Source organism: Cydia amplana, chromosome Z, assembly GCF_948474715.1.
Source record: "Cydia amplana chromosome Z, ilCydAmpl1.1, whole genome shotgun sequence".
Lineage (NCBI taxonomy): Eukaryota > Metazoa > Arthropoda > Insecta > Lepidoptera > Tortricidae > Cydia > Cydia amplana.
Window position 1 is genome coordinate 34,391,339 of NC_086096.1, and position 72,089 is coordinate 34,463,427.

Here is a 72,089-nt window from a genome sequence, read left to right on the forward strand (position 1 = left end):
AATGGGTTATTCATTAAAACTAGTTTCCAGTAGAAACATAAAGCACTAAGAATTAAAATTCTTTATATACTCTAAAATCTTAGGAAATTCAAATTTCCAAACATCCTTTCCCCACAAATGATTATTATGACTCCACGTTTTATCAGGAATAATAACATTTTCTATTAAATTTGATAGTTTCGAAGCCAGTTCATTAACGTCCTCCAATGGTGAAAGAAAATCATTTTGTCCTGTCATTAAAAGCACTGGTGATGTCACTTTGGACAAATCATACTCAGGCGGCTGAGGTGTGCCATATCTTTCGATGTTCCCTGGCGTTCCTTCATCGTATCGCTGGAACTTTTGCGAAGCTACCAGCTGTCCTAAATGCGCCAGACTTTTAGTCGACACTCCTGAAAAGAGATGACCTCCTGCAACGGACAATGTTCTTGACGATATAGTACCGCTTTTATATCCTGTAGCGATATAGAGGCCAGTCCCACAAATGGCATCAGGAGCAAAACGGCAGGAGTATTCCATGATGGCGTGAGCTAACTGGTGCTTGGCTAGGACCTTACTAAGGCCGGATTTGTCTAAAGCATCCTTCAAACTATGCACAGAAGGAGCTAGCAACTTTAATATTGGTATGCCGAACCTTTTTAAGAAAACGACAGGAGCTAGATGCACTGAGAGCTGTATCTTGGCATTATAATCGGGTTTTAGAGCGGCCATCGAGAAGAAATCCGTAGTTCCTTGGGAATGTCCGATGTAGTTCACTTTTGGCAGACCAGTACTTTTCATTACGTAGTCTATTACGGCCGGAAGATCGTAGAACCCATGTTCGTCAAACGAGTAGTTCCAGTATTCGGGGTCTTTGTTTGGATCAAAAGCTAGATGGTTCCTCGAGTAAACATTGCCTCTATGGTTAGCGGCCCACACGTCGTAACAATTCTCGGTCAGAACATAACCTAATCCATTCTGCGGTCCGGCTAGAATGAACGCGTCTGAGCTGTCGTATATGCCATGAAGCAATATTATTGGATATCCGGTAACGTTTCGACATTTCGGCAAAATTCTGAATACGGTCAGAATGTACCCGTCTTCGGTAACGACGTGGTGTTCCTCTGTTGGGTATTTGTATTTGTTGGCTAATTCTGTAAAATTGAGATAAATGTCTTCATCAAATCTCAGTGATTTTTTCAACGACCGTGCGTCCGGTATAGCAAAGTTTAACAATCCAGGTGCTTTAGACGTCCCAGTTCCACAACTTACAATTCCAACGTATAACAAATAAATAACTGTACATATTATTTTTTCCATCTAATAAGGCACGAATTACTAGTATAGAGGTTCTACTCAAACAAAGTTGGTTCACACCTATTCATCCGGCTTTATAACATCAGTCCGACCTCAAACTAAGGTCTCAAAATATCCCTGAAATCTCGAATATAAATAAAATACAATAATTATTCATAAGTGGCTCATGGTAAAATGTTGAATTAAAAAACTGTTTACAAGCAAATAAATATTCACTAATAGGAAGGCGCATCAGACCTGTCAATATTACATAACCAGCTTCTTTCAATGACGATTTGTTGCAGTGATACTATCTTGAATAAAAAATAAAGAACTAATCATTTATTTACAAACAAGATATTTATATACAGTGGTATTACTAAAAGACATTAAAAACTAGCTTAAATCTAAAATAGGCCCTTGAGGCATTGTACCAAGGATGCTGGCGACATTTCCTCGCTGTATCGCAATGTTGATACGCTGTGCGAGGTAGCCGCCAGCTCTTCGGTCACTTACGTCAACCAGACGCTTCGCGATTTCTGCGAATAACTTATGCGCGCTGGAACCCCATTTTTAATAATATTTCTCTCATATGTCGGCGTTTGTGAGGCGCGTCGGCTAAAGCCAACAGCCCAGAGGCCCTGCGATACACGTGGCGGATACCGATGATTACGTTGACAGTGCTAATAAAACTAATTGTACTACATTATTCATAGATATCGGCGAATTTTGCGTCAAGTTGTTAACGTTTCATTTGTTTGAATTTAATAAAAGTAGCTTTTATTACATAAAACTTTAAGATTAACAAACGTTTACGAAAACGAAGTCGCTGCTAGTCTTAAATGCTACAATTCTCTTCTATCTGATAAAACTACTTAGTGGGTCTTTAATAGGTAGATACCGAACACTCGTACTAAGAATTTAATTAGCTATATATTAATGTTAAAAAACCAGAACTATTAAGGAAATCGAAACTTGAATGGAAGTATTTGGCAACGTCGGGAATTTGTTAGTCACGACTAATCACTGATTGCAGCTTTATTACATTAGCTAGTAACTTAACTATTAGTGTTATTTTAACATTAACTAATGTTACCTAATATTTTATGGATTGCAATGAATGATGGTTTGTTAACTTGCCACGCAGTAGGGTGCGACCCTCTAAAGGTCGACTTACCTTCGTGCTGGAAAATATAAACAAAAGCGATGCCGTTAAAATAATGGAAAAGCGGAAAACTCACTGTCATGGGTGAGACTCGAACTCATGATTCCGGTATACCACCCAACCGCTCTACCACTGGACCCTAGCACGTCCCTAAGGCGCATGCAAAGGATACTTATAATGGTGAAAATATTCGCTGTAGGTCTTGATACTCTTATCTTGGTTGGTAGAGCGGCGGGCTGGTATCCCTAAGACACGACTGCAAGTCTTTCCCAAGATAGTGCGTTTTCCACTTTTCCTTTATTTCAAATCCTATGAAAGAAGACAAATATTCTGTAGAAGTCAAATTCGGAGCCATAATTTGTAATAACTACAAATTAAAAAAGTATCTGGCAGAAACCGCATGCAAGTTGCATCTCACCCGGTGCAGTAACAATTACTCAAGCGTTACGGCGATTGTTAGTTATTGATTTGACCTCCAAATGTCTGATGTGACGGGCACTTAAGCATTGGATTGAGTTAACGAGATGCAATGATTGGTGTCATGGGGGTTTAGCGGGGAAGCTATGGTACCTAGTTAGTATTATGATGTAACGACGAAAAAAGTCCAAAATAATTTTAATTTTGAATTTGTAAGAAAATTTTGATCTCGACACACCCAACACTCAGATGTCTCCACTGCTAACAGGAAAAAATAATTTTAGACAGTATAGATATATAATTGTTTGCACGAAAAACAGCACAAATGGTAATATCGCTAGCCGGCAGCGTAGCTAACTTTGCCCATTACAGGTACATGTACGAGTACTCAGGCGGCCAACAAGCATGGCCTTATCGACCTAATAGGAAAAACTTCATCGAGATCGGTTATCAAGGAGTTATTCATGTGAAGACTGTCGTTGCATTTCGACCGGCCGTGCCACCTTGAATAATAAATAACTAGTACCGTTCCGAAGCGCTATTAAGCGCATTGATTTGAATTTAATTTATTTAATACCGAAATCATTTCACGGCGCAGACCACAGTTTAATTTAAATTGTATTTCCGTTGAAATATTCGCATTGAAAGGCGTACTGGTTTATTGGTCACGGCGAGACAGTGAAGAAGCGTTTTAATTGTATAATTAGCGGACAAAATTGTCGGATTCACAAAGCTTAAGTATAGTTAATAAAAATTCGTTCAGTAACGTTTAAAATATAGGTGTGGGTTATGATATATTTTTGTTTAAGGACTAGTATCATTTATTGCTATTTATATTTAGAAATTAGGTTATAATTATAAGATACCCCACCCGTAACTTTGAAGCCCCTTGTGCTTTCCAGTAGCCCGCTACAGTTAGGTAAACATTAACATCTAAATTAGAATTGCCTTTATGTTCGAAGTTATCAACTTTAGTTTTATATACTTTACCAACGCTGCGTATCTAGGAAGGAACCTTACCTTTCCACACCCTTTCATAATAAATGCGCATATCTCATGTGTCCTTGTCACAAAGAAGTCGGAAAGAAACTACAAATTTCCATTTGAGATCCTACTAGGTATTATTACATATGTAATAAAAGAGGTACTAAGTCAACTTCCCAAATTTATAAAATTTGAATGATTTACCCACTAAATAAATAAATAAATAAATCAGAAGGGTATAGAGGAAAGATTATTATAAATAATTATTTTATTAAAATTTTATAATGGGGACAATATCAAGTTACCTTATTACCTTGATTATACTCACTTTCTTCAAATCTATTCTCGGCTTACTATAACTTGGATCTTTTTAAATCGAAAGTGAATAGACACCTCTTAGGAAAGCATGAATAAGTACGTAGGTACTCCATCCTGCAGAAGACATGCATCGGCATTTGCCATCGTGAGATTGTGGTCAAAATGCTTTCATTAATCGATAAAAAAAAAATAGGTAGGCATTTTACTCATTATCCACCTCACCTAGGTAATACTTATAACAAAACAAAATATTGAAATAAAAACAAACTTTGTATTCATAAATTCAGTCCCTATAATATTCCTTACTATTTAATTTACGAGCTAGCAATAACATTAAATTTAATAACACCCTCGGCAAAACATACTCATCATACTACAGAATAAAATGCAGGTGAATAAGTACTCGGGCGTATACTGTACACTAAGTTTTTATCGCGCATATTGATGCATACAAGCGCTGGTGGCCTGGTGGTAAGAGCGTGCGACTTGCAATCCGGAGGTCGCGGGTCCAAACCCCGGCTTGTACGTGAGTTTTTCGGAACTTGATATAAATTTACCAGTCGCTTTTCGGTATAGGAAAACATTGTGAGTAAACCGGACTAAATCGGTCAATCCGATTTTGTTACAGTGACTCCAGTACTATCTATTTCTAGAACTAGACTGTAAAATAACTACACTGTAATATACAAAATGTGCGACTAAATATGCAACGCACCGGAAAAATGCTCAGTGTGTATGAAACCCAATCTACAAGGGTGCGTCTGAGTGGAAGCTGTCCCCGCCTGGGTTATGATTCGCGTCAACTAACGAGCTTCCGCATACTGCGCATTGCGCCGCGCCGGCGCGTACGCACGTCAATAAAATAAAGCATAAATACTTTAAAATTGTGGTTAACTGTTGTGGCTGTCCACTCTGTCCAGTAAAGTTTGTTTGAGTTTTTTTTATACTCATCGCATTACCACAGGACTCCAATGCGAATAATATACATATATACCTTCTCTTTAAATACTTCATACTTATACATAGGTACTTATTTGTACAAGAGCTTATTGAGATCATTAATCGACCACAAGCTCGCTCGGAAAGGGGAAAATCCTCTGCGCATGATCATGGTCGAGGCCGCTTACTATATGTATATGATTAGCTTGTATCCGTCTCAACGGCTCAGTCCGATCACTGCGATCTGTACTGTTATAGGTACTCTCCTAGAGAGTTTTAGCCACAGAGACTTCGACTTTGATTTGCTTTTTTTTGTTTTCGATGGATAGTGAAATTAATGCCCAAAAATGGAAGGCGCCATCGCTGAATCCAACCAAAGACCAACTGATCCGCAGCTGCCGGGCTAGCACAGTATCTCGCAGCGAGATAGACTACCCGTCCCTCTTTTATTAACATAGATAGAAAAAGACGGGTGGTCTATCTCGCCGCGAGATACTGTCGCGCCAAATATTTGCTAGGGGTGCTGACGTCTGAGCCAAACTTGATCATTTGGTGACTTGCATTCTAATAGCTAAAGATTTTATGACCTTTATAACTTAAACATTATATACTTGCTGATAGAGTACTTACGCTGGAAACTAACATTAACACAGGGTCTTTCAAACTTTTTTAGGGGTAAGCCCCTAATAAATTTCCCATAGGACTGAGAACCACGTGACGAACAAAATAACAGCACTCTGTAATTAAGAAACTCTGTTAAACTTGTCGCTTGACGGCCTTTGCCATTGCAGGTGAAAAAACCTGCGCTGGCTCGCATACTCCCTGCTCTTAAGTAAAGGTAGGTAAATCATCTTATTTCAATTCAAAGCAATTGACAAATCACGTTAGAGTTCACGTTTGCGATTAGCGTTACGAAGTTGAAATAACTATGAAGTGCTAACGAATTCGAACGAGTAGGTAGGTGTGTTCATTCCTTGCATCAATGTGTTGCTATTCCTATCAGCAACAGGGCACCGGTGGTATATTCTGATGGTAATAACAGGTTATTAATTTGTTTTGGGTATGATCTGTCAGTGTTAAAAGAGACATTTCTTACCTAAATTGTATAGACACCTCCAGTGCATTATATCTATACAATTAACTAGTCTTAAGGTAGCAGATGGAGTAATTCATATTAAAATAAAGGACACTTGTGCGTTCCAGAGTTAACCAACTAATTCGGAATTAACCGTTTAAACTCGGAGTTAACCAGTTTAACCCTGTATAATCGGTTAACTACGAGCTAGTTGATTAGCCCTGGAACGTGCAAGTATTTTAGCCCTAAGGTGATTTAACCACTAGGGACAATTAGCACCAATAATAGTTGATAAGACTACGTCTTAAAAATATCTACCATTCTCTGATAGCTATGAAGCTCTAACAATGAAAAAGCACGAAGATATGTCTCTATTTATGTAGAACAATTTCACTGTGGCAGACTTTTTTGGACGTAAACTGTAGTGATATACAGTGTGGAAAGATAAGTCGCGCCCTGGAGGGAAACTACCTTAAATCCTTAAGCTGGCTCATCTTACTTAAAGGAGACATTCCTTTATTTTTAAAAAGAAACAAAACTGCATTCAGCGAGTTTTAGAAAATCTTTGAATGCAGTTTTGTTTCTTTTTAAAAATAAAGGAATGTCTCCTTTAAGTAAAATGAGCCAGCTTAAGGATTTAAGGTAGTTTCCCTCCAGGGCACGACTTATCTTTCCACACTGTATCTCCATTTGTTTGCAGATATGGTCTCTATTAGAGAGTGCCTAATACTTTTGATGCTGATATTTATGTTGATGCTGACTGCTGTATTCTTTATCTCGGGGCCTCGTTTCACTGGCTCGACCGAGACCCCAACTCGCCTGCTCTCGCGCAACCAAACAGAATACGCAGCCAGGTCATCCGTCCCACACACATCAGCTGTTGTAATACTATTAACACGGCTTACTTTCTTATCTTCCTAACACCGTAAGGGTCTTTGACGTATGACGCGTCAAGGTTTATAAGCCTATACGGTTCTGAATGACGTTGCTGGCGTAATTAGAACTAAGTTCAACAATCTACGAATGCACTTATCCTGCGTAATAAATAGTCCTGGTTAACCTTCGATGCTTCGGCCTATCAAGTGGAAGCGGACGCATTAAATAATATCGAAAATAATTACTTTGCACCAAATGCCCCGTTGAAAATAGAGGTAATATGCTGTTTCTGGTATTAATGACGTCTATGAAACAGTTATCTTAAAATATGTAAATTACTTATCAGGGTGTAACAAAAATAGTGGCGATCCGTTGAAGGACATTCGGTATTAAATATTTTTACGAGAAAAAAATTTATATGGGGCAGGTTGCTCAACCAACGGCTCGGCCAACACACCATACAAAAAGAGCAAAAAAATTTGTGTCAAAAAATTTCTTCTTTTACCTTATCCTAATACCAGGACACCGAATTGCATAGGTTTAAATGGCTGGAAAAAGGGGAGGAATTTGTCCAGCAGTGAGACACTCTAGTAAGAATATGGATATACGACCCTATAGTCCAACGGCTTCAGCTGTTGGGGCGCAGTCTTGGGGGATTCCTGAAGCTTACGAGTATGTGGGACAGATCCCCTGCCTCTAGATTGCCTTAACAGCTCATACAGAGTGGAGTCTCAAAGGTTGCTTCTCTAAAACATAAGTAATACCTCTTCAACCCCAGCATTCTGTACCGGTGACCCATATTTAATTTCACTTTTTATGGAAGCCCATCTTGTGAGGGCGAGTCAATTGAACATGATATGTTTATTGCAGACCGTGGCCCATATTTTTTAAGTAAATTTGTAAGTTTTTAATATGGATTATGCGATCGACAACACAAACGCAATTCTTCCTATTCGCGATTCCCATATAATATGGATTCCACACAACTGCAGTTTACTACATTCGTGATTCCACACAATTGTGTTTTTTACGCAATCGAGATTCTTCCTATTCGCGATTCTACACAATATTTTTTCGACGCAACCGCAGTTTACTACATTCGTAATTGCACTCAGTTATTATTTTTACACAATAAGTAATATAGCGTTTCATCTTAATCAATAAATTCATATTTTTAACTCGGCCGCAATCAAGAGGCGCTGGTAGGTGGGCAGTCTAGCGGTGGGAGCGGGTGACTTTCAACCCGGAGTCGCGGGTTCAAACCCCGGCTCGTACCAATGAGTTTTTCGGAACTTATGTCCGATAGGTAGGTGATTTTTTGATATTTACCAGTCGCTTTACGGTGAAGGAAAACATCATGAGGAAACCGGACTAATCCCAATAAGGTCTAGTTACCCTCTGGGTTGAGTCGCTTTTGTAAAAACGAATGCCTATGCCAATTCTCGGGACTAGCTGCCAAGCGGACCCCAGGCGGGAACCGTGACAAAGCCGGGACAAACGCGAGGAAGATGATGATATAAAATATGATTCTAAAATATCGTTAGCACAACATTATTTATGATTAACTAGCTGTTGCCCGCGACTTCGTAAGCCTGCATGGATTTATAATATGTTGGTGGTTATATTATATTCTACATGAGCTAACATTATGCAGCAAAAGATAGCAGTAGGAATAGTCGAGGGTGCAGGTCCTCAAATACAGCATTGCGTGAACACAAGATTTCCTTTGGCAGGATTGGGCCTTAGGATTAATTCTGCCAAAGGAAATCTTTTATTCAGAGAACGCCGTATTTCTTTTTAAGGCTTGTGCACAGGCGACTATAGTATTTTTCAAACTCGATAGGTAGGATGACAACTGTCATTTCAATACAATTTTGCGAGATTTGGCGTTTTTAAGTTATAAATTATAAGGAAATGACACCTGTCATCCTACCCATCGAGTTTGAGAAATAATATATTTGTAGATGGTTAACCATCAATATATATAATAAAAGAAAGTGTACAATGTGCGTGCCGCTAAAACTCAGAGCTCATGAGCCCCGATACGATCAAGGAAAAAATATTGTGTAAAATCGCGAATAGGAAGAATCCTGATGGTGTAAAAATAACAACTGAGTGCAATTACGAATGTAGAAAACTGCGGTTGCGTCGAAAAAATATTGTGTAGAATCGTGAATAGGAAGAATCTCGATTGCGTAAAAAAAAACAACTGTGTGGAATCACGAATGTAGTAAACTGCTGTTGTGTGGAATCCATATTGTATGGGAATCGCGAATAGGAAGAATTGCGTTTGTGTCGTCGATCGCATAATTCGCCAAATTACCGAATGGTATTAATATCTCATTACCATTAGCAATACCGCGGTAGTCAATTACCTAAAGCTGACTCTTAGGACGTGCGAACATAAATATACTGGGTCAACCAAATCTTGTCAGTAAATAGGAACAAAAAAAACTATACTCATCCTTTTCTTTTGGGTGCTAATACTAGTGTAAGACAAAGATAGTATGATTCTCTCTGTCTATGTTTGAAATCAAACAGACCTTTGACACACTATAACTGATAAAGATAACATTGGTATGTTTTTACAACGAATCAGTGTTTGATAGGTCATAAGAAATTGGCCTTTAGGGCATAAATAAATAGATAGGTCGTAAGGATAAGTTCGGTGTGTCATCTTTTCGGGCATGGGGTGTGGAGGGTGCGAGGGGCGCGCGCGGGCGCCGCTTTTCACCGCGCGGCGGCGCGCGCGCAGACACCCAGTATAAATGCCTCAGGTTGCCATTCTCCCGCTCGCAGTGTGTGCTTGATCGTTAGTGTGACCACAACCGTGCAAGGACTTACAAAGATGTATTCAAGGTGTTTAATAGTACTTGCGGCCGTTGGCGTGGGTACGTACTAGCTACCTACGCGGCCTAAAGGAAATCTAAGGGTTTTCTTTGGGTCCGAGGACCTCTTGTGGCGATGCGAGCGGTTTTCACTGCCGGCGACTTTTCTTTTTAACGTGCTGTCACGTTTGCTATCGCGATTTCAGCGGCAGTGGAACCGTTTTCTGATTCCACAATGCGATGCGATTGTGTGCAATGGAACAGTTCCAAATATCCCATATAAATATATTATGAAACAACTAAAAGAGTTTAAGGCACTTTATAGATAAACAAAAAAATAATTATGGGATATTTGAAATTGCAATTATCTTTTAATATTTTTTGTCCTTATTTATAATACAGGTGACCTTTTTAATTGCATAGTTTTCCTGAGTATTGGAGTGATATAATTTTAGAACAGTTTTTGTATGGCTGTTAAAATTTAAGTTAATTCATGGACCAAATGTGAGATAATTACACAGTACAAAAAGTTTATTATGCATATTTTAACCCTTTTCTTAGCAAATAAACAAAAACACAAAGTTCAAGCTTCTTTTGCAACTAAAAGAGCTAATAATCTATCTAAAATAAAAGAAAATACATTGCCAAGGAAGGGGTTATAACTTATAACTTTTTTTAAGATGTAATTTTTTTTGAGAAGATGTGTCCCGCCGAGTTAGTTGCCGGTCCCATATTGGGATACCCTCCTCCAATTGAGGGGGGATTTAAATCTTCTCGGGGCAGAGGTGTAGGGTTGGAGCCGGTTAGCTTTATTTGACGTTCATAAGCGCATCGTAATTATGCCTACTTGAATAAACTATCTTTTTATCTTTTTTATCTTTTATCTTTTAATAAATTGCGTTCTGGAGGGTTAAATGACTGAATTCTGATTCACGCTTGAACCGCTGAACGTTTCCGAATCGAAAGCTGTTCGCGCCACGAGCTTTACTCCATATCACTTTCACTCACTTATCATTTTATCACAACTGGTTCTCAGTTGCATTTCAATAACGGCTCAACTCTCATAATGTTCAGTTGATGCAAATTACGTTTTTAGTTTCGCGGGTTTTGTAACAAGGCGCGTTTATTATGTCGTTGGGATGAATAAGTAGATGCAGTTACGTCACATCAACATTTGTGACTTGGGCGAGATCCAGCCAGAACGTTCAACTCTTTATATTCAGTCGTTGGCTTGAATTACGTGTAATGCTACGTATATTGAATGTAAAATGTAATATGGTCTAGTCTAGAATAGTCTAAAGCAGGGATATTCAATCGAATTATATTTAAAATGTTTAAAACGAAAAAGGTTTAGGACACATACATGTCATAGCAAACAGGATGAATTGATGATTATTTAAAAAAATTGTGATACCTACACATTACCCATTTCTGTTACCCGTTTTTTGACTTACCATCTCATAGATACCACTCTTATAACATCGGAGATTGATCCGGGGTTGAGGGTTACAAAGCCATTAAAACAGTATATTTCCTGGTGTCATTTAAGGTGACAGTCCATTTCCAACCGCAGCTGCACTACTGTTCATTTTACTATGGAAATTGACAGTAACGGCGAGGCGTTCAGTACCAGTAGTGCAGCTGCGGTCAGAAATGGAATGTTACCCTTAAGTTGCGGTCATTGTCCAGGATGATGTAACTGACAGGACGTCCTGTTACTGTCAACGTGTTGCTCTGTACGTGTGACACGTTCGTTGTTCCCACGGCGTGTTGCGCAAACGCGTGATTTACTTTCCAGACTGTAACAAACTATTATCTAAAAAGTATCAAAATTATAACTCTGTCATCTAATTACATCGTACGCGTGTATACGATAACGTATATTATTAACACTTTTAATTAAATTAAATTAAGTAGAAGACTAGAGTGGTCCTCAAGATGATTAATTGAAATAAAAATACTCTATGTAACGTTTCAACAAAAATATAAACTAAATTGTATGTATTTTCACATCAAACATCAAAGGACACCAGAAAACAAATATTACAATTTGAATCACAGAGTTCATAAATTCACTTAGACCAACCAACTTTATTGATATTTTTTCATCGGAGATAACAAACTTCTTATTAACAAACCAAGTATCTGTTTGTTAACCAAGTCATTAGCTAGATCTATTATTCCAAATTAAACTTTATTGTGACATAAAAATACAAACTAAACTAAGTACATGCATTATAAAACTAAAAATAATCTTAGAAATAAACTTATAAATAAACTATTACCACAAATTATATTATTAATAACGATAAGTACATATTGATACGATCGCAGACTAAGTTTCTAAGAGCTGATTTATTCACGTGGCGTGTAGGCATTCAATTAGTTCGCGTATTGGCGCGTACGCATTCCACTTATAAAGAAAACTGGTGAAAATGATTCATCTGCATGAGTGCGCGCGTGCCGATCAACCGATAGATCGATTCGCTCACCTTGACTTAAGGTGCATCACGGTTTTTATGGCTCTCCATGAAGGGTAGAAGGGTAGGGCATAGTGAAATGCCTACCTTTACCTATATACATATTCCATCCTCCCCCTGACGCTTCAGCTGCAAAATGAAATGAGCTCTCCCCTGCCGAGGTTTTCTCGAGGGATAGTATGGGTATCACAAAAGGATAGTACAGGTTCTTAAAGGGTCGGCAACGCACGTCTAACACCCCCGGAGTTGCAGGCGTCGATAGGCTACGTTGATCGCTTATCATCAGGCGGAACGTATGCTTAGTAGCCCATAATGTTGTATAATAATAAAAATGTCACAACGACTTCGATCGACGTAAAGTGCAGTTTTGCGCATACTGCATCCAATGTCCCCCGGCGACCCTTACGACGTTTTTCAAGTTCTTTCACCTGGCTGAGGGCCATCCAGTGCAGCGATTTCGTTCCACTCGCTAAATCCTGGAATAGTCTATTTGGTTTATGTATGTACCTCTTTCTTACAGAAGATCTCATTCATAATAAGTGATTACCTATATATCTATGATTCACGAAATTAACCTATTTTGAGTTAGTTAAAGTCGTCGCTTAACCCATTTTCGCAATCATTATGATGATAATTACACATTTTTTTGTTCTTTTTCCGTTTCTTACTTTTTTTTACCTAAGCTTAAACTTGCCGTTATTTTATTCAACAATTTAGGTGAACCTTCCGTGGTTTGAGAAAGTATTTTATATCAACATCAACGCCATAAAATGCGTAAAAAACGCGGAAGAGTTTCATGTCAACCTTCCGTTGGGTAATTAGTTTTCTTTAACACAAGGTGACCGGAACTGGCATACCGCACAATGCAACGGAAACAATTCGCCAATTCCCAGGACTCATGATACTCATTCATTATGTCGAAACCAGCATTCATTTCATCACTCATTCATTTTTAAACTTTGGATTACGTTCAAAGTTAATTGTCTAACGGAACTGGTTGCTGGATAAAGTTTATTACTTTAGGTGCTGCAATCCAGTAAATACTTTTTTTATGCATTCCTCTAAATTTGTCCATGAGTATATTTTAATGAAATATTCGGTATATGACCGCCTTAAGATTTTTTTTATTATGAAATAGAATTTTATAACTACACTATGATATAGTATTACTTTTTTACTGTATTTTTAATCAGTAATAATGTATCCTATGATATTCCTTTATAATTAATAAAAAAGTAGAAATAACGGCTGTTGCCTGCATATATTAAGGAACTATAGTCACCTTACTTGTAGAAAGATTACATGCAATATCATTGTATTCAAAACAAAGCGCTGGAATAACTATAGAGACATTCCACGTATTTACCTGTTAGTACTTATCATTGGATCTCCCGTGTACACTTGCCCTTTTGTCTAGATAGTCCCACAGTCTCGGTGATTGTCTGTCCTTCGACTATAAATAACCTCACACAAGGCGTTCCTTTTTCAAAACTACGGGCTAGGTTCTTTTCCGTGCTGTGTTTGGTTGTGAACTCGCTACCGGTTTCTCAAGGAAATGTGGTTTATTTTTACGCAAACGTTTTCTATTTATATGTATGGGGAAAAGTTATTCAGTGCGGTTACGGATATTATTTGTGCCGGTAATTTTGTAACTTAATATACAGCGATTATAGTAAAGCTTTAGTGTAGTAGACATCAACGCGCTGAAGTTAAAATCATTTTTCTCGTTTTGTTTTTATTTCAAACACAATGTTGTTTTCTAAGTTTATTTCTCACTTTAAATTAATATTTGCAAAATCTTAATAGCTTTATCGGAAGAAATTTCAGTAAACATGATTTACCCACATTTTAATACGCAATCTGTTGACGCAATGGTTAATTAAACCTTAACACTTAACAGAAGCCACAGTACAAGATTAGCTTTACCTAACGTTTACCCAACTTGGGCCCGTCTTCGTTACAATATCTTACGACATTAGTAAATAGAGATATACCGCATGGATCGCTGTAGTAATATTTGGTTTCATGATAATAGGGATGATGACACATGTTGAATTTTATAACAAAATCTAGTAAAATAGATAGCAAGTGAGCAATTTATCACAATATTGTAAATATTAAGAAAATATATGGAAATAATACAAAAATACATCACCTGAAATTTTCAAAATTAAAGTTTGTTTTTAACTTTCAAAAACGTAAGTAAGGATACCATTCGATTCCTCACATTTTATCCAAAAAAAGATTGTATAGCAACTATATACATAAACGCAATATTTCACCGACAAAAATGCAATTTTCTTGTTTTGTTCATACTTCAAGATTCGCTCTCAGTGACCTTGACGTCACGTTCATATAGCGATTTGTTAGGGGCGGGAGAAGTACGACTGTCGGACTTTGACTATTATTTCTGACTTTTGTATTGCTTTAATGCAATGGGTCCCATATAGACATTTGATCCTAAAAACAAACCCGATTGATTAATACCATAAATGAAAATTTGTTATCTAGAAGAAAGAAGCTCAAGATACATGCTAATGTGGGAGAATTGAACCGTCTTTCAAAAGTTAATACATAAATATTTGAGCTATTAAACGATGATTTATGCCTCACTTATATTATGTGACGAATTATTGTACTAAGGTTTATTTAGTGAAAATTTAAAATCAATTTTTAAAGGTGATTCAACACTTTCAAGGGTTAGTATTCCGAATGTTATTTACGGACATAACAATCAATAACTAGCCATAGACTAGGAGTTTAGAGCAATTATTTAATGAAACCGACGCTGCCAAAAATACGGGGGTGCGGGGGGGCGAGGTGGGCGAATCCCGTGCCGTGATTGGTCCGTTCAAAGACACCGACCAATCACGGCACGGGATTCTGATACCTTGACTCGAAGATGGAGTAAAACTACCGTATATAGTGGAGGAGGGGGTAGCGTTACTATGCTCAGTCTAGAGGATGTCTTGTCTGTGTAACTAGCTATCTGCTTGGACATATAATTAGCTGTGTGCATATTAGGTATATATGCTTTCGGTTTACTAGTGGTTACTAGTGGTTATGAAATACGATTGCTTTTGCGAAATTTACGATTATTTGAATGCCAAGCTTAAGCTTTACTAACACTAATTCAGATATACTTCATTGAGTTATGTTTGTTAGTCATTTTAAGACATAATTAGGAATTAAGAAACAGCTGACATATTGCATAGTTACTAGACCAGTCATTGATACATACCTAACAAGTCTAGTATATTTTATTTTATTTAGATGATTCATATGTATATCTATAACATACCTACGTTTTTGTTTTATGTAATACAAGCAGCTGTATAAATCTTTCGGTAACGATAAGCCAAAGAACATGCATGGTTGCATACGATACTAACATATTATTTTAATCACACGTCTTTAACCTTTTAACTGCCAGCAATTATTGATCGAGCGTGCTCGTGTCGCCACCGACAGTAATTGTACCACGCAGAGTAAAGTTGGCATAGTTACGGGAGTTATAAATGTGCTGTAAAAACCAAATCAGATCTTTGTCTTATTTATCAGACTGGCGAAATGAGCTGGATATGTAATGTCTTATATATCAGACTCTGGTGGTTAAAGGGTTAAACCATAAATGCTTACAGCTTTACAGACTAACACACAACAATACCGCGTCAGTCACCAGGCTCCAGACATCCATCACGAACTGACAGACACACGAACTAACGCCGGCTAGAACTAGGGTTGCCAACTATTTTTTGGTGGAATATAGCAATGATTTATAACTCAAGATAGGTTATAGGCGTTCCAAAATTGAAGCGCTTACCTTGTGACAAATTGGACAAGTTGCCTTTAGTCGCGGCTGGACAAGCGAGAAATGTGCACGTGCTAACGAGCTCCCGCACACCGAAAGGGAAAGAGACGAGCTTATGTTTAACAATGAGTGTGACAAAGATGGATGGAATGAGAAAATGAATCCAAAATAACAGATTTTTTTCGTAGGCACAGAAATAAATATGGAAGTATTTTTTGTGTTCCTCAAGTATGAGTATAACCTATCTATGGTTATATAATATCATTGGAATATAGTATTTTCCAGAATAAGGCATCAAAAATATAGTACATTTCAATAAAATATAGTACTTTTAGATAAAATACTAAACATAAGTTTAATCGGAAATATAGTATTTTAGCGTACTATATATTTTTCCAAAAGTATATAGTACAGAGAGCCAAAATATAGTACAATACCATATTATATACTACGGTTGGCAACCCTAGAGCCTAGAACCCAAATGTGACGGCCGCGACTTTCACCGCCTACAATAGTTATCTAATGTTATAATATGTTACATCATTTCAGATGCAATCATTTCTCTCTCAATTAAATAAATTACCTTAGAAAGTACAGACATTTTTTGGTACCGTTGCTATACTGGAAGGATAGATCTAATTGCCATGATTTTTCTTTTTATGTGACTAAAATATTACGAGTAAGAAACTAACGGACGGAATTACATAGACTGTGACAGTTTTTCACAGCCCCATTTTAGCTTTTCTGTCAATATTTTTAGGATCAATTATCAAAATGTCTAGAAACTTCCGACACGTACTAAACTTATCAATTGGAACTCTCAAACGCGTCATACCAAATGTACAGAAAACAAGCAAATATGTGTTACCAACCTTATTTTATCAGAAACGATACCGGGTTAACAAACAAAAAGGTATTCTAATTGGTTCAACTGCAACGTATCCTAAATTAAAATATGATTCGAACTAGTTCACAAAGGTCAGATTACTCAATGGATCAAACGAAACCGAGAGTGCCGCCTCTGGGTCAGCTGTGGGCTTTCACCCGCGTTGCTTAACGTTACACATATTAAATAACATGCGTTAATGTGGCCGTTTAGGCTCGCTGAGGCGTTTTCGGGTTAAGTGTTCTCGAATTTGCAGGTTGAGGCTCGTCAATGTTTCGGTGCTAGTGAATTAAACTGTAAGATACTAAAAATTTTTTTTGGTTACATAGTAATACGATTGTCTTTTTGATACAGCGGTTGTATGGTCCAAAACCTGTCAAAATCAACAGTTTTTTTTTAAATATTGCAGCTTTAATTGCGTAATACGATAAACTTAACCTACAACCTATAGTCAGGTACCGTGCTTAAATTGTGTCAAACATATACACGCAAAAAGGGGCTCTAAGAAGTGATTATGAAAGCTACAAGTCAATCGGTGAACATATTGTTTGATTGAACACACATCTCGGTTACGCAATGGTCGAGTGGGTAGGCAGATCAATATTATGTCACCGCCGACGGCGATGGCGACCACGTTCGAAGTATTGCCTCCCTGTCACACTTGCGTACGAATTTACAAGTGCGACAGAGAGGCAACACGTCGAACGTGGTTTGCGGTAGGCCCTCAGGGCTCCAATGCTCATTGCGCCACCTTCACACCCGGCCGACCGCCCCACATTACTCGTATGACACCCATTCTTTGCACCCACTGAGCTATTCACAGCTAAAGAAATAAGGAGCTATTTTAATGTGCACATGCGTATTTACTACTTGCAAGTTAAACGTCGTTAGGCTTTAAACTTCTAGGGATCCAGTTACTAGGACAAAACCGTTAGTTCAAAATTTACGTGGACCTATTGAAAATGAATTATTAAATAAAGAGTAGGTACATTGACTTCATGACTATTTTCTGAATTTTGCCGCCACAATAGCTTGCTAAATGGCCGATTAATCGGACTAATTGTGCTGTAAAACTGTTTCTTTGCTCGACACTTTGTAATACTTTGTCACGGCCAATTACGCGTTTCGGTGCATGATAAGCGTTGCAGAATATAACGCGTAGAAAGTAGTAGACGATTGTCTAATAGAGTTCAAGCAATTAAGTACCTAACAATTATCTTATCATTGGAGGTAATCGGCGTGAAACGATCAAATTAAGCGAAACAAAACACGCGAGTAATGTTGATTTTTTCATTAAATATTGCAGTAAAACACAAAGTAATTATGAAGGAATTTGATTTCGATAACCTGGATTGCCTTGACGAATCCGATTCAGAGAAAAGTTGCCTAGACTGTTAAAGTTTATGCAGATCGCTACGCTGATTATTGAGCACATTCAATTGCATCTACGTAGCGATTTAGAAGTTAAAGTCGAACAGTAAAATTAGATGAAGGAGATATTATTAGTTGCCTATCTTTCCATAATATCAATAAATTGTTGTATATTTGAATTAAAGCCTAATGCTACTAATTATGAAAAAACATAATTAAAGATAACTTGGCAATGATTAAGTATCAGAACACTAGAACAGGTCGTGTTTTGCAAGAAACCTAAATAATAGCTCATCACGACCTGGAATGTCGATATATTACATAAAGTAATTAACACGCTTTTCATTTTAATTAACAAAATTTTGAAACGGCCGGCCACTTCATATCTGGGCATGTTTTCGTGAAACGATAAATGAATTCTCACTCAGATAATTGCGAACCCATAAACCGATCGAGAGCTTTGTAGTCACGTTCAACGGAAGCACATGCCAATCATATTGTACACTAAATCTAAATAGGTACATAGCGTTGCGTCTTCACCGGAATATCACAAGTTTTTAATAGTATAGTAACCGTTAAAATTAACCTAAAAACTTATAAGCGAGCGGCAAACTTAGGTAATCTGCATGAATAACATTTGCAGAGGCCGACGAGAGGCGTATTGAGAAACTTCCTAGATGCCTCCAGTATCAAATGTCAACCGGTGCACGGCGCGTGACGTAACGTGACCTGCGCCCTCGCACTCACATATTACGAAAATTACGAGTTAAGCGTCTCGCTATTTAACTTATTGTTAATCATCATATTCAATTTTATTTTCTTTTGTCATTTATCTTCACATATGAACCCTGCTCTTAGACCTAGATAGCATAATAATATGTAAAGTTGAATATTTTCCACCATTTTGAAAGCAAACACAACGCAGTGCAGCCGACAAGCGCTGTCTCGAGAGACGTTTGCCTTCACACTTGCTCCTCCGTGAGCCAATTGTAACAACGATTAGTCGCATTGCTACATCGTCATGTCGCACAAAGGCGAACACGTGGACACGGCGACAATTGTGTTGCAAGTAACAAACAGTGATAACAGCCTCCTTGCGCAACCCGCCGGGTCGCATTCCTCAGAGAGAGTGGCCCTGCCCGCGCGTTGCAAAATCACTCCATAATCGCTGGCGCAAACTGTGGTTTATTTTGAAATTTCAATTAAAATTCAAGAGGATTCGTGTTGATACGTTTCCTCATTGCAATGACAGTTTGACAAATGTTGTAAATCTTCCAAACGGATAAAGAGAAGCGAGTATCTGTTACTTAAACTTTCTCACCTTTTGATAATTAATGCTGCCGTATCTCTATTGTACTTGGATCGCACATTTTGTGGGAACAAATCGACCTTTTGATGTAACTCTCATACATTATGTAATGATCACCTAACATACTTTTTCAAGTTCCATTGCGCACACTTCATATTCGTGTTTGTTCTGTTTGCCGAAACGCCGACCAACCAGGTTCCTAACTTTATTTTCTTTTCACAGCGATGGGCCAAGAATCCTTCAAATGCCCCGACGATTTCGGCTTTTACCCTCACCACGTATCATGCGACAAATACTGGAAGTGCGACAACGGTGTAGCCGAGCTGAAAACATGCGGAAACGGTCTGGCCTTCGACGCCACCGACTCCAAGTACCTCACCGAGAACTGCGACTACCTCCACAATGTTGAGTGCGGAGAGAGGACACAGCTTGGTGAGTATCTGAAACGAATTACTGTCACATATATGAAGATTATGACGCACATGAACAGATTTCCAATATGGATCATCACAGGTTTTTAAAAATTAAAAACTGACTAGCGATTGATCCTAGTCTTATCTCAGACTCTTGGTTTAAAGAGACCCAGTTCAGTATCCATCAGGGAATACAGACGACGGGAGCGAATTCCATTTCTTAGCGGTTCGCACTAGAAATGATGAGGCCATTTATTCGTGCTATCCCTGAGCAAACCTTGATTAACCTGTAGAGAACCATAGAGAACCAACTATTTCTGTCTTGTCAATTAGTAGTTTGAGTCATTTATTTTGAACTGACGCGAGGAACAAAGCATGTATCAACCTCTGTTTTACTTCAGTATTTGGCCATTTTGACAAAAACTAAATTAGTTGCTACTTGGGAAAAATGTATTTAGTTTAGAATTGCAAATAAAGTAACACCTGTGCTGAATTCTTTACCCAGTAACGCGACGATCCGAGCTAATTTTAGGTCAAGGTTACAATTTAAATAATATCCACTTTAATATACATGTTTTTTTCGCACACGACCCGACCAGGATGTCGTGAAGGTCAACGAGATGTGGACAATGCGGTCTGACATTTTATTTTATTCTCAAGATCTATAAGTTAAATGTTTTTTCGTTGACCTTGAATAAGTTATGGTGATTTTTGACGTCCGCGGTTCATTTACATGGAAATGTCGATTTATTGATCAGCTAACTGTAGGTATCTTGACTTCGTCGTGTTGCCAAATTGATTGAGTAATTTTATAAATGATTTTATTATTAACAGTTTTAAGATCGACAATAGCTTCTATAGGTGCTCAAAATCTTGGAATCAGTTAGCTTTAGCTGTTCTTGTGGTAGACTAAGACGTGAAAAGCAATGGTGACCACCAATGCTTGCAAATTTCCGCGTCCTAACCCAGCAATGTCTTGCAGAGCCCCCGATCACCACACCCCACTGCCAGAGACTGTACGGTATCTTCCCCGACGAGCAGAAGTGCGACGTGTTCTGGAACTGCTGGAACGGCGAGGCTTCTCGCTACCAGTGCAGCCCCGGACTCGCCTACGACAGGGAGGCCCGCGTGTGCATGTGGGCTGACCAGGTCCCTGAGTGCAGGAACGAGGGTGAGCTCAAGAATCTTCTATTTGTACAACCGCACTTGAGTTAGGAAACACCCTTGTTTTAAATTCGACTATTTAATTCGTTGTAGTCAACGTAAAATTGTTTTTTTATTAAAACAGAGATTAAAAACAAAAGAAATAAATAAATGTAGTCAATGTCTAATTAACGTACGGAAATGTAAAATAGTTTAAGTGTGGGTTTCAAACTCAATTGCCCAGGGGAATAGTTTTTTTGTTACTATAAAATGAGTAACAATTCATTCAAATGTCACTTTAAAATTTGTATTAATCTCCAGGCCTTAATTACAAAAAACATGTTTCGCTACTAACCGTATCCGTCATTCCTCAGAGGTCGCGAACGGTTTCGCCTGCCCCTCCCCCGGTGAGGTCTCTAACGCCGGCTCCTTCAGCCGTCACGCTCACCCCGAAGACTGCCGCAAGTACTACATCTGCCTCGAGGGCGTTGCCCGCGAGTACGGCTGCCCCATCGGCACGGTGTTCAAGATCGGCGATGCCGACGGCACCGGCAACTGCGAGGACCCCGAGGATGTTCCCGGATGGTGAGTTCAACTGTTCTATCAACGCATACCCTCCAACTCACCCGGTTGAAGGTATAATAATCGACTTCCAATTAACACCTGATAAAACACAGTAGGGTGATAATAGTTGAGTTTATGCGTTGTTGAAGAGGCTAGGTTATTAAATTATGTCCAAGCTAAAGCATAATTAACTGAGCAACTTGGACACTTATCCCGGTGATCACTTAATGGACACTTGATCATGAGACTCTGTGTGAATACTGTCACAGAGATATTAATACTATATTAACCAGTAACCGTCATCCCTGTGACTAACAATTCTTCTGCACTTAAATTAGATATTATGCAATATTTTGATAGCATTGGTAAGGTAAATAGGTAGGCCGCCAGGTCCATCAAATATGCGGTTTGGAGCTTTGCATAGTTAATACGGGACATATTTAGGACAGTCTTGAAATTAACATGACTTAAGATAGCCGTTTGTGCATAGGCAATGTTTGGAGGGCCGTAGTCAATGCCGCCAGCTGTAACGGCGCGCATGACAATGACCGCCTGTTCCGCACTCTTCATACTGTAACTGTACATACATTCATACATGGCCAAACAATGCCATTTACGTTGACAAAAATATTGAATATTTAAATTTCAAACCGAACAAGTCGGACAGTGGACGATGATTCATTATACACGGTTAAAATACTGTACTACTGGCGCAATTCATTCAAATAGGTTGAGCAAAAAGTCATATCGATAAAGTAAACGCTTCGTTTCGGTATGCAAAAGGACACGACCCATCCTTAAGAAAATGTTTTGAGAACAATGAAACCTTTCAAACTCAGTTCATGGTCCGACTGTGTCGAACAATCGCTTCGATCGAAGATGCGCCGGCACGACCGGTCAAGTCAAGGTCGAAACTAGCTTTTTTTTACTTTTTGCGAGCTCCAAACTACATTGCCGGTCAAGAAAAACAAGTGTTAGATAACGTTACTTAGAAAAGCGAACGGGTACTATTCTTGTTGGCGTTTCAAGGCGGTTTACTCTAACGACAGGAATTTGTTACACAATTCTCTCGGCGACCGGGCGCTCATACATTACACTGTTGACTTGTAGAAATTTAGATAGTCTTTTGTATCAATTTACTAGTAAATGGCCAGTTAGGTTAAGCAATGGAAATGCCGAAGCGTCTAGCAGTAAGGTGCGCGTCCATTTTCAGCGAGGACTACTACGGAGACCTGGATCTGAAGGCCATCCGCAAGAGCGAGCTGCTGGCCGGTCTGCAGAGCGACGGCCAGACCCGCGTCACCCAGCCCAAGCCTCTCAAACCCCGCCCCCAGAAGGAGAACTAAAAACTCTAACCCACCAATATTCTTAAATACTCACATCCTCTAAGCCCACGGCGCGCATATCAAAACGAACGACGCTTCCTTTTGGTATGCGCGGCCGCGTACCAGGTTCAAAATTAAAATTTAAAATCGAATGTGTAGTGAGTTATTATGCCAATTGATTTGTATTCATTTCTAGTTGCCAAATACTTTTCTCGTTGTAGCCTTTCTTAACAGTTTCAGAGGCAAGTTAGGAAATGATTTTAGTTGATCATATCGCGGTAGAGATATTTATTTTTTATTGTATTTTAGTATTGATAGTCCTGTAAAATCATAAATTTTGAAGTTATCGTATAGTATTACAATGATAGCCCCGTTCCGAGAATACCTCCGGGAGGAGGCTTGCATTTACGACCCCGTAGTTCTGTTTAACTAGAGCGGATATTCTTCATTAAAGACCATGACCTTGTAAATATATCGTTTTTACTTTTGTACTGAATTTCACTGCGACTGAGTGTTGTTGTTTGATAGAAACTGTAATACCTAAGTTTTATTTTTAGTGATAAAATAAAAAAAAACATGTAAAATATTTGTTTGTTCTTTACTTGTGTGTTTAGCACTTACACTACTTCCTAGTGACACCACACACGGTTGTTACTTTTTCACGATGTCTATTCCTAATGCACTAGACACTTTCTATGGAATAACATTAATACCCACTCATACTCACTCCACTTCCAGCTCTTGTTTCTTCTGTCTAAAGTACTGGTAACAGTTGACCTAACCAGTGTTCCTTAGACCTTTCCTTGGTTGTCCAGGTATGTTTAAATTTTACCATTAATCATAACTGTGTACTATTTAGTTTAACATTGCTGTTGTTCTTATAAACGTTTAAGTTATTTATCAGTAATGACCAAGACACGCTTTCTAACTGGAGATCTCCACTGGACTGTGATGCGCACGTAGATTTACTTTCAGTTGATGAATAAAACGTTAAACTTGCGTCAACTCTTACTGGTTTAAAAACCATTCACTTTTTTTTTATATTTGTTTTATCATATACTTTTTATGATAAATTAAATATGTAGGTACTCAGAAATTGGGACAAAATAAGCGACTGTGTACAAATCCAGCCTCGGGCAAAGCTCGTAGTCACTTTTTAATTCGTAATATTTCAGTAAAAAAATTGTAACATTTAAATAAAACATATTATATGTCTGTATGTGCTCCAGGAATTCTAGGATTGATTATTTCTGGTGCGAGTTCAAAGTCCATTGAAGACTACGTATTTTCACTTTTTATCGTCATTATTGTATACTAGACTTAATAAAACTGTACCGTTTCAGCGAGGACTATTACGGAGATGTGGACCTGAAAGCGCTGAAGAAACTGGGATTCTGAATGATGAGAAGCGGCTCCAAAGACAGACTGAAATTCAATCTCTTCGACTTGTTATGATATGCCTCTTCAGTTAGTTGACAGTTACTTAGTACTTAGGGCACTCAAGATTTATAGCTTCCATTTAGGTATTAGGTTCAAAGGGGTTTAGCTTGAGTATTAAGTACTTAGTGCTTCACACCCGGAATATACTTGGATATTGTAATCTGAGCTACCTAATATGTCTGCGCAACTTTCATTTGCTATGTTATAGATAGAAACATAACATTAAATACGAGTGTTATTATTTATTTTAACGGGACTTAATTGCACATATTTAAGATTTAAAATTACCTTCGAGGTTTTGTGGTCTCGGAGAAGTATTCTTCGTTAAATTAAATGATGTGTGAAAATCGTGAAAGTTTTAAATCAGTGAGACACAATATATTTGCTGAAGTTTTTTTAGTGAGGAAAATATCCGAAACGAAGTTGAAACTTCACTAAAGGTTGGAATTTTTGAATTTGCAACTGCCATGATGGTACTTAACTAATATCTATAGAAATTGAATTATGGATATACCTACACGAGCCTGTCGCCGTTGTTTTGAATCAAGAATTCTTATCTCCATCTTAATTTAATCTGTGTTATTCGCTCATTCATCTTGTATTTCATTTTCTTCTGTTTTAATTTAAGGTTTCACAGGTTTGCATGGTTGAAAAGATAGACCCGTCTGTCTGAAGAGGCGCTCAAAGCATTTTGTTTTCAAACTAGTTTTTAAGTGCGTATACTCATTTACACGAATTTTTTGACAAAAATTTTATCATCTGGAAGATTTATAATTGTTGCCAAAAAATTGACTTGCGTTGCAATGTTGATTCTGACGTCAACGTCAGATTTTAGTCATATCTTAGTTTACGGTTAGTTTAGGATAGTTTTACGAGTGAAATTAGTACTGTAAATAAACTTTCTATTTTCTACAATACCGCTGTGTTATTACCCACTCAGGTTGACGTAAAACTCATTTATCTGTATCATTATTCTCAGTTTTCACTGCTATTGGCAATAAAACAAATTACCATGGACACTAAATGAGTTTATTGACAGTAAAGATTGAAGAACTTTAAAAAGTTATAGAGATATCTCTTCATGTTGAAAAAGGTACATAAAGTACAAGTTCTTGTCCCTAAGTAAATTCTAAGATATCGCAGCAAAAAATGTTGTATAAATAAATGTACATTATAGGTACACAATTATGACCAATTAAATGGTTTACATCAGACTTTTAATCATACCTAATACATAAGTAAGTAGATAAGGTAAACGTACTAATGCTCGACATGCCCACCCTGCTGTCACCTCTATTTGACAATGACTTAAGTTTCAAGATGACATGTACTGGGACCGTGTCGAGCACCAGTAGGTTTACCTTACCAGGCAGTTCATATTTAGACAGTTGTTTGAAAGCATCTTTAACTTTTTTGTTTCGAGTGTCAAGTTCAAGTTTATATAGAAGAAACCTGTTATAAATAGTGCTTACAGTACTTATCGGTTATCAATAATACACATACGTAATTAATTTACAGACACGTTTGAAAGAGAGTCCCTTAAAGATAACTTATTAGTATCGCTAACTAATATTAACTTACCCACTATAAGTACCTAGACGTACTAGATAGATACCTACGAGTAATAGTCGTTTAACCAGACTAAACAAAGAAAAGTAAGTACCTAAGTAAGTGGCTAAAAAAACTAAAAATAAATGCAGATATTGACTGGAAGTTATTAACTTGTAAGCGGTCCAAACACAGTGTGTCGTACAGTGTGTCGTCACAAATCACTATCATAAAGTAGGGATGCCACTGACGCCTCGTCCACAAAACACACTGCCGTATTCGAACTTCAAGATATTCACAAGAGACGACACGTACTAGATCCATTCTAGATACGTTATAGTTTAGATTTCAACTAGTTCTCTTTTGCAGCGCAATTCGGACAACCAATGTCACTTTTACGTTAGATAGAGTTAGATATCTATTAGATGTGAATTGGATCTCCAAGTCATATCTTGTGGAAATCGTTCAAGAGTATCTCCAGCCAGCCTATTATGGATAGCTTTATCCATCTTTATCCACGTGATAAAATAACTGTCACTGTTTAACACCGTGGGAAAGAAAGTGACGGACACCGTTTTATCACGCTGTCACGTAGACAAGAACGACCATCATATCCGTACTGGCAGCGTATCATGGCCGCATTTTTATCACTTGTCATGCTATACGTCACTTTCGCACTCACATATTTGTTAGAACGTGACAGCCATGGTGACAAATGATAAAGAGCCGGCCATCTTAGCCCTACTGAATCGCGCAAATGTCAAATTTGACAGGTTAGATCTTAAACATATCGTTATCGTCTCTTGGTGATGTCTAAAAGATATCTAATAGATGTCTATTTCAAAATCCGAATCGGGCCCACAGCGTGCACGCTTGACTAAGCGTATGCTGAGACGCAGGTGACGCAGTTCCACGCAGCGCAGGGCAGGGCAGTTTTTGTAAAGTATGGAACGTCCTTTAGCTATGCTGCGGCGCAAGGCCGGCAAACAAAGTTTGTACGGAACATTAAATATATCAAATTTAACGCAGGTTGGTTTAGTCAGAGTCGGTGAGAGTGATGTTGTGAGGGTAAGTATGTGGAAAGCCTAATAAGCTGTGTTGACGTTGGCGATGCGACCGAGTTGCAGCTGGCGGACGGCGTCTTGGCGCGACAACGCAACGTGCGAGTGAGACGACCAACCTGAAACAGTTTTTATACAATAAAAAAAAAAATTAGCCTAATATACGTCCCTCCGCTGAGCGCAGGCATCCTTTCATGCGCGAGAGAGCTTGGGATATAGTCCCCACGCTGACCCTACCTACGGTTAATCAACAACAAAACAGTTTGATATTTGCTTCGACTCTCAGTTGTTTCTAAGCACCGTTGTTTCTTTTAATACCCTATAGTAATCTAGAATAATTTAAATCAGCTCATAAGTCAGACATAATATATGTGCAGATGAAAAACGATTTAAGTAACTTTAGATCTAAGTCTCTTTTTCAATATTTGACCATAATTCACCGAAGCGTAAACACAGTCTACGCTTTCTCAATGGGTTCAAAAACTGCATTGCCATATAATCTAGAACTTTCCAAACAACTCCTAGCAATATGCTATTGCAATATTGTAGTCATAGATAATTGCTATTCTTGTTCCTTAAGCACCGGGGTAGGCGATGGAGTAAAAACAAGATGGAACGTTTTAGTTAACTCATGTAGTTGTAGATTAATCATTTGAACGCCAATATTGACGATATCAATCGGATTTGGACGTTATTGATAATCCAGATTGATGCTATTTCAAAATTTAATCGATCCGTCTAAACTGTCATTCAATAGAACTTGCTAACTATGTATACAAAAGTTACTAGTAAATTGACATTCAGTGTCAATTTTAGTATGGCGGTTTGTTTACATAGTTAGCAAGTTCTATTGAATGACAGTTTAATATGTTTGACGGATTTTACTTCTATAATCTTGAGGCTGCATTTTGATATAGGGTCAATGAACCTTGATATACCTAATCGTAAGATATCAGACCTATTTTGATAGGCCAACGCAAGGATTTGATTTTATTAGTATTTATATGGTTTCTAGGATTTAAAGCTTGGGATTGTCGTCATAGCACATAGAGACTCACTCTGAGTATTGTAGATGGAACTCTTCATGAGAACAGTCCTGCCGTCCGTGGCAGCGGCACCTCCTGGGGCAGCAGCTTGGGCCTCAGCGGCTCCTGCCAAGTTCACTGATGCAGAGCAGTTCACGCGCGCCGGGTAGTCGCAGATACCCAGCTCCTAGAAGTATGAGGTGTACATTTAGAAAAGGAACGTTTCGGAATAGGGTGAAAGTTTTTTTCGTTTGATTTTTGCCACTTTGTTATGATAATTATTAGTATCTTCCAATAAGAATTAATGTTTAAAATAAGAAGATTAAAAACACGATTTTCCCTCATATATTCATAATGTATTACTGTTTTGGAAACAGAAAATAGGTAATGGAAAGAAGTTTGACCCAATTGTCGGACCAAACTGGAAATAAATTTTTGGTTAGAAGGCCAATAGGCCATGCACGGACACAAAGTATTAGTTTGAGGGTCTAAGGTGACTTTGGATTACGAAAATGATTGAGATATCAGTATGTATGTCCTGATCTGTAAAAACACTAATAGCGTTATTCATAAACTGGCTGCTAACTTAATCAGTTGATGATCGTCGTTATGCCATAGAGAGGAACAAACGATGATCATCAGCTGATTAACTCAGCAGACGTTTATGAATAACGCCGTAGATTATTACACTGTTGAAGGCTCGGTCTGATATGATGATATTTAAGATATGCTCCTATGTAGCTTGCCATGATGAAGGCGAGACTTTCCGCTTCAAGAATTCGAAGCTTCGAAAAACTCGCAGTTTATCTTATTACCATATTTATCGTTACCTATTACAATGATAGCTTACTGTATTAAATACGAGATCGTTGGGACACTGGAAGCGCACGGGCAAGCGGTTGACGCAGACGAAGAACTCGCCGCAGCTCCACTCGCTGCGGAACGCTTCGAAATCGCTTGCGCAGCGGACCGGCGCCGGCGCAGGGCGCTCTTTAGCAAACCAGAAACAAGTTAGAGTGTGTAATGAAAACTTATGACAAGATAAATTCTAAATTAAAATTTGAAAAGTGTTAATATTTTACAGTAGATGTCACTACACTACATGTAAACAAATAAATAAAGTCATGGAGAGATTCGCCAGGATCAAATTAAATAGCTTTCGATACCTCATGTGGTTAAACGATTTAGTGTCCCGTAAGGTCGAGAGTTTGAATGTCGCAAAATACTTTAATCTAAAGTTATGTTATTACCAGGCGCCGATTATCAATTTCAAAGGTAAATTCCACATCATTTTTATAAATAGCCGTCATTCGCAAGGTCTCAGTTTACATTTACGTAGGTATATTTCATACTTAGGTTGTTTAACCCTTTACAACATAATGCCATTTGTAATGCGATCGGTAGTCTAAATTCTAAATTTCGTAAATCTAAATGTCGTATTCAATAGGTATAAAATCAATGACTAAAAGTGTGTTTTATTTAATAGAAGATATATAATAAAAGCTAAAGATTAGTTAATGTAGATGATATCGACACGCGTTCCGTTGCGCAATCAACCTGTTCATTACTTAACGTGGCATTTCCACAGTTGACGACACCTGCTAAGCAAAGTTCACAATTTCATTTCCTTACACAATTGCGTGTGAACCAGGCGTCGCGCACCTTTGACGAGAAATTATATTAAGTAAGTACTACGTAAACGATGAACTAAAGGGCTATGAAAAGAGATCACATTGTATTTTTCAAAGAAAAGACTTGTACTGGGGAAAAGGTTATTAAATACGTAGTTCGTAAATACTCACCTAAATACGTACCTGTATATGCACACATAATTGTCGTTTTTAATGTTGGCAATAAAATTAATTAGGTATATTCAATTACTAATTAGTATTTAGTTCGTTTTTGGTGATCCGAAGTAGGTGGTAAAACACCTTAAATATTAACTTTATGAATTAGCTCAAGTATATTTACCAATTATTCTCCTATTATTACAATCCACCCTCTGCGGGTAGTCGCAGTACCCTTCACTAGAGAACAGCAAGCCGCTCGGGCAGTCCTGCTCAAAAGCATAACCGTCCCAGCAGTTCAAAAATGCGCTGCACAGCTTCGGCGAAGGAATCTGAGCCCTCTTCCCAATGCATAGATCATTCTGTTCAACGACTGGGTCTCTCGGCAGGAGCAACAGCTTGTTTTGCATGATCGGGTCTTGGGCAATCTGGTGTATTACTTCATCTGATACGGGGATCATGTAGGTCATCGGGCGACCGCCGTAGGACTGTATTGGCTATAAAGTAAAGAGCACGCGTGTGAGAGTTTAAAAAAGATTTGAACGCCATCTTCGAACTTTTTTTAATAAGGATATTTTGTTAGTTTTAGGTAGAAAAAAGATTGGACAGCTTGTAATTCTAAAGCACAGTGTAAATCTCAAATCTTTGGTTCCAAATAAATTAGGTAGGTACTAAGTAATTTATTTTAGGTTAGAATTATTTGATTTTGTAAAGTGCCATAATAATACTTACGCGAATAAAGTTATAAAATGGTTGGAAAAACGATCCGAAAAAGGGGATCTTTTCCATCTGTTCCGGAAAGTCACGAAGAGGATTGTTGTAAGTTTGGACCAGGTTGCCTTGTTCGTCGTAAACTGAAATAAAATTAACGGTAAGCACCTACTGCCGTATTCGAACTTCAAGATATTTACAAGAGACGACACGTACTAGATCCATTCTAGATACGTTATAGTTTAGATTTCAACTAGTTCTCTTTTGCAGCTCAATTCGGGCAACCAATGTCACTTTTACGTTAGATGGAGTTAGATATCTATTAGATGTGAATTGGATCTCTAAGTCATATCTTGTGGAAATCGTTCAAGAATATCTCCAGAATCGCGGAAATGTCAAATTTGACAGGTTAGACCCTAAAAATGTCGTTATCGTATTTTGGTGATGTCTAAAAGATATCTTATGGATGTCTATTTCAAAATCCGAATCGGGCCCCTAGGCTTGGCTGATCTAAGGCTCTACTTAAAGGTCCTGATGCTCAGCGTTTTAGGGTCAATAGCGCCTTACACGGTCTTAGCGGCACTACACAGCCATTTGCCATAGATCGATATTTAAGATAACTATAAAAAGTAAAGAGATGCCTTGTATGTAGACTTTTTTATGTCCTTACACAATCATTACAAATTTAATATTACAAAAAAATAATAAAGCCATACAAATGTCGAAACACTAACTCTTGAAAAATTTACCCGTTAATGCTTACCTACAGATGTGCAAGTTGCGGAAAGATTCCAATAAGTTGGAAAAGTTCGCGGAAATATCAGAAAAAATCTTAGGAAATAAAAGAAATTTTCTTATTAGAAATGGAAAATTTCAATACCATAATTTCCGAAAATTTTTATGTCGTAATTTATCACTTTTGGAAAGTTTCCGCATCGTGAGTCAAATGCTCAATTGAATCAGGGATTTGAACTTGAACATTCAAAACAGACCTCAAAACATTCCATAAAGGTCATTCAATTACGTCCTCGTACCTATAGGCCTATCCGATTCATCAAACACAAAGTCATCCTCGCAGCATGTTCGTACCACCAACAATATAAATCAAGCATAAAGCTGCAAATCACACTTTATACAGCGCACCGCGGCCTGTCGTGCTCTGGCAGTCCGATAAAATGTGCAATTATACAGGGAGGCACTAAATTCTGCTCTTAAATTATAAAAATCATTATTTTTATTACTTAATTCTGCCAATTATTGCGCTTTTGAATTTAGTATTTTTTTCTATAAACTTGATTTATTTATTTGTAACACCGGAACTTACAAGAGTTACAAGGTTAAATAATAATGAAATTAAATAATTAATTATTACGAGTAACAACAATAATCACAAGGAGAAGGCTGGCAATAGGCGGATGTATTTCCTAAAAGACAGAACAAACCGTATTTTTTTTAGCTGTTACAATAAAGTGTAAATACAACGCTACACTCGTTTTATTGCTTGAAGTTAAAAGGAACGAAGAACGTGAACCTAATCTTACTATTTTTATTTAGTTATTAAGTAACATGTCCTATATTGTATACCCTGGCAGGGTATCATGTACCTACTAAGACTAAATTGTAAGACCTTTATATACTGATGAACATGATAACAATGGATTAAATGAATATGAATATGAATGCTAAACGGTCGGGTAAATATCATCTGAATGAGTACATCCAGATGTTGATCAGCTCACATCCTGTATACCTACTCTCGACCACGACCTGAACACCCCGTTCATATGGACAGCGGATGATGAATTGTGGATTTTATAGGTAAATCCTACACCATTACTCATAGAGGACATAATATATGTGCAGGATTATTTAGAAGGATACTGACCCTTTATAAAGATTACATGGTTATAAATATGGGGATATAAGTACCTATGTAAGAAATATTTATATGTTATATATAGAAATTAACTACCTAGTGGCTCTGTGAACTCTCGTACTAGACCTCGGGAAAATAACCTGAAACTGAATAAATGTGTCCTTCTGCAGCCACTCTGCGTAGTAACAGTAACAGTTTCAGACACTTATTGATAAAGTAGGGTTTTAATTGCAGCAAAGTTGAATTGCTAATAGGTACTCGAGAGAGAGGCAAATTTGTTGTTTAATCCCTCGTGTTATTATTGATACCCGAGCAAGCGTAAGTTTAAAAAATGGACATTTGGGCGTTGCGAAGGTTTTGGTTGAGTTTTGGTTATCGAGAAAAATAATAGCTGTAAAACAGTGCTGTAAATTAAATTAAAATGGTTTCTCTATTGACGATTAAAAATCATCACTTAAAAGTTCATCCTACCAGCTAAAGTCGTACAAATGCAGGACAAAAGTCAGCACACCTTCCTTTCTGTTTTTAAAGTATGTATAAAGAAATCCTTTCCGAGCTAGGGTGGTTAAAAATATTTTCTACGAAGAGTTGGACTCAAATTATTTATTTTTTAATTTGGAATCAGTCACTTATACTGAATATATACTGATCCCTTCAACGCAAATACGCTGCAGTTAAAATGCAGAAAAAAATATATTGACTTAATTTAAAACGTATTCTATGTTAACTTTTATAATCTTTACAAGGCACTTTGAACTGGTTTACTAATTATATATTATTTTCAATTCCGTAACTTCATTTTCTATAATATTGACCCTAGGTAACCTTAAATAGGTAAATAGTAAAATAAATCTAAAGAAAACACGTCAAAAAATAACTTATAAATATACGAAAGTATAGAGAGGTGGGAAGACTGGTAAGTAATATAAAGGTTGCCGGTCAAATAATTATAGATAGGCATAGGCAGAATAGAGGTATAAGGCCGGCAATCCTTTCATTGCCGAGCTGAGTAGGTAAGTATTTCTCAAAAAATAAAAATAGATATTACATATGCGGGCCAGCAAAGCGAACAATTACTAATTAAAAAAAAAATCTAATAGAATACTCACAAAGCAACCTCTTATGACGATTTCCATTCGATGTTTTTTCCAGCAAGGGATTCGCACAGACCAAATGGACCAACGCAACTAGCACAACTACTTTCATCATGATGACAATGTAAAATCAGGGCCTAAGGGTCCAAACGCAGCCTGGACAATGTCAGGGACAACCCGAGACCCTAGCTTTTATAGCATCGCCTGTACAAACAAGTACCTGTATATGAACATACGTGGGCTCTAGTTTAAGCCAGGATGAAAGTTTATAAGGATACGACGTTTATGATATTTTGATAGTGGTCGCGCACCTTTATAGGCACAAGATAACTTGAGGCATATTATTGTTATGATTACTGTCAATTGGTGTAAAAATGTTTATTTACTTACATAAAATCTTCTACCGTAAAATGGGGTGAGTAGGGTCAAAACTGAAATTCAAACCTCGATAACATTTTATTTTTACATATGAAAACTGAATGGTGTATATAATAAGTGTTCCGGACGTTTGTATTTTAGTTTTTATTTTATTTTGGGTAGTTCCATTTCATAACTTTGACGATAAAGAGGAAAACCCACCTCACCCCGTAGTGCCTCGTATTTGGGGTGAGAGACGTTTTCATACAAAGGTGATTTTGGAAGATTGTTAGATCGATTTTTTTTTATTAAGCGTATTACTATAGCTCCATTTTAAATTGGAATACATTATTTTTGTAGCAGTAGCCTTAAAATCTCTTCTCACCCCCCTCTTAAACATTCTCTCCCCATTCATAGATTAGATTAGATTAGATATATTTATTTCTTAAAGAAAAAGACACAGTATTTTACACAACAGGATAAAACAAAGGCTTTCATTAAAAGATCGTCAAATTAACATTAAAAACAGAAAGAAAAAAAAAAGAATATAAAATGTACAAATAAAATAATGTCATAATAAAAAGAAATGTTAATGTATACATAGCTAGGGCCAACCTAGGTATTGTCGAATGTCAAGAACAAAAAAAAAACAAAATATTACAAAAAAAGCACTCAGCTGTATATAACTTTATCAGATTTATTTAAATAAAATAAAAATATATTAAATGTCAACAATCTTAATAGGTAACGAATAAAAAAAAAAATAATATTAATGGAAATGTCAAAATTCATATAAAATTAAATTGAATGTTACAATAATAAAGTAGGTATAAAATCAATATAAAATTATTTCATAATAAATTATTTTTCGCTATATTCTTTAACTGAATATAGCGACATTTCTATTAAAAGTTCTTTCAGTTTATGTGCAAACTTGTCATTCGAGGATTCATTTTTGAGGTTGGCGGGTAGTCGCTCATACATAACCCACCTCTCCCCGCGAAACCTACTCACCCCGTTTTACGGTACCTAGGGATTATTGTACAATTATAATATCAATATCGATTTTACAATTACCTACATTTAAATTTCAAACAACTGTGATAAATAAAGCAATTTTATATGTCAAAATCATTTACATATTTACGTATAAAAGATATATACAGTGGTACTACTAAACTAAATGAATAACTAGCTTAAATCTAAAATAGGCTCTTAAATCTATTTTAGATCAAAGCAATTTGGTTTTCTATTCTAATATTAGTCGAGCTGTCGTATTTAAATATCAACTGTCAGTATGATTCCATACAGACGAAGTCGCGAGCAGAAGTTAGTTGTTTATGTTTCCAATTCAATGACATTGTTATTTACTATATACAATCACACACACACATTTTATGCAACACAAATACACATTTATAGGAACGTATGATCTTCACTTATCAGTTATTGCAGTACAAATATGTTCAAAATCATTTAACCTCGTTTAACTTAGCAGTAGCAGTAGCAGGTTTCTCCTAAACACTACTTTTACGAATGCCTTAGTGTAAGGCCTGAGTGGACGCTCAAGTTGGACGTGCAGCGGGGCGGGGCGTCAGGAGTACAGTGCATGTTAAACAAATACAAACGTATAGGAGCGGCCTTAGTGCATGCTGCTCAAATCACTTGTGAGCCCGACGCTACGCTGCACGCTCCGCCGAACGCTCCGCGTCGAGCGTCCACTCAAGCCTTACACTTATTCTGGATTTCTGGGTTTACTTGTAAATGAGAAATGCAGTGACTATTGCAGTCTTAGTTCTACTTAAATAAATATTAATTATCAAAGATATAACATGGCTAAAGGCTAAAGTCTTATTTTTAGTGAAGTAACAGAACACAACGGACGGTGCAGGCCGGAGTTCAGGCAGACCGAAAAGGAGATGGCGGGACGACTTGGACGCATTCTACCCCAAATGGTGGGAAAATGCCGATGACAGGGTCGAGTGGAGAAAAAGAGGGGAGGCCTTTGCCCAGCCAGCCTATTATGGATAGCTTTATCCATCTTTATCCACGTGATAAAATAACTGTCACTGTTTAACACCGTGGGAAAGAAAGTGACGGACACCGTTTTATCACGCTGTCACGTAGACAAGAACGACCATCATATCCGTACAGCAATGGGACACCAAAATAGGTTAGAAAAAAAACAGAAAAAGATTGACATGAAAAAAAAATCTAATAATTTATGGTTCGAATGAACTATGTCAGCGTTCGGTAATATAGGGTTCGGATGATCGAGTTTCCGGATAAACGACGTTTGCGCTTAACTAGGTACCTACTACTTATATTTTTTACCCCGATTACGTAGCGGAATCTATGCGTGACTGCCTCTCGCGACATGGGATTTATACCTTAAAATATATTCAATACAAGTGTATTCCAGATAAACATCGAGTATTTCTTCAATAGCATGTAATTTAGAAAGATATCTGGACTTCTATCGCGAGTCTATAGAACGAATCGGGTACTAAGCATACTGCTACACGATAAGGCAGTGTAATCAAGTATTCTCTTTGATTTTTGCTTGGACGAGTCAAGTTCTCTAGTCTGGGGCCTTTCAGAGATGGGAGACTTGAACTCAGCTTAACCCATTTTATTTAATAAAGTCAAAATATTTATTTTATCAGCAATTCAGCGAAACGACACCTGCCCGAATGCATGACATAAGTAGGTACGAGGGGTATTCAAAATATTCTCGGTATGAGAATGAAAACAAACAAGTACGAAAAGTTTGATATTTTTATTTTTCAATATACTCCCCCCCTATGTTCATACACTTAAAAGATCGATCAATTATTTTTTTTAATCCCTCGTAAAAATATTTTTTATCTTTCGTGTAAAAATGCTCCTCCACTGCCGCCTTCAATGCTTCATCGTCAGAAAATTTATTTCCACGCAGATCCTTTTTAAGATTGGGGAGCAAAAAGAAGTCGCTGAGGGCTAAGTCCGGACTATACGGTGGGTGAGTAACAGTTTTAAACCCACATTCAACAATAGCTGCCTTGGCAATATGAGCAGTATGGACGGGGGCGTTGTCATGCAGAAGCAGAATACCTTTGGTTAACTTTCCTCGCCTCTTTTCTTTAATTACATCCTTTAATTGACGTAGAATGTTAGCGTAGTACTGTCCTGTGATATTTACACCTTTTTCTTTATAATCGATTAGTAATACTCCTTCACAATCCCAAAATATCGTGGCCATGACCTTGCCAGCTGAAGGGATGACCTTGAACTTCTTGGGATGAGCTGAACCCTTAATGTGCCACTGCATGGACTCTTGTTTACCCTCTGGGTCATAATGATGAACCCAGGTTTCATCTCCAGTAACTATTCTTTGCAGCACCTCATCAGGATTTTCACCGCACAGGTCAATAAAATCGGAACAACAAGCTACACGCATGTCTTTTTGAAGCCGAGTCAGCATTCGCGGAACCCATCTTGCACTTACTTTTGACATATTAAGATGGTCATGTATAATATCATGTACGGTACCAATAGAGAGATTGGTTACTTGTGCTATAGATTTTACCTTCACTCGACCATCTTCCAATATAAGTTTTTCCACTTTATCAATATTTTCTTGTGAAGTAGCTACTACAGGCCGGCCAGGTCTAGGGTCATCTTCAATACTCTCCCTTCCGCGTTTAAACTCGCTTGACCACTTTTGAATGGTAGATAAAGAAGGAGCAGACTCACGGTAAACACAATCCATTTCCTCTTTTATGGTTTTTTGATTTTTACCCTGTTTTGTCAAGAATTTTATCACGCATCGATGTTCTAATTTAGTTAACATTGTCAATTCGCACATGATGTTCATGTTTGTTCAGCAATTGCAGAAAAACAAAAGACCATCTCGGTTCGAATTATACTTTTTTTTAATGTCAATGAATAAACCTTAGCGGCCAGTAACGAAAGAAATTTTAGAAGAGGTCGTAAGATATCAATACCGAGAATATTTTGAACGCCCCTCGTATTCCAAAAAAGAAATGTTTTGATTTTGGCTAAGTTTACCGGACTACCCCTACCCTCCATTTGATTTCATATGTAATGCAGATTTGTTATATATACTCCGTTTACATTTTCTTATATTACTGTCACTACTCCTGCCGAATGCGTTGCTACGAATAAATATTGAATACATATTTCATTGCTTCTTCGCTGCTCCTGACGCTGCCGGTCCTGTACACCTCTGGCAGTAACCTCAGGATTTACACGATATTTCGGCTACATGCCCTGCTCACTGGCCTATACTTACAGCGGCATAGTGTACACGTCGTATTACTTGGTTCTCCTAAAAGGCTCTAAATCTAGCTTATTTTAGGAGAATCTCTCGGCGAAAAGGAAAAAACAACATGATTCAAGATCACATACGAGTAAGTCCTTTAACCAAATTTTGGGGTCGCCATCGTTTATGTACACACTTGTACTCGCCAAGCAATTGGAATTACACTTAAGATCTTTCTGTACAACAGTGCTGTATCGCAGATCGCAGCAAAGTACGATTTGAATCTTGATGGAGAGCATAAGAATGCCATTATTCACTTTTATCAGAAAGAAAGTGTTTCTTTTTTTCAAATCTGGCGGGTCTATTATGGTCGTGTATTCATAATTTATCGCTGTTGGATAAAACAGTCGTCGCGTTCTGATAGGTAAGTGTAATTCATAGCGATAAGTGATAAAAAACGCGATCAATACATTCCCGCGGAGTAAGTACCTACATATTTGTAATAGTTAGAACCAAAAAAAATTATGATACGTTTTAGTAGTTGCAACGTATTAATTAAGGCTAATTATTTAATCGTTGCAAATAAGTTTTCTATCATAATATAATACCAATCCTGATATTAGATTTTTAAAATAGAAATATGTATGAGCACATGCTACTCATTAATATCTATAAATATTCTAGATACGTAGATTCGTACATAAAAATAAAAGAACCTTCGAGGCACGTCACTTATACCTATTAATATTGCTTTAAAACAAAACATAAGCTCTAGCCGCATAAAGTCCATTTAAGCACGAAAACCCCAATCGCTAGCTAGTTAGGTGTTTCCTAGAACGCTGTGGGCGAACAGTGGGTGCTATGTCCGAATGCTCTTATTAAGGGATCCTCGGTTTTGTAAAGAAGGGTCTAAAGTACTTGAGTTTCACTGTAACACTTGTCGTTTTGTGTTCAAAACGAAGCTGGTCACTTAATTATACTAACGCCTACGAAGCCCTTCATTAGTACTGTTAATTGCGATTAAATTCGCATCCCTTCAGAGGAATGTCCTTACATACTGACTCTATTTCTGGTACGATCCCGCACGGTAGCAAATTTACATATACGATTGTATTCTATTGGTAAACGGTGTGTATAGGATTTGCTTTAATTTACACAGCTTTTAATTGGCTACTGTTTGTGCAGCTGACTGTTGGAACGAAAATAAATATTTGGTTTAATGTCAAGGCAGGAAAAGCCTATAATAACTAGACATTTGGCAGTTTATGGCTGGTGAAATTGACCAATGCGTTTTCATTGTTAAATTATATCAACAATTTTTTTTTTTAACACAGTAGATTAATTGTATTGCTTTCTCTGTCATAAAAACAAGCTTGTAAAGTTCAAAATTATACGACTATTAGAAGTAGGTTAAAATGGAGTAACAATATATTATTATATTGTTACAGTTAACAAGTGAAGTTAACATAAATATGTTAAGAATAGACAATTTGCTTCTGGTAGCGACTGAACTGAACAAAATAATTCGAAGCGGAAAATCTTGATTCATAAAAGTGTGATTTTTGATCATTCTATGCCTATTCTACACAACATACACTTTCCTGCAATACCTATACAGATAGGTACATAATGTACGACCAAATTAATATTAATATTTTAAGGAACAAATGGGTATACTATTTAAAATCTTGCATATTGTTTGCCAATCCATTCAGTGAAGTTGTGCATATGGCCATATTAATATATGTTACTACCTACCTACCTACCATACAGCCACCCATCCATATAGCCATATGACGTCAACACATGTCACTTTCTCAAGTTAATTTTGCCCCAGTTATTATGTTCATATATTTCATAAGTCGACATTATAAATTCGCGAGTAACATCTATATTTCGCTAAGTACAAACATAATTACATTTTTACTTTCAAATGCAGTATTTGCGTTACTTTCCAACATGTGCATACTAAATAAGTTTTACTGTAATTTGATCGTCATTAAATAGTCAAGAGTGATAGTTTTCTACATAAAATAAAACATAACAATATTAAGGTATCCAGTCAATGAGTGTAGAAATGTTTCCCTATCTAAGCGCTTTCCGGGTGCCATTGCGTCGTATAGGAACCAGGGTGCGTAGCCAACGTGACACTCGTTAACGCTCCGTAGCCAACGAAACGCAACTGTCACTGTCGCACTAATATGGACGAGTGATAGAGAGAGGTTACTATAATACGCTACGGAGCGTTAACGGTTGGCACGTTGGCAACGCTGCCTGGGGTCCGCTAGAAAACTTAATCACAAATCTTTACCTTCAGCTAATGTAAACCGCAGAAAACAGTAGGCCTTACTGGTATCAACCGAGAACCCGATTCTGATTTTAATGTTTTGTTCCGACATTGTCCTAGATTTGATCTGCCAACTGTCGATAAAATGTCACTTTTCACAGCTGATAGATCAAATAAATGAGAACTTTAAATGAAAATCGGGCTCTCTGTTTGCTTATAGTCACTGACAATCCAACCTCTAGACTGAGCTTAGGCCAATTATTTCATGAAACCGATGCTGCCAAAAATACGGGGGTGCGGGGGGACGAGGTGAGCGAATCCCGTGCCGTGATTGGTCCGTTCAAAGACACGGACCAATCACGGCACGGGATTGACTCGAAGATGGAGTAACGCTACCGTATGTGTGGCAGAGGGGGTAGCGCGACTATGCTATGTCTAGAAGTTGGATTGTCTGTGCTTATAGTATTTTTCACACACGATGGGTAGGATGACAGCTGTCATTTCAATACAATTTTGCGAGATTTAGCCCCCATTCGCACGGCAGCTTTTTCAACGCGCGTTAAAAAAGCGTTTGAATGACAAAATGGATACATGTGTATTTATTCACACGACAGCGGTGGCGCTTTTTATCAAGCGTTGTTGGATTTTCGACTTTAAGCCTTGGTCGTTAAATCGAATTTAGAGTGCGGACAGATTCAAGCGCTTTTTTAACGCGCGTTGAAAAAGCTGCCGTGCGAATGGGGGCTTAGGTTTAAAGAACTTTATTTAGCGTTTTTAGGTTATAAACTATATGAAGATGACACCTGTCGTTCTACCCATCGTGTTTGAAAATACTATCTTTTCTTCATTCCATCCTGTTACCCCCTGGGGCTGGGGTGTAGGGCTCGAATCTTTTTCCTCAAGGATAAAAACATACTTACCTACGTATATAGGTACTTACATTTATTTTAAAAGGAGTCTAAGTAATTAATTTTCGTACGATTTCGTACCTTGTCAGTGACATAATTATATTATATGAAATTCGCTAGGGACCTCAAACTATCAAGCGAGACGTACTGGTGAATCATAACAAAATGACCTCATTTTGAGATTAAAATCTAAGTTCGAATTAGCCTCTTGGTCTCATTAGCCCAGACAGTCTATAAATTTGACCAATAATAAAATATTAATTGACTTTAGACGTGATCAGTTTTTTCGCAAGCCAACGGATCGCTGAAAGTAGAGTATTTGAACAAACGATTCGCGGAGTGAAACCGACTCGAGATGTGCACTTTCTCGCACGCTCGACGAAAGCAAGATTTGCGTGCACGCAACATTGCCCAGTGCCCACTGCTGGGCCTAATGACCTTACGTTATTGGCTGATGAACATTAATGTGCTAATTTCAAACATAAAACTCTAATATAAATGGTTTCTAAATAATGGAATAGGCCATTTTGCATGCAACAAACTAATTAAAAATGCAATAAAAACGTAATAATTCCTGTAAATAGCCTACTAATTAATACCAGCCCACAATCCATATAACCAGTTGCTAAATTACGACACACATTTACTAGTTATCAGATGATTCTTTGAACTCATGTAGGTATTTTGATAATGTTAATAATTCATCTTTCATGTATTGGAGAAAACTACAAAAATTAAAGACGAGCTTTTCCATGTACAGTACTCAGTTAGTAGAGTACAGTGGACATCAAAAGTAGCGAATGAAACAACGCACCAAAAGTATCTGCCACACTAGACTAAGTACTTTTCCGAATAGCGTTAAAACGCTAATCGTGCAGCTAGACACATACCTATTTTTGTCAAGCTTTAAAGTGACATTCAGCCAAAAACGTCACTTTTAACACTGACAGATCGGTATCATATCGTTGTGACATCTTATAAGCATTGTTCGAATTGGGCCGTATGGGTAAAAGGTATGTTCTTATTTCATGTGTTTCAATGTATGTACATATTTGGTGTTGACTCGCGTTCGCGCACAGGCGTAGGCGCTACGTTACTAATTTTGTATGAAAGCGCGACCGCTCGCATTTCAGTTAGGTCTACGTTCGCCGCTTGTGTACCTATTCTTATAAAAATGGTCTGAGTATTTTTTTAATGAATTTTTACATACATACCTACTTATATTTTTCATAAATATATCGTCGCCTAATCCCACAGCAGAAATCTTATTGGGACAAACCCAGGGTTACCTCAATAATATTGTGTTGATTACGGTATTGGATATTTCAATTTCAGAAAATATATGACGAATATATGAAAATACCACGAAATCGGTTGTTGTTTCCAGTATTTAGTTCAATCCTAGACCTACCTATCCTAATATTCCATATTCACTGTTTATCAGAGTGTTCTGAATAATTCATGGTTAGTTTCACTAGACTTATATCGACCGGGACCGTGATTAACTACGTTTTGTATTGTTTTCTTTTGTTTGGTTCATGTTCATGGTCAAATTAAATAAACCCATTTAGCGGCGCAGAAGGCTCAAAATATTAAAAACGGACCATTATCATTGTCAATTTAACTAATTTCCCCGAAAAATGGTCTTTATCAATGCCGGTATTTATTCCAGAATCCCGGCCAATATCGGATTTCAATACCGGTATTGAGAATGGCCCCATATTGGATGCCATAGCCGGACTTCATACCGCGGAGACTGCGAGTGGTACTCTTATGCCGTTTGTTTTTCTGAAGCTACAAAAGGTAAGGGGCATTGCAAGAAAAAAGTCCTAATCAGAAGAAAGCTAGTTTCCCTTCTTAGGTTAAAAAGTCAGGTTAGCGTGTGGGCAAGAAGGTGCGGGAAGCAGCTTGACCATCGGAAAAGTTAGAAGGCGGTAAAGGCGGTGCGGAAGTTTTTGCGTTACTAAGGGTGGCTCTACACAAAAACGGTTTAGAGCCTCATCTGCAGCTGCATATAAAAATATTGATTTATTTACCACAGGTGTATAATTTAGATTATTTTAGATTATCATCAATATCATCATGATCAGGGAGACCTCGCAATGTCATTACAAATCAATTAAGCACAATAAGCGCATTCTTTCAATCCTAATTTCCTTGCTGAACACGTCCGACAATAACAGGATCTTAAGTGTTCCGACTTCATTTGGCTGAAGAGTGCCGCCTCATACCGAAGCTGTTGAGAGGGTAAGGGACAGCAACACAAGCCAGCCTTTCGCCGAGACGCTCACTTGCTAAGAATCGAAGACAAAAACTGTTATGTTCAGTGCGCGGGAGTGCGGTGCCGGCGTCTGTTCAACACACTCATATAAAAAGTGTAATTTTATTACATAATAGTGTATTTTAATATCAAAAGATGGCGTTCAAATCGAGTATAGGGCTAGTCTTCCTCGGGTGCCTAGTTGGTGAGTTTTATGTTGTGTTTGCGTTGCGAATTGTTGCTGCTTAAGCTTTTGTTTTTACTCTCATTCATATTTTTGTAACGGTTAGTGGCCGTTATTTTATGTAAGATGGGGATTACGAAACTTGAATATCGTATGTATGTGTAATACATGTATTTATTACTGTTGTGCATAGGACTTTACCTTTAAGCACTGCCTTCCCGATTAAAGATCGTTGCATTCGTAACTGAATTGTTACCGTTCCGGACAACACTGGCATTTTTTATAAGAATGTATCAGGCAAATGTTTTTCGAGACCCTCATTCAGGTGTACACAATTTCCGCGACCCGCCCTAATAAAAATGGGGTCATTATTTATCTTTTTCAATACACTTTCGTGGACTTGGACACGTGGTAAATCCGTTAAAAATGTGTCTACTTACGTTTAATCCGTTGAAACGGTATGAGTTAAGACAGGTTACTTCGGTAGCGACTTTGTAGTTGCCAAGTACAATTGGCATCAAAACTAATGGATCAGATTACGCGTCAAACGTATCTCTAAAAGTAACACTAGCAGCTTAACAAAAAGAGATACATATGTATCTAAAATATGTACGACTAGAACAATTAGACTGTAACAGATACTGATTAACTGTTGATTTATCTCTAGTTAGAAAAGTATTCCAGGGTGGCAGATACTTTTGGCGCGTTGTTTCATCCGCTACCATTGCTGCTGACTGTACAATTGCGTAACACAAATGTGTCAATCCATTTCCCCAATGCAACTATGACCTATTTACCTAAGCGACCTTTACTTTGCTTAATATGCACGCCGCCCGTTCGAAAAGATATTGACCTTGTATTCTAGATATGCAATTCCTAGAATGGCCACGGTATTCGGCTACGATACGAATACTAATTAGAGGCCATTAAATACCTACATTATTTATAAAACTAGTTTTGTATTTATACGTCTGGTCTTCAGACGCTAACGGACGTAAGTCACTGGAGCTGGGTGGTTATATACGATCTTTTATTAATCTTGAAAGTATGTAAATTATATTGCCTTTAACATTTTAATATTTAAGCAACTTGAGAACCCTTGCCGAAGTAATGACAGTCACGAATCGTTAAAGGGGCCCACTGATTAACAGTCCGCCGGGCGGTACCGGCCTGTCAGTTGTTCGGAAACTGTCAAATTTTTGTTCTAACTGACAGGCCGATACCGTCCGGCGGACTGTTAATCTGTGGGCCCCTTAAGTAAGTATTGAGCAAGTATTTTTATTACCATTTTCTTGGACTACAGTTCGCCTAGTTAGTGTAAATTTCATTTGATAGCGTGACGTGACGTACGTTTGCGTTTAGTGCCATTTTGTATGGGATTATGAGTTTCCAAAACTTCCCGCATGGCGAGCTGTTCAAAACCCCATACAAAAAAGACATAACGCAAACGTGAACGATAGTCACTCTATCGAATAAAATTTACACTAGGGGTACTAGAAATCGGTAAAAGGGCTCAGTTTGATCAGTAGGTGGGCCATAGTAGAAATATATTTAACGAATTGGAATTACTCGGGGCCCGATTCAGATTTTGAAATAGACATCTACTAGATATCTTTTAGACGTCACCAAGATACGATAACGATATGTTTAAGATCTAACCTGTCAAATTTGACGTTTCTGCAATTCTGGAGATACTCTTGAACGATTTCCACAAGATATGACTTAGAGATTCAATTCACATCTAATAGATATCTAACAATATCTAACGTAAAAGTGACATTGGTTGCCCGAATTGAGCTGCAAAAGAGAACTAGTTGAAATCTAAACTATAACATATCTAGAATGGATCTAGTACGTGTCGTCTCTTGTGAATATCTTGAAGTTCGAATACGGCAGTCGTACTCCCTATTTCCCTACCCACTAATATTATAAATGCGAAAGTAACTCTATCTGTTACCTCTTCACGCTTAAAACCTGAACCGATTTAGATGAAATTTGGTACGAAGATATTTGAGGCCCAAGGAAGGACATAAGAACGTTTTTAACAATATTCATCATCATCATCAACATAATCCCATGCAGGTGAAGTCGCGAGCAGAAGCTAGTATGGTATACAATACAACAACTGTTTGCCTTGTTCAACGTGGGTTTTAGAAACCCACGTTGAACAAACACCATATAGCATGTGCTGGATGCAAGACTATATCAAAAGATAAAGACGAAAGATAAAAAAACCGGCCAAGTGCGAGTCGGACTCGCCCATGAAGGGTTCCGTATTTAGGCGATTTATGACGTATTAAAAAAAAACTACTTGCTAGATCTCGATCAAACCAATTTTCGGTGGAAGTTTACATGGTAATGTACATCATATATTTTTTTTAGTTTTATCATTCTCTTATTTTAGAAGTTAGGGGGGGGGGGGGACACACATTTTACCACTTTGGAAGTGTCTCTCGCGCAAACTATTCAGTTTAGAAAAAAATGATATTAGGAACCTCAATATCATTTTTGAAGACCTATCCATAGATACCCCACACGTACGGGTTTGATGAAAAAAAAAATTTTGAGTTTCAGTTCGAAGTATGGGGAACCCCAAAAATTTATTGTTTTTTTTTCTATTTTTGTGTGAAAATCTTAATGCGGTTCACAGAATACATCTACTTACCAAGTTTCAACAGTATAGTTCTTATAGTTTCGGAGAAAAGTGGCTGTGACATACGGACGGACAGACGGACAGATGGACAGACGGACAGACGGACAGACAGACAGACATGACGAATCTATAAGGGTTCCGTTTTTTGCCATTTGGCTACGGAACCCTAAAAATGATGACAGATGACTGTTATGTTACCTAATAGACATTAAACATTATCATCATCTTCCTAGCGTTGTCGCGGCCTTTCTCCACGGATTATGGGAGACGCCGTTTGACAACTCATTCCGAGACTTGGCGTAGGGACTAGTTTTTACGAAAGCGACTGCCATCTGAACTTACAACCCAGGGGGGAAACTATATGGCCTAAGAGCTCCTCTACACGATGGGCCAGCGCCGGCCACTCCAAGGGACGCAGCCATGCGGTAGAATGAGATAGCAATATCACTTGCTCCCTCTAACGCATACCGGCGCTGGCCCATCGTGTAGAGGAGCCATTATTGGGATTAGTCCAGTTTCCTCGCGATGTTTTCTTTAGGGAAAAGCGACTCAAATAATATATCGTCCTCGAGAACAATAATTGATCCAACTACTTGTGACTTGTGTAGATAATTTGATGTATCGCGTGATACTCGAATTATTCGGTTCTATTTCACCAAACATACATTGGATACAGATGGATGCGTGACTCGAATTTATTTTTTCACGAAACTTCATCATCTAATTCTTCTTGTTCATCTAATTACCTACTACTTTTTCGAAAACTTGTACGAGTATTTATAGTTATTAATAAATCCTATAGGATGTAAGTAACAAAGTTTTTTTTTTAATTAAAAGTATTTCGAAGTAGTATTATGTACTTACTTAAATATCACATGAATTTATTCTTGTTAACCACGGGAAGAGGAAATTATCGATAAACGCCCTCAAAACGGAAGTTTCTATAGTATGTCTCACACTTCCTCTTAACAGGCACAGTTTTAAAAAAGACTTTCGACGTGCGTAGTGCGTCTGTCGACTTAGTTCTGGGGGGTTAGGTAACAGAGAAATCAGCGCAAATATGTTGCCTCACCCTCATTGTGCCTACAATGCTCTTACGTTTGGCAATAGATTAATACCTATTAGCACCCACTCGATACCACGGTTCGATAACATCTGGCGGAATTATTATGGTTGCACTTCAGTCAGCGGCCGTATGATGGATGCAGTCATTACATGATAGTGGATAATATATTTCTCTTCACTAATGGAAGCTTTATCGCTTTATCGAATCGGATCCAATAATTCGGAAAGTGACGGCAGCGGCATTATGTACGGCGTCTAAAGGATGACTCATAAGACCGGGCCGTGTCCGAGCCGGAGCTTCCGGAGCTTCGTTTTCTATGGAAAGGTCAAGTGCTCACCGGTAATCTGTAGGCCCGATTCGGATTTTGAAATAGACATCTGTTAGATATCTTTTAGACATCGCCAAGATACGATAGCGATATGTTTAAGATCTAACCTGTCAAATTAGACATTTGCGCAATTCTGGAGATACTCTTGAACGATTTCCACAAGATATGGCTTAGAGATCAATTCACATCTAATAGATATCTACTTGGAGGATATAATCAAACGGAGACGCCATGTCTGTAATTTTCTGTACAAAACAGTCTGCCGATTTTTGCGGGGGAGGGGAACGTCAAATGTATGCGTAACGTAAAAATAGCCATGTCAGATAAACGTCAGTCCATACATTGTGTATGACCGTTGGCCGCCTATTTTCGACAGAGGGGAAAGCCTGTTAATGGCTACTCCGTTTAGTTGTATCCTCCAAGGATATCTAGCTCTATCTAACGTAAAAGTGACATTGGTTGCTTGAATTGCGCTGCAAAAGAGAACTAGTTGAAATCTAAACTATAACGTATCTAGAATGGATCTAATACGTGTCGTCTCTTATGAATATCTTGAAGTTCGAATACGGCAGTATCATAGAAAAGTAAGCGCCGGAAGCTCCGGCCCGGACACGGCTCGGTCTAACGTGAGTCATCTTTTAAGGTAAAGACTAAAGACGGCATGCAGTCACATGACATGATACAATATCTTAATGACAGTCGAAGAAAGTTTATTGAACAAAAACATGACAAAAAAAACAATAAATAAAAACAACTTAAAATTACAATTAAACTAAATACAAACTAAAAACTATTCTAAAATAAAACTAACCTAAATCTAAAAAAGGCCCCTGCGGCAAGGCCCCAAGATACTGGCTGCGTTACCCCGCTGAACTGCCAGAGTGAAGCGTTGAGCGAGGTAACTGCTCTGTGTTGTCTTAATTAGGTACATTAGGTCTATAACTTCTTAAAACTATCTACATAATACTATAATTTATACACGCAAGCAATGCATTCAATTGTAAAATTATCATAAGCGCTACCTTATTATATATTTACGAAATAGGTATGTTTTATTTAATATATTTAAAATATTATATTAAATGTATCAAAAACTCAATGATTAAGCACTTGGACATCATAACAATGACCTTCAAAACTGTCAAACCAACCGTCAAGTAAAAAAACTATCGATATTTTACATCGTTCTGCACCGATTGCCTTCGTTTTACGAGAAAGGCTTATTAGAAAATGGCCGACCTTTAGCTGTCTCATTGTCACCGAGCAGGAAGTCCGAGGTTTCAATGCGAGCAGCTTTTAACATTAAATTCAAGAAATCAATGTTTTATGCACTGTATACTATACATACATAGTTACGTGTATTACACACATATAACTATGATTAGCCACGTTAGGTCAAATGTCGCTTAATTATGCATTATGCGGCTTAAATTACACTTTATGTTCATAATTAATTACCTATTATCACTAGATTTAAAATATAACAAAAATATATAGTTTATCTACCTATATGATACACTTTTTTTTTCATGTAAATATACTTATAAGTACGAAATTTAACATTATTCCCGTTTTCATAAAGATTCACCTATTGTTTTTTTTTTGTACGATTGGTGGTGGTAGGTACCGTAAAATGGGGTGAGTAGGGTTCGCGGGGAGAGTTGGGTTATGAATGGGGAGAGAAGGGATGAAAGGGGGGTGAGATGGAATTTTAAGGCTACTGCTACAAAAATAATATATTCCAATTTAAAATGTAGCTATAGCAATACTCATAATAATAAAAAATCGATCCAACAATCTTCCAAAATCATCTTTGTATGAAAACCCAACTCATCCCAAATACGAGGGACTACGGGGTGGGGTGGGATTTCCTGTTTATCGTCAAAGTTATGAAATGGAAATACCCAAAATAAAATAAAAACTAAAATACAAACGTCCGGAACACTTATTATATACACCATTCAGTTTGCATATGTCAAAATTAAATGTTATCGAGGTTTGAATATCAGTTTTGCACCTACTGACCCCATTTTACGGTACACTGCTGACTGGGGAAATTCCGTTCAGCATAAATCCGCTATTAACCCCTTGAACGACACGCCTATCGTGTGCGCGTCATCGCGCACCATTGATATTCGGATGTAACCGCGCTAGTTAGTTGCCGTCTTTGGTGGTTAAAGGGTTAAAATTTATGTACTTATTTTGTGCATTATGTATTGAATCTACAAGAACTTACCACGTCCATTTTGTCATGCAGTACTAGCATCATCCGCTCTACCAAAGAAACAGAACCGCAAGCCAGCGAACGCGCCGGCGCGCGCGCAGGCCGAGGCAGACCGCGACGCTGAGATCACCAACTCCTGCCCAGACGACGGCTTCTTCGCCGACGCCGAGCAGTGCGACAAATACTATGAGTGCAGGTAAGACAACACCACAGAATAAATAATAGTACTGGGTACAGAAGACTCACTCTCTAACAAAACGCGTCTACGATCAGGACAGATATGGCCGCTAGGTGGCGACAGCGCCACGCGCGGCTTATGACTAGCCACCAAAATTGGTGTGGAACGGATGTACTTTAGCTACTTGTAGCAAAGCAACGAAATCGCGGAGTGAGCCACGCCTGACAACACTCGCGACACTTGTAAGGTTGTAACTGGCTACATTAGCCGTGATAAATCTACTATAGTCTGTGAAGCCATTTCTGTCCTTGGAGGATATAATCAAACGGAGACGCCATGTCTGTAATTTTCTGTACAAAACAGTCTGCCGATTTTTGCGGGGGAGGGGAACGTCAAATGTATGCGTAACGTAAAAATAGCCATGTCAGATAAACGTCAGTCCATACATTGTGTATGACCGTTGGCCGCCTATTTTCGACAGAGGGGAAAGCCCGTTAATGGCTACTCCGTTTAGTTGTATCCTCCAAGTTTCTGTCAGTAGAAAAATCATCAAATTTAAAAAATGTACGCGCGAAGGGTAATCGTCCCATAGAAAATTTTAATTTCCCGCCTTTTAATTGTGGAAGACACCTCCACATTTTGTCACGTCAAAGCCGGTGCAAGTAAAACTTAGCATGGCCGCAAGCCGCAACCTATACCAACCAATCCAACTAACCGTATGAGACAAAGGAAGTTGTTGACGGAAATTAACCGTAGGAAGTGTATTTTTATAATGTGTAAGTATATTTCCTGAGTAGGGTATAATTCTTAAGCATTTACTAAATAACTGTTGAGATTTACGAAACCAATAACTGTTTATTAACATACTAGCGACCCGCCCCGGCTTCGCACGGGTTTACAAATTATACATACCCCTTCCTCTTGAATCACTATATCTATTAAAAAAAACGCACCCAAATCCGTTGCGTAGTTATAAAAGATCTAAGCATACATACAAACAGACAGACATCGGGAAGCGACTTTGTTTTATACTATTTATAGTGATACGCATACGGATTCATTTAAGGCGTGTTGGAATGCACCTTTTCTTTGCTGTTTATTTTGAAATTTTATTTTTAACCATCCTTAAAAGGTCAACACCTCGGAGGATGTTTATTGAACAAGTTAAATAATAAGTATGGATTTAGTACTAAGTACCTTTTCCGATATCAGTACCTATACAAAATAATATGACATAAATATAATAGAATGCAAAAGTTTTGCTATATGTTACCTATATTAAAAAAAATGATCCTTATGCTATGTATTAAGCTCATAATTATGATGATAGAGTTCAACTAACTTATATCAAAGATTATATGTTGGCGGCCGATCGTAAAATCAGACAGATCATGAAATTCCTAGGCTACACGGGCCTATTTCTGGACAGTTTGTCCTACGGGTACCTGAAGCAACCTGATGAACATATCCTACTATTGGTTCCCTCCTTGCAATGCTGCGCAAGTTGGTTTAATGTGACTATATACCGTCAAAACATTACACAGGAACTTTATGATCGGCCCCCGACGGCTAAAGGGGCCCACTGATTAACAATCCGTTGGACGATATAGTCCTCTCAGTTAGAGCTAAAAGTTGACAGCTCCGAACAACTGACAGGCCGACATCGTCCGGCGGACTGGCAATCAGGGCCCCTTAATACAATCTCTAGATAAGACTCATCACGACCAAACAGAGTAACATTACATTGACAATACAAGTTTGACTCAATTCTATGTTATAATTTTACAGACAGGGTGAGATCATAGAAAAGCTGTGCCCCGACGGCATGGTCTTCAACGACTACAACCCTGATGATGAGAAATGCGATCTGCCTTTCAACTTGGACTGCTCTCAGAGGCCGAAACTACGTAAGTTATCTGGAAGACCGAGCTTTCCTCGGAAAACATATAAAAACTCAAAAATCAGACATAACTAGATCGAACTTTCGCCCCCAAAACTCCCATAAAGCAAATTTCATCGATATCATTAGAGCCGTCTCCGATATCCCCGAAATATGGGGTCCCGTTGTTTCCCATGAACTTTTAAGTCATAATGTATTCTTTGTCATATTATCATTAGTCATACAGCTGAAACCGTTAACATTTCAGGATTTTCGTTAGGTTATCCTATAGATAGGTTAGGTTAGAGTAGGTTTGGTTTATGGCAATCCTGAAAAGTGACGCGTTTACTACACTAAATGAATGATGACTAACGAAAATGAGGACAAACAATACATTATGGCTTAAAACTATTTGGGAAACAATAGAGACTCCCGAAATATAAATAAATAATATATATACAAGAATTGCTCGCTTAAAGGTATAAGATTAACAATTGCAAAACCTTTTCTTTGACACCGACCTTGTAAGGATTGATGTTTCTTTATGTATCATAGGACAATTTACACAGATCAACTTACTCCCACAGTAAACTCAGTAAAGGCCTGTGTTGTGGGTACTAGACGTCGATATATATACAGCATGTAGTTAAATAATACATACTAATATTATAAATGCGAAGCGGAACCGTCAGTTGAAATTTGGCGTAGAGATAGTTTGAGTCCCGGGGAAGCACATAGAATAGTTTTTATTATGTCGGAAATTATCCCTAGATAGAGTACAGAGTGAATTGCCTAATAATTGAAGTAAGCAATGCGCAAATTGAATTATTGCTATTGGCATTATCCAGGCGCTATACTTGCTTTAGCTGTTGTCACTAATTCCACGCAGACGTGGTCGCGGGCAAAAGCTAGCAATATTTATATAGGTATATAGAAAACATCCATAACTCAGGAAAAAATATTAGTGATATAATATGTTCCTGAGTTATGGAGGAGATAATAAATACTTAGAGTTAGACCAAGAAAAGTCTGCAGCGATTTTGATAGCCCACGCAGTGCAAGTGTTATTTATACGTCATAATTTCATAGAAGTTTGACGTTTAAAATGATACGTGCACTGCGTGGGCTATCAAATCCGCTGCAGACTTTTCTTGGTCTGACTCTATTCTCGAGCGCATGACGTGAAAGAGTTGTTTAATTTCAAAGCCATATAGTGTGGTCTCTAACCGATGCAAAGCAGAGTGATATTTTGTGTTTTGCGTTTTTTCCTAAACGCCTAAATAATGACTTTACCTACCTAAATATAGTTTAGGCTGCCAGTAAAGTGCACTGACTTTCGGTTGAACTCAAGCTTTGACCCAACACAAGTTAAAATAAGTTTAATGAACTGTTTTGCATTTGCACGCTTGGTTTTTTTTTCCTTTCGGTTGGTATGTGTAACTTCAGAAAAGCTAAATATAAGGTCTTTTTTTGTTTGGTATCAAATATTGCTTTTAAAATGCAGTGTCGTTCGATTTAATTTATAGTTGCTTCTTTTTCGGAACATCTAAACTTTATTTTTAATTATAAAGATTATTTATTAATGTCCCTGTTCCAGCCATAGATAACTAGATTGAAAACACGCTTAGTACATCATAACAAAATGTACATCTCAAAATTAGTGCCATGTTGATTTAACTTGACCACTATTTATAATTTTATACGTGGTGTCATTTAGGCCCAACGTGTATAGCGGAAAAAGTAAAGTGTGTCCAACACGTGCCAGTTTTGCCCAACGCCGGGTCGCATCACAGCATACAGATTATGGCATCACGTGGGGGTCGGCTGGTCAGAGCAACTTTCACATCTCAAGGGAAGCCGCTCCATTGTAAATACATGCCCGCTATTAATAGATTCCCTTTTAATTAATAGTCGGTCGAGAATCCTTTGTCATTTCTGAGTTGGGCTACTTGGACTTAACAACCTACGATTTTTCACGGTGAATGCTACGAAGATTCATTTAATTTCATCTTGCTTTTTGTTTCTTAACAAATCGTATTGGCAGTGTAGGAGTATACGTATAAGTACCTAAGTAGGTAATGCGACCAATATACCGATTAAGCTGTCTCTTTGTGCACGGATGTTAGTAGGGTTACAAAGCAGTATAATGGAGGACTGGTGAACTAGTATGAATTGCCCCGAAATGACACCGTATAAACTTTATGGTTAAAAGACTTGGGAAGATAAGAAAAATACAATAAACACTCAGTAAGACACATTTCGATTAATCAAATTGAATGAATAGAGCTCGGCCATGTTTTATTTATATACAATACCAAACATTTTATAACATCAACGCAAATACTGCAAATCCCTCGAGTTTAGGCTAGTTATGCCTCGCCACAGACCAATTCTATGTGCCTCGCACACGACCAAAACCCTCCGAGGGCCTTTAAGCGAAGTTAATTTAAAGACATACCAATAGGCAATTTACCAATAAACATAATTTATTTATAAACACGTATCAATTGCATGGTTACATTCATATAAAAGAAAGACTTAATAAATAGTGATGGTTTACATGTGCCTGAACTAAGATTCCCTGTGTTTCAGACGAGCTGAAACTTGTTTACTTGTTTCACAGTCATTTGTTTACGAATACTGACCTATTTCTATTCTCAATCTCAACAGAGGAGCCCAAACCCACGATGCACTGCCCGCGCCTCAACGGCTACTTCTCCCACGAGGACCCGAAGGAGTGCGGCATCTTCTACTACTGCGTGGACGGCAAGTTCAACATGATCACGTGCCCGGACGGCCTGGTCTACAACGAGAAGACCGGCATCTGCACCTGGCCTGATGAGGCTAAGAAGAAGGGATGCGGTGCCGCTGGTAATTGAGATTTTCTAATTTCACATATCGTTTTTAGGGTTCCGTAGTCGACTAGGAACCTTTATAGTTTCTCCATGTCCTTCTGTTTGTCCGCGGCTTTACTGCGTGATCATTAGTGCTAGAATGTTAAGAATTATGGGCCCTAATTTCTGGAGTTTTGACTTATATCGCGGGTGTGACCTTTTGGTGTGACCAGTGGCGACTTTGTTTGGACTGTATTATATTTTCTAATAAGGCAATCCATAGTTTGCACCAGTCTAGCAAAAAAGCCGTATTTATACTCTGAACCTTAACTCCGGAATTAAATATACAGTTTCATTCATGGCATACATTTCCTATGAGTTTCATTTCAATTTCTAGCTTGCTTAGCACAGATATCTTCATAACACCATTTTACCTTACGCAGATGTGTTCCAATTCGACTGCCCGCCCGTGAACGAGACCTTCGGCCTCACACACCCGCGCTACGCCGACCCTGATGACTGCCAGTTCTTCTACGTGTGCATTAACGGCAACACGCCCCGCCGGTCCGGCTGCAGGCTCGGCCAGGCCTTCGACGATGTCAACAAGAAGTGCGAGTGGGCGAGGAAGGTCCCTGAGTGGTAAGTACCCACAGTCCGCCTGTTAACGAGACTTCCGAGCACAGGCGCTACGAAGACCTGACAAATACCATTCTGGTATACTAGTCTACCGCTCAATCTACTCGATTCCCGCGAGTGCAAATGTCTCTAGAAGCAATAACTTTAAAAACATACATTACCGTAAAATGGGGTGAGTAGGGTCAAAACTGAAATTCAAACCTCGATTACATTTTATTTTTACATATGAAAACTGAATGGTCTATATAATAAGTGTTCCGGACGTTTGTATTTTAGTTTTTATTTTATTTTGGGTAATTCCATTTCATAACTTAAGAGGAAAACCCACCTCACCCCGTAGTGCCTCGTATTTGGGGTGAGAGGGGTTTTCATACAAAGGTGATTTTGGAAGATTGTTGGATCGATTTTTTTTATTATGCGTATTACTATAGCTCCATTTTAAATTGGAATACATTATTTTTGTAGGAGTAGCCTTAAAATCCCTCCTCACCCCCCCCTTTCAAACCTTCTCTCTCTCCATTCATAACCCACCTCTCCCTGCGAAACCTACTCACCCCGTTTTAAGGTAACTATTTAAAAAATTGTAAACGTTGCCGTAGGTACTTTCATAGTAAATATTCAAGACGAACAACCTCCATAAAAAAATCGCACGCGTGTATTTTCTTACTTTTTTTTCTATTTTTAAATTTATGTGTTTAAGCCCACTGCTATTTATTACTTCTAAACGTAAAATCCGACTTTTCTGGCTGCTGTCGTAAGTTCGTAACCACAAACGTACAATAAAATTAAATGTAACAAAAGCATTTAAAGCATGTTTTTATGTCATGGCGCCATCTAGTTACCACATTTTGATATCTTTTCTAAGGGCACAACATACTTTATTGTTTATGCTTTATTCTGCTTCTATAAATCTACTTTTGTGACTATAACTGCGGTGAGTCAAGTTCAATTTTACGTTTCGAAATTATAAAAACAGCGGTTTTTATACGCAAATAACTAAAATAAAAAACAATATTTAATGTCATCTGCAACATTGCCGATTATCGCGGCGTTGTATTGGGGGTTGGCAGTCTCCTTTATCCTAATAGACTCTGCTAAAACTAATAGTTATAATATTCTTGCGATTTCCTCCATTGTTGCCTTAAGAACAGGAAAGTGCACTTGTCAAGTTCAACAGTATTCTTTAACTGTTACCCTTCCTTGCAGCGCTGACTGGTACAAGGGTCAACTGACAGACGCCGAGCTGGAGGCCCTGGAGAACCCGCCTACCCTAAAGCCCAAGCCCTCGAGCTCACAGCCGAGCCGCCGCAAGCCACAACGCCCCAGCAAGGGCAAAGCGCTCGAAGAGGAATGATTTGTTAGAGCAATAAACGGGTTATGTTTTAAGTATGTGCGAGTTTTTTTTATAAATAACCTTCGTGCCTTGTACCCTCGCAACGGTCATGATTCCATTTTCAAACCATTAAATTTTAGGATATTTTTCTTGCTCGGCTATTAATATTAGCACGAAGGATCAAACAACAACTTTGCTGCCTTATAAACAAATTGGTAACTATTATTATATCTTAATTAAAATTTCCCTTGCAAATATTTTGTACAGGAAGTAGGCATTTGGAGCGGTTTCAAAATTAAAGTCTATTGTATATTTAGATATTTTATTTTCCTATTTACATATCCATCTTTTTGCTGATCTATTTACAGAAGTGTACATGATAAATACATATAAACTTTGACGTATAAAAACATACATATCTACGGTAACTAATATCACGAATTATCTGCATTTGGCAACTTTGTTACAGGTAACATACAAGTTTTAGGAAGCATTACATAGGTAACTTATACCATTTTTTATATGGAAATAAATAGGTTTCAGTAAAAAAGTCAATTGATTGCATTGTAATTTTGTAAAAGACGTTTTCACGTCGGTTTTAAAATTACTCATAAATGGACGGTGTATTAAAGTTAATTGCTAGAAATAACTACATTGCAAAACGAAAATTACGCACGAGACACGTCGCGTTGGACTCTTGGCACTGTTGCAAATAGAATTCATGAAAATATAGTGGTTACCTACCTTCATAAAAAGGTAAGTCATATTTTAGTTTAGTTTAGTTTTAGTTTACAGTTCGTCGCAGCGAAATAAATAACATTTTTCTTTTAAATTCATAAATAGTGTAGGTGATTAGGTATAAAAGAATTATTTTGACACTAATTCGTTGACAAACAGTTCACTCGGCAGAAAGAAACATTTTCGTTTCGCAACACAATCATGACGCAATCACGCGTGTCCGCAGTGAGGTACGAGCTCGGGGTCTTCACAGGTGAGGTTCTGGTCGTCGAAGACCTTGCCTTCCTCGCAGGTGATGAGGCGGGGCTGGCCCTCCACGCAGGTGATCAGGCGGTGGCAGTCGCCGGGCACGGGGAAGCGGGGGAAGGGCCAGAACTTGGCGGATTGCGTGTTGGCGGGCACTTTCGTTGGGCACTTGAAGCCGACGACCGCTGGGAATATAACAAACATCATAATAAATAACATTTTTAATTATTGTCTTCCTTTATGATATTAGAACATGAACGCGTTAATACTTTTGGATTAGCTTAGCTCAACACTGGGACAAGCAGTGTACCTATATCAACATCAATTAAATGTGGCACTGTGCTTTTATTGCAGTGCGTTCGATCGAAGGAACGCTTGTACTGCAAAACCATGGAATGACCCTGACAAAGTTGTATCAGTTGTGCTAAAACATGCCACTATAAATAACTTCATCCTATGGATATGAGAAACTTTCATATCCTACTAATATCAAGGTTGCAAAACGGCTATACGTAATAGCAAATTGGTCTAGCAAAAGGAAGGCCTACAACCTTTGAGACCGAAGCCCAGTTTAATATTGAAAGCCAGTAAGGCTAAGGGAACGTTAGTTCTAACTGGTTCCCTACATACAGCAAGAGAGGTCAGGGACACCTGAAAAGGAGATGGGAGGACGATTTCCCACCAAAATGGACAAGAACCGCTCTCATGATAGAGAAAATTGGAAGGCTTTAGAGGAGGCCTTTGTCGGAAACCCCGACAACCTGACCAGCAAAAATTTACAAAATAAAATCAACTATTTATTTACTTACAAAATAAAATCATATGTCACGAGTACAAACGAGTCAGTGAATAAAGGCTAATTGAGATTGAGATTGAGTAAGGCTAAGATGGCCGGCTCTTTATCATTTGTCACCATGGCTGTCACGTTCTAACAAATACGTAAGTGCGAAAGTGGACGCATAGCATGACAGGTGATAAAAATGCGACCATGATAGCTGGTCAGGCTAGCATGTCAGGATAGTATCATGTTTGCTATGACAATATGTTAAGCCCTATTGTGGTGCTTTGAAGCTGTCATGCTCACCTTCAGGGTTACAGAACGGCTGCAACAGATCAGGCCAGTTGCATCCATGGGTTCGGTGGTCGTAGACCAGACCCGGGGTGCAGGGCTCCTGCTCAGGGATGCCGTAGGCGCACTTGACGTAGCTGGTGGAGCACTCCTCGCTGTCCGGGTAGATGCCGAACTGGAACTCGCAGCCGGGAGAAGAGTAGGGAACCACTGTAGAAACGACAATTGTGTAAAAATTGAATTTGTATTATAAAAAAAATGTTTACTTCATTAATGTATTGGCGTAGTTATCGAGACTAATTGAAACCAAAACTCCTAGACAGGGGTGTATTTACCCTATGCCCAAAAGGATCAGTCGGGACGGGAACTTAACGGTCAGTTTTGTGCGGATGGTGGTCAATTTTTAGCGGCTCAGGGCTCCAAATATTAAAATTCATACGACACCTCTGCTTCTAAACATGCGCTATTATGTTTGTGGCTGGGGAAGTACCTATGTGTAAAATGTTTGTCATTTTAGATAATTTTAAGAGAAAACATTTAAAGACTAAGCAGGCAATCCTTCAGTCCGTTGCCTTCGAAACGGGACCTTTTTGCCGCAGGTGTCGATCGTCAGAGTCCCAATCAGAATCAGTGCAGTCTCCATCAGATATATCAGAGCGGCCAGGTTGTGTTCACAAATATCTGAACAAAGCCTTTATCAAGACGTTAAACCGCATATTCAAATATTTTTAAGCACCTAAGCCCTTTAACAGTCAATAACCCATAGATTCTCAAGAAGAATCATTAACACATTGTCAAACTCACAGTCAGCTTTCCTGTGTCCGCAATCGACCGCCCAATGGTAGTTGCAGTGGTTGTGCACAGCGCCCTTGCCGTCAAACAGCAGACCATTCTCGCAAGTCTCCACGGTCAGGGTCCCGTTGGTGCAGAGGAAGAATTGATCGCATAGTTCGGGGTGGGCGTACGCCTAGAACCAAGGAATAAATACTTATGAGTTTTGTGCTGAAGAACTGTGCACAAATTAATGGATTGAGATCAGTTTTAGGTATTTCTTTCAGTTAAAGCAATCGCATAGCAGAACATTTTAAGCACATTAAATTTTGCATCCTCTAAAGAACGTACCAAGCTAGACGGCAAGGGGTACCAAATGCCTTATAACAGCCAAAATACCACGTTGGTGCACCAAGGAGACCTTGGCACAAATAGGCCCAAAAGAGGTAATTTCATTAAAATATGTCGCTTGGCTAACTTTTAACTGTAATTCGCTTTCAATGCGCATAATTATTGCAAAGGTAAATTCGCTGGGCAATTAATTAAAACAACGTAGTACAATTATCGCTGTCACCTAACGAGGTTATGAATCACACTTTCTTTCAACAGTTACGTTCGTTCGCAATGCGTTAAAGATACTTTATTTAAGTCAAAAGGAACAGGAATAGAGTTAGGTAATATTTTATAAAGTTATAAAAAATGTATTACTTGTAACTAGGAATGATAAACTTCAAATCCGAGTATATACGTCCGAAGGTGTATTCCCATTTGTCCCAGCCCCACGTGACCGCCGACATACAAGAGGCGGGGACGAATAGGAATGATTTATATGAAGCGTCTATTCCCATCTGTGCCATTAGTGATTCTTCTATAGTAGGTAGTTGTATTGCCTTACTTTTCAATTTTTGAATAGTGTGAAATGTTAGTTACCTGCACTCCATAATGTTCCGGGCACTCAGGCGCATGCTCGAGCAGGATGCCCGCGTTGACTGTAAAAAAAGAAATCAAGTTAACTAGTTATAAAATCACTGAATTGGCCAGAAAACCTATATTAGTTACAAATCTGTCCCGTTCTGGCAAATGTATAAGTGCGAAAATGGCTTGTTTTATAATTTATCGTAATAGATAATATTACGATAAATGATAAAACCAACAATAGCCCGAAACAAACGCAGAAAAACATGGCTGGTTGCGCACCAAACCATCCGTGGTAGTAATCACGTAGGTACGCTAAAATTGTGTTATAGGATGTTTTTGTTAAATTAATCAGCTCGTCAATTGTGATTGGAGAAATCTACCTAATTAAGATATAAATCCCATTCTGACGCATCATTCGCACATAATTAATTAGGCCAACCGAAATTGGCAATGTTCAGGGGGTTATTACGCACTCAACCCGAGGCTGCTTTCAATATAATAGCACATAGGCGTGTGTAATCGGTCGCGTGGAGCGTGACCAGGTGTCTACATCGGGTCGGCGGGGTAATAACCCCTATTGCTTCATTGTAGCTGGGGTTTGATCGGGCTAAGCGAGTCACGACGAGAATTGGCACAAGAATGTTACTTTACTAAAGCCTTTTCACAGGGCTGTCCACTCTGTTCGCGGTTACGCTGTCACATCATCACAATTTGTGTGACACAGATCACAACACCCTAGCGAATTATTTAACTTCTTATAACAAAGAGACTCCCGCTTGTTCTTGTACAAGTTAAAAGCTCTCATGAAACGGAATATCAGCGCTGGAAGTCGCCAGCATCACTCAGCATAGTGAGGCCATTTCGAGGCACTTTCTTCTCCATGCGTTTTTTCTTATGTGTGTAAATAACTCGTTTGTATTTTACGAATAAAATATTTAAAAAACAAGCCTTACTGGATTTTAATCTAGTCTGCAGTCTTTGTACAGTTAGCGTTAAATAAATAGTAACGGTAAAGTAGCTAAATATCGGGTATATTTATACTTATACCAATGATAACGAAGGGTTATGGCAATACTTTAGTTTTATTGACAATAATTTTAACATTTTAAGCATTCCTCCACATACGGGTACTGAAAATTCCACGGACTAAAAATATAAAACAATGCATAAACGGTCAGCGGCAGCGTACCGCCTCGCCAAGGTTGCCCACTCGTTACTTTCGCTCCGCCCGCTAAAATGCCGCGTGGCCAACTATTTTAACCTTCTAATATTCTGCCCTGCTAACAGTAAATGCAGTACTTGCATGAAAATCATCGTTCAAATAAAGAACTTATTCAAAGAGAACAAGATAAACAATTGCATGTCTTTTCAACTGCGATTACTGCGTATGTTGTTAGCACGGCAGTATTGTACTGTAAAGGTTTGCAACTTTTTGGTTTGGTTTGGTTTACAGCTTTTTGGTCAATGGCTGGCAGCTATGCCATAATTATTTTAATTTTGAATCTGATCTCGCTGTCAGATGGAATGGGTGTGCGGATCGGGATTCCGAAAGAGGCAGCCATCAGGGCTAGCCGAATATTATTGTAATTTAGCTGAAATTTATGAAAAGAATATACAAAAGATCATCTACGCGTATTTAATATCTATCTTCCACATCCTCCCTGCTAGGTCGTATCCCTTTACAGTACTTTGACGACTTTATCTGATAAGAAAGTCACCATAATTGTCTGAGTCTGCTTTTGTCTGCCAGTAATAAGCTCTTTGCCTAATATGTAATTAATTTATAAAAAATGTGATCCGTTGTCCTGGCTCGGAGGACATGTTTTACTTTATAAAATGTGTCAAGGTCGTCCCGCCTTCTCCGTTTTAGTCTTCCTCTGCCCCGAGATCCATCCAGTGGGACCCAGTCTGTAGCTAGTTAGGTCCAGCGCCGCGGCGCGGGTGCATTCGGCAGACGTGCCCTGCCCGGTCCCACTTTAGCTTGGCGGCCCTCATGCCCACATCTACAATGCCGGTTTTAGAACGCAGTTCGGCGTTTCTATCACGGTTGGTTCTACGAACACCCAGTGTGCTGCGTTCTATTGCTGTTTGGCAAACCTTGAGACAATACAATACCTAAGATTTTTTTGCCGATAAGTGTAGGTAGGTATCTACCTTATAAAAACAAAATTCACTTCATACAATCGTCAATAAATTGCTGCTAAAAATGTCTCATGTCGAAAGTTGAACGCATTGTTATGTCACTGTTCTTGAGCATGGGAACTATTCTTATATCGATAGGCTTTTTGAAGTAGGCTCACCGAAACCCGTTAAAGTTCAATATTAAGTAAAAGCTTTTAAATATACTCAGTCAACGCAGTGTTAATAATTTAATTAAAGATTTACTCCGCAACTTAGGACTCGAAAGTTCAGCACTAGATATTCAATGTTTTCATGAAACACTTTATTTGTATTTTCAGACCGTCGGACAAAGTAACTAAGTCAGGCAGGCATTTTATAATTTTCGTAATAAAATTTAATGTACTAACTAATAAGTTAGTGCATAAAATTATGAGTTGTGCAGCATTTTATCTCGGCGTAACGGCAGGTATCGCGTAAGTGAGGGGGCGCCGTAAGTGTAGCAAGGTTGCGGAAAGTGCTTATAGCTAGTTAAGACTGTTATCACGCCTTGTCCTGTCGCCAACAGATATATCGCAACAGCCAAGGTGCTCAAAAGTGGCTGAACATACACTTAAACTCACTCACTTAAACTCGGTCTCTTTAAAGCTAGAGTGAATAGGCTATTACTGAACCGGTGAGCTCCATTTTTAACCGCCTTCAAAAAAAAAGGAGGTTCTCAGTTTGACCCGTATGTATGTATGTATGTATGTATGTATGTATGTATGTATGTATGTATATTTGTTCGCGATTATCTCGCGTTTGGCTGAACCGATTTTGATGCGGTTTTCAGAAAACTGTTTCTTACATTCTGGAGAAGGTTTTAGTATACATAGATCTGAGCTGATGCTGAACCCTGGCTGTACCTAGTGGAACTCAGGTTTGGTGCAACATAGGCTCACGCTGTTTTGGTCATCCGACACGCCTTGATGAGCACTTGGGAGAGCAGTACCCAAGATAGAGCTGATGCTGAACCCTGGATGTACCTAGTGGAACTCTGGATGTACCTAGTGGAACTCAGGTTTGGTGCAACATAGGCCCACGCTATTTTGGCCATCCGTCACATCTTGATGAGCACTTGGGAGAGCAGTACCCAAGATAGAGCTGATGCACCAAACCACCCTGGCTGGCAGGGTTCACCCTGGCTGTACCTAGTGGAACTCAGGTTTGGTGCAACATAGGCCCACGCTATTTTGGTCATCCATCACATCTTGATGAGCACTTGGGAGAGCAGTACCCAAGATAGAGCTGATGCTGAACCCTGGCTGTACTTAGTGGAACTCAGGTTTGGTGCAACATAGGCTCACGCTATTTTGGTCATCCATCACATCATGATCAGCACTTGGGAGAGCAGTACCCAAGATTGAGCTGATGCTGAACCCTGGCTGTACCTAGTGGAACTCAGGTTTGGTGCAACATAGGCTAACGCTATTTTGGCCATCCGTCACATCTTGATGAGCACTTGGGAGAGCAGTACCCAAGATAGAGCTGATGCTGAACCCTGGCTGTACCTAGTGGAACTCAGGTTTGGTGCAACATAGGCCCACGCTATTTTGGTCATCAGTCACATCTTGATGAGCACTTGGGAGAGCAGTACCCAAGATAGAGCTGATGCTGAACCCTTGCTGTACCTAGTGGAACTCAGGTTTGGTGCAACATAGGCCCACGCTATTTTGGTAATCTGTCACATCTTGATGAGCACTTGGGAGAGCAGTACCCAAGATAGAGCTGATGCTGAACCCTGGCTGTACCTAGTGGAACTTAGGTTTGGTGCAACATAGGCACACTTTGTTTTGGTTAACCGACTTGTCGTCGTGTGCCTATGTTGCGGAGTTCCACTAGGTGGGTCGATGAACTTTTTTCTAACTGCCTTTAAAAAAAGGACGTTCTCAGTTTGACCCGTATGTATGTACGTAATTATGTGTGTATGTTTGTTCGTGATTATCTCGCGTTTGGCTGAACAGATTTTGATGCGGTTTTCAGAAAAGTGTTTGTTACATTCTGGAGAAGGTTTTAGTGTACAGTACATGGATAGTTTGAAAAACCAATTGGACCCGGTAGGTGGCCATGCTATCGGTATACCTACCAACAAATTTATGTTGCTAAAACCGATTTAGATAAAATAGTGGGAGTGGGAGTCGGACTCGGACTGGGACTGGGAATGGGAATGGGAGTGGAAGTTGGAGCAATATACATACAAATCGTTTAGCACCAAAACGTCATATTATGTTGTGTCGCGATTATCATCGAGTTAGGCCATCACCAACGTTAGTAGACTAAATGGAGAGCCTAACAAAGTAGTATTTTAGCCCAAAACCTAAAATAAATGAAGTATCTACCTATCACTAAAAAGTAAAAAATAAAATAAAATAAATAAAAAATAATTAAAAAATTAAAAATAAACAAAAATAAAACCAAAATAAAATAACTTAATATAATATCTTTTTAAAAAAAAGGGAACCGCCTTCAAAAAACCAACCCACTGAAAAGTACAAAATAATTTTTATATGGCACCCCTTTACGTGTCCAGTCCCTATCCCACGGCGTAAAGCAATTTTTTGCCAAAAAGTAATTAATACCTAATAATAAGAAAATTAATAATCATCCGGGTAATTACTTAGATTTTGAAGGCGGTGCCAAACCAACAAAAACAGTCTTTACTACCAATCAGAAAAACAATACGAGTACGTAGTACCTACAAGAACTAAATTAATGAGTAAACTAAGTATGTCTTTATAATGCAAGTAAGTACAGCGTTCTTCGTTGTCTAAAATATCGGTTCTCAAAAATTTTGGTTTGGCACCGACTTCAAAAACTAAGTAATTACCCGGATGATTATTAATTTTCTTATTATTAGGTATTAATTACTTTTTGGCAAAAAATTGCTTTACGCCGTGGGATAGGGACTGGACACGTAAAGGGGTGCCATATAAAAATTATTTTGTACTTTTCAGTGGGTTGGTTTTTTGAAGGCGGTTCCCTTTTTTTTAAAAAGATATTATATTAAGTTATTTTATTTTGGTTTTATTTTTGTTTATTTTTAATTTTTTAATTATTTTTTATTTATTTTATTTTATTTTTTACTTTTTAGTGATAGGTAGATACTTCATTTATTTTAGGTTTTGGGCTAAAATACTACTTTGTTAGGCTCTCCATTTAGTCTACTAACGTTGGTGATGGCCTAACTCGATGATAATCGCGACACAACATAATATGACGTTTTGGTGCTAAACGATTTGTATGTATATTGCTCCAACTTCCACTCCCATTCCCATTCCCAGTCCCAGTCCGAGTCGGACTCCCACTCCCACTATTTTATCTAAATCGGTTTTATAGGCTCTGTCTTCACTTTCCATCAGGTGTGTCTAGAGCCAATCGCCGATCAGTTTATCATAAAAAAAAACGTCTTGATAACAGAGCGTTTTGGTAATGTGTTGCCCATTATTTTCATATCCAACCATACGTAAAAATATAACAGGCAACAGGGTAATTTTGTATGGAAATTATATGACCACAAACAGATCTTAATTCATAACTAGTTCGTAGTTTCAGAAACAGATTTTTTTTATTGAGGTCACTATTTAATTGATATGATATAAATATCAAAATTCCGGTTTATTTGACCTTTGGATTATTATCAGCGACTGACATTTCCGATCAACTTAATTACTAGTTCGTTTTGATTAAAATTGTACCGTGTTGCAAAAAATCATTTCAAAATCCAAAAATTAACTTAGACCTTAACATTTAGATATACTCGTATACTGGGAAACCTGGATAACCGAGACCTTAAGCATCCTGTAAATTTCTCTAACTTAAAGAGCTACTCCACTTACCCAGTGTCTCAGATAGTCAGGTATAATATAAATAAGTAACTGTCTCAATTGTAGAGGGTTTCTTTAATAGAGGTGAGACTATATGTTATTTCAGTTACTTATAGTAGTATGATTATTTTTGCAACGCCGCCGCTCCGGTATGCGGGCAGGACATATATGTACATGTGCATACCTCCGTCTCGCTAGTCACTCATACATAAATGCTGAGATGCGCAGGATTATTTAATTAATTTGAATACGTTATATAAGATGGCGAAGTACACGTTTGTTAGCCTTCCGCCATTTCTCAATATCGTTATCGAGTGGGTTGCTGAATAGCGTATAATTCCGTTGAGCCACGCCTAGATTGTCTATGTGCAAGTTAGCCCAAGTTATTTGCCAACTGTGCTAATAAATTAAATCAAATAAAAAACTTTTAACTCAGTACTCGTACTGAGCTATGTACCTATATTTAATTTTCATACGTCGAATCGTAGCAATATTTAGGTACCAACTTAAATAAATAACGCATTTTTCTTACTAACTACTACTACATAGTTTTGCCACCCGCGTGGTGTGAATCTAAACAACATTAATCTTTTACGTAACGACATTTTGCTTGACAATAATTGCGTGTTACGGTGCATTTACTAAGAACATAGCACTGTAATATATCGCGTATTATAACAGAAGTGTGAAAAGCGATCTTCCTCAACGAATCAGATAACGGGGTGAACGTCACGACTGCTATTCCACCAACAACACAGGCACAGCGCATCCGTTTTGTGCACGGCTACTGACTTTGCCATATCTATCTATCTATCTAATCTAATACCTTTAAACGAGCAATTCTTGTTTATTTATATATATATATATATATATATATATATATATATATATATATATATATATATATTTCGGGGATCTCGGAAACGGCTCTAACGATTTCGATGAAATTTGGTATATAGGGGTGTTCGGGGGCGAAAAATCGATCTAACTAGGTCTTTCCTCTGGGAAAACGCTAATTTTTGAGTTTTTGTAGGTTTTCCGAGCAAAGCTCGGTCTCCCAGATATTTTGAGCAAATGTGAGTTTGCATTTAATTTAATTTATAGTATTTTTTTGTGCAATTGCAGACTACAACTTGACCTCAGTAACATGCGGAACTCAACTACATTAGTGCCGTAGGTACTTAACTTGCAACATTAACAAAGGGTAGAAGACAGTTTCACGGTGATCGATATTTTTCTTAAAATACCTAAATACATTAACAAGTGAATAATTTTAGATTTCAAATAAAATAAACTGGCTACTTGAAAATAAGGTTATTACTGATTGTACTTTGTTGTATCGTCTATGATAACAAAATAAGTAGGTATATAATTTAAAAATCTGGTTATTCTACTGTTTTGTATCAGTTGCGTTGGGCGGCGTCGAACCGTGCTGTGCATTACATAACGATCGAGATGGAAAGCATCGCTGAGACAATAGACTCAACACGTCGGCACAATGAGGAAACAAACGGGACATTTCAACGCTTCAAACGCTGCGGGCGTTTATGAGCTTTCGCGTTACTTTGTGCCACATACATATATACAGTAAAACCTGTAAAAAGTGTCTGAAAGGATCACGTCCGCATTTTAAGTGGGAAAGCGTATTAACTGTGACCAAATGTTGTTAGTTTCCAGGGACGAGTGTAAAATGGCGTCGTAAAAAGCAGGCGCGGGAGATCGTTATACTGCCGTATTCAAACTTCAAGATATTCACAAGAGACGACACGTACTAGATCCATTCTAGATACGTTATAGTTTAGATTTCAACTAGTTCTCTTTTGCAGCGCAATTCGGGCAACCAATGTCACTTTTACGATAGATCGTGTTAGATATCTATTAGATGTGAATTAGATTTCTAAGTAATATCTTGTGGAAATCGTTCAAGAGTATCTCCAAAATCGCGGAAATGTCAATATTGACAGGTTAGATCTTAAAAATATCGTTATCGTATCTTGGCGATGACTAAAAGATATCTAATAGATGTCTATTACAAAATCCGAATCGGGCCCTACACTTGATCCTATTACGGTATGAAATGCGGATTGGGGACTTCACATACACCTTTGAATTTCTTCGCAGATGTATGCAGGTTTCCTCACGATGTTTTCCTTCACCGAAAAGCTAGCGGTAAATATCAAATAAGCGGGTTAAGTTAATTTGGGGTAGTTTGGGCCCCATACCACGAACAAAAATTGAAACAGTAATTAAATATTCGTTTTATCGAGGTGGTTTTAACTATTAATATTGTTTACGTCAAATTTCGGACAGTAAAGTACCATTTTCCATCATACAATGTGTTAGATTGAAACTTAACGCTGCATTAATAACCTCAGATAAGTACAATACGTTACGTGTAATTATACCTTTGATTTTCTCACACAGCTTATTAAACGTGCCAGGAAACTCATAAGGGCAATTAATAGTTTTTATGATATAAAAAACATTCCTGTCCAAGGACAGCAGTATCCGCCAACAAATGTTACTGGGTATAAGCTTGATGATGACAGGAATTATGATTTTTCTAAAGAAAATTAGGTATCGAACGACTAACCTGAGGAATAATGTACAATTTTCGTAATTTTATTTTAGTGGCAGAACTGAAGTATATTTTTAATTTCAGAGTGGGGCGCTAAAAAAGTCAACATACTTAATATCTTAGCTCCGATGGAAATAAACTTTATAATTATACTCACAAAGCCTTGACGAGTGGCGAAAGACAGGGAAGACAAAGGCCCAGCAGTGGGATATAATATAGGCTATTAAAATAAATTATATTCATATCGAATTCGTTTTAGAAATGTCGCTGTCAGACAATGATGTTAAAGGTTACATAAATCAGTATTTCTAAATAGCTATAGGTACTTATCTCAATCTCTAATGAATGATGGTATAATTCATATACGTCTGTCAAATCTAACATAGCGTTAATAATTCTTTGTCTCGGCATTTCCACATTTGTGTTTGTTAGAAATAAACGAAATTTAACAAATGTTAACATTAAAAAAAGTTGTTCTATATAAGATTAATATGTAATAAATAGGCTATTTAAGCAGGTTTACGAGTTACAGCGACTTGACCTTCTTACTGGCTTACGTGCTGGCGTAATAACTCCTCAATAGTTGTTTAATTACTGTCCATTCCTGAGCCGTTATGCAAACGTTTCGCTCCAAGCGAGACAAACAAATGCACGCATGTCATTTTTCAGTCCGAGCGTAATCAAATAGGAGGCCGATTCTAACATAATAGTTAACGACGTAAGCTTCTAACGTTAGAATCGGCCTACTAAACGAGTGTCAAACTTTTAAAACAAATAAAATGGCTGCAATCATCCCCTAATGAAGATTAGTGAATACTGATTTAAACTTTAGCGTTTATTTTATAAATCACAACTTAATAGTAATTGACATAGGTAAGTAATTTGCAAGTTTTATTTAATAACGTAATTGATGAGATAAAAAAAAGAATTCAGCCTACGTCCCACTGCCGAGCACAGTTATACTATCATGCACGATGTTTTTGTTAAAATTTGAAACACAAAGAAGCTTTTCAGACTGGGCAAGGCTGACATACCTATAGTGCCTTTACAAAGCGCTACCTGGTCTACGTGAGCTGGCTCACAATTTTTGTTAGTTGCATTTTTGTTCGCACGCAGCCGTGACATGAATTCAATTGAACCCACGTTGACACGTTAATAAAACTATAAATAAAAATATAATGTTTACAATTTAGACTTAAGGAAACTGAGCTTTTGACGATGACGGTTTGTAGTGCGTTTATGAATAACGCCATAAGTAGGTTTATAACTTATAAACATAGACTAGGAATCCTCTAGACGGAGTTTAGAGCAATTATTTCATGAAACCGATGCTGCCAAAAATACGGGGGTGCGGGGGGACGACGTGAGCGAATCCCGTGCCGTGATTGGTCCGTTCAAAGACACGGACCAATCACGGCACGGGATTCTGACACTTTGACTCGAAGATGGAGTAAAACTACCGTATATAGTGGCAGAGGGGGTAGCGTTACTATGCTCAGTCTAGAAGATGTCTTGTCTGTGCTTATAAACAAACAATATTTATATTTATTCCATTAATTGCATAAAGTAACCGTCAACATGGTTAAATATTATGAAATATTGAGTAGAGACAAACCAAAGAAAGTCTGCAGCGCAATAATTTGACATCGAATTAAAATTTTTATTAAAGAACTACATTTGGCAATGTTTTTTAAGCAGTCAGTAAACGTCATGCACTATGGTATCTGTTTGTCAAAATCGTTTAAATATTCATTGTGTTTTGTGATGAACGGAATAAACATGGTGAAACCTTACAAAACCGGCGTGCGGGAGTTACTTTTCCGCATGACGAATAATTTTACACTTGTAAAAAGTCAGCACGAGGCGATTCAAGCTGAAAAACGACAATGTTTACAAAATTTGGAGTTGATGACGGGTAAGTGGAATGAAACATCTTAATACTTCACCATATGTATACCTACTTAGATAATATAATATTGGTTTAGACTAAGGTTTCACAGCAAATTGAACACACCTAATAGGTATAGGCATACTTATGAACTTCCTCTAACATTTCGAGAAACTCATTGGTACTAGCCGGGTTTTGAGCTCGAACCCACAACCTCCATGCTTATGCTCACGGCATGGGTACCTACTAGTTAAAGCTAAAATTAATTTTTAATATATGTTTATTGTTTTAATGGTTTATTTCGTTTTTCCGAAAACTTCAGTTCGCAAATTGCGGGCAATTTCTCTGTCAATCTAATTACGCCTTAATGGGAGTAAAAGAGAAAGATGCTCGCATATTGAGAACTTCGGTGTTCGCGGTAGACCCTCTGTGCCTATTTACCGCCGTCGCGGATATTACAAAAGCTTATTAATTTTGATGAAGCCAAATGTCACATTCTCCCAATATTATTTATCAATATTAGTATATGTCTACATATTAATAGTGACATCTATTGTTGGCATGAAATTTATTTTACCATAAAAATTAAGCTGTGCATACAGCTTAATTTTTTCATAGACGGTAAATATGGTAGAAATTTCACAAGTATCAAGACTATTTAATCCATTTTCTGTGGTGTTGTCGCATACTGATTTTTAAAAACTACTTTTAATCTAGCGCTGCAGACTTTCTTTGGTTTGTCTCTAGTTTTCTGATAAGGTTAAAAAATTACACGATTTATAATCGTG

The 72,089-nt window shown here is 38.0% G+C and overlaps 5 protein-coding genes across 5 annotated transcripts in view; 2 read left to right on the forward strand and 3 right to left on the reverse strand.

Moving 5' to 3' along the window:
- The window catches only part of LOC134661070 (lipase 1-like), a 1,604-nt gene extending 4 nt beyond the window's left edge, over nucleotides 1-1,600 (reverse strand). Inside the window, exon 1 of the mRNA XM_063516972.1 lies at nucleotides 1-1,600. This exon is cut by the window's left edge and continues 4 nt beyond it. Coding sequence (XP_063373042.1) covers nucleotides 46-1,299 — 1,254 coding nt within the window. The 5' untranslated portion in view covers nucleotides 1,300-1,600 and the 3' untranslated portion in view covers nucleotides 1-45.
- Nucleotides 1,601-9,793: 8,193 nt separating this feature from the next.
- On the forward strand, nucleotides 9,794-24,700 carry LOC134661021 (protein obstructor-E). Its single transcript, XM_063516917.1, has 5 exons — nucleotides 9,794-9,940; nucleotides 19,957-20,166; nucleotides 21,130-21,318; nucleotides 21,665-21,875; nucleotides 24,523-24,700. The coding sequence occupies exons 1-5, from the start codon at nucleotides 9,898-9,900 to the stop codon at nucleotides 24,575-24,577; spliced, it is 708 nt and encodes a 235-aa protein (XP_063372987.1). The 5' UTR covers nucleotides 9,794-9,897; the 3' UTR covers nucleotides 24,578-24,700.
- A 2,552-nt stretch (nucleotides 24,701-27,252) lies between these two features.
- Nucleotides 27,253-34,104, reverse strand: LOC134661706 (uncharacterized). The gene is made up of 6 exons (XM_063517877.1): nucleotides 33,737-34,104; nucleotides 30,773-30,894; nucleotides 30,225-30,537; nucleotides 29,104-29,243; nucleotides 28,287-28,440; nucleotides 27,253-27,347 (listed from the first exon to the last, which is right to left on the reverse strand). The coding sequence occupies exons 1-6, from the start codon at nucleotides 33,834-33,836 to the stop codon at nucleotides 27,253-27,255; spliced, it is 924 nt and encodes a 307-aa protein (XP_063373947.1). The 5' UTR covers nucleotides 33,837-34,104.
- A 9,744-nt stretch (nucleotides 34,105-43,848) lies between these two features.
- LOC134661230 (protein obstructor-E) lies at nucleotides 43,849-57,169 on the forward strand. Its single transcript, XM_063517210.1, has 6 exons — nucleotides 43,849-44,002; nucleotides 50,286-50,448; nucleotides 52,219-52,337; nucleotides 54,980-55,180; nucleotides 55,587-55,782; nucleotides 56,986-57,169. The coding sequence occupies exons 1-6, from the start codon at nucleotides 43,954-43,956 to the stop codon at nucleotides 57,131-57,133; spliced, it is 876 nt and encodes a 291-aa protein (XP_063373280.1). The 5' UTR covers nucleotides 43,849-43,953; the 3' UTR covers nucleotides 57,134-57,169.
- An 855-nt stretch (nucleotides 57,170-58,024) lies between these two features.
- The window catches only part of LOC134661236 (protein obstructor-E), an 18,892-nt gene continuing 4,827 nt past the window's right edge, over nucleotides 58,025-72,089 (reverse strand). Inside the window, exons 2-5 of the mRNA XM_063517220.1 lie at nucleotides 60,867-60,925; nucleotides 59,970-60,132; nucleotides 59,181-59,375; nucleotides 58,025-58,281 (exon numbers count right to left, since the gene is read on the reverse strand). Of these exons, the coding sequence (XP_063373290.1) occupies nucleotides 58,061-58,281; nucleotides 59,181-59,375; nucleotides 59,970-60,132; nucleotides 60,867-60,925 (638 nt within the window). The 3' untranslated portion in view covers nucleotides 58,025-58,060. The remainder of the gene's footprint in view (nucleotides 58,282-59,180; nucleotides 59,376-59,969; nucleotides 60,133-60,866; nucleotides 60,926-72,089) is intronic.

Excerpts from the sequence above, each read along its gene's own strand:
- LOC134661021 (XM_063516917.1), top strand. The coding sequence starts at position 9,898 with ATGTATTCAAGGTGTTTAATAGTACTTGCGGCCGTTGGCGTGG. Across the intron at positions 9,941-19,956 it reads ACTTGCGGCCGTTGGCGTGG|CGATGGGCCAAGAATCCTTC; the intron begins GTACGTACTAGC and ends TTCTTTTCACAG. Across the intron at positions 21,876-24,522 it reads CCCGAGGATGTTCCCGGATG|CGAGGACTATTACGGAGATG; the intron begins GTGAGTTCAACT and ends GTACCGTTTCAG.
- LOC134661706 (XM_063517877.1), bottom strand. The coding sequence starts at position 33,836 with ATGATGAAAGTAGTTGTGCTAGTTGCGTTGGTCCATTTGGTCTGTGCG. Across the intron at positions 30,895-33,736 it reads TCGTCATAAGAGGTTGCTTT|TTTACGACGAACAAGGCAAC; the intron begins GTGAGTATTCTA and ends ATTTTATTTCAG. Across the intron at positions 29,244-30,224 it reads TAATAATAGGAGAATAATTG|AGCGCCCTGCGCCGGCGCCG; the intron begins GTAAATATACTT and ends GGTTTGCTAAAG.
- LOC134661230 (XM_063517210.1), top strand. The coding sequence starts at position 43,954 with ATGGCGTTCAAATCGAGTATAGGGCTAGTCTTCCTCGGGTGCCTAGTT. Across the intron at positions 55,181-55,586 it reads GAAGGGATGCGGTGCCGCTG|ATGTGTTCCAATTCGACTGC; the intron begins GTAATTGAGATT and ends TACCTTACGCAG. Across the intron at positions 55,783-56,985 it reads GCGAGGAAGGTCCCTGAGTG|CGCTGACTGGTACAAGGGTC; the intron begins GTAAGTACCCAC and ends CCTTCCTTGCAG.